The following is a 72,089-nucleotide window of genomic DNA, read 5'->3' as shown; positions in this document are numbered from 1 at the left end:
CCCTGAGAACGAGATATGTGCAGCTCCTATCGGGATTTGTCGGCAGATTCGGGCGGCTTTGCTGGTCTTGTTTTACCATTGTCGAAATGTCTTGTAACCGGGATTCTGGGACTGATCGGGTCTTTCCGAGAGAAGGAATATCCTTCGTTGACCGTGAGAGCTTGTGATGCGCTAGGTTGGGACACCCCTGTAGGGTATAAACTTTCGAGAGTCGTGCCCGCGGTTATGTGGCAAATGGGAATTTGTTAATATCTGGTTGTAGAGTACTTGACACTTGACTTAATTAAAATGCATCAACCGCGTGTGTAGCCGTGATGGTCTCTTTTTGGCGGAGTCCGGGAAGTGAACACGGTTTGGGTTATGTATGAACGTAAGTTGTTTCAGGATCACTTCTTGATCACTTTTAGCTTCTAGACCGTTGTGTTGCTTCTCTTCTCGCTCTTATTTGCGTATGTTAGCCACCATATTTTCTTAGCGCTTGCTGCAGCTCCACCTCATTGCCACATCCTTCCCATAAGCTTAAATAGTCTTGATCTCTCGGGTGTGAGATTGCTGAGTCCTCGTGACTCACGAATACTTCCAAACAGTTGCAGGCGCCGATGATACTAGTGCAGGTGATGCTGCCGAACTCAAGTGGGAGTTTGATGAGGACCTTGGTCATTGCTATGTTTTGTTTCCTGTTGATCGGTAGTGGAGATCAGTTGGGACGATCGGGGATCTAGCATTTGGGGTTCTCTTCTTTTATTTTGGTTCCACAGCTGGACCTTGATTATACTCTGGATGATGTATGTTTAACTTGTTATTTGTGTGAAGTGGGGATTGTAAGCTAACTCTTTATCCCTCTCTTATTCAGTACATGGGATTGTGTGAAGATTACCCCTCTTGCGACAAAACCTCCATGCGGTTATGCGTCTAAGTTGTGCCTCGACACGTGGGAGATATAGCCGCATCATGGGAGTTACACATACGCACGAGGTAAATTGGGCTCATGCACATGGGGTAAGTTGGTCCCGTGTGCACGGGGGTCCCATGCACACGGTACACGCCCGTGCGCATGGGGTGCTACAGCCCTAACTCCCTGTGTAGCCCGTGGACACAGGGTCTTGGGCGATCGTTCGCACGGGGTCGCCTGGGACCTTATGTCTAGATTCTTGTGGACTCCTTCTTCCTCCTTGACGACTAGGGGCACTTCTCCTTGGACTTTGTGATGCTCCTTAGCTGCTTGGAACTGTTCCTCTTCGTACGTAAGTACACACAAACATTTTGATGAGGTAGCACCCAAGTCTTGTTTGTGTTCATAGGCATGTAAAGTAGGAAAGAGTTCACCTTGGTTTCTATTGCGTGTGCTCTAGCGCTTGGCATGGGTCCACGAGGTGCTTGATGTGTTGGTGTAGAATCAATGGGTGTGATGGAAGGATGCTCCACATCAGTACTTCCTGGGCCCATCATGTGTCTTCTGGTCCAGAAAAAATCTCCAAAAAGTTTCGCTGCGTTTGGACTCCGTTTGGTATTGATTTTCTGGGAAGTAAAAAAAACAAGCAAAAAACAACAACTAACATTGGGAACTATGTCAATAGGTTAGTCCCAAAAAATGATATAAACTTGCTATAAAATGATTGTAGAACATCCAAGAATGATTATATAAAAGCATGGAACAATAAAAAATTATAGATACGTTGGAGATGTATCAAGGCATCATGTCCGAAACAAGTAGAATGACTCCTGCCTGCATCTACTACTATTATTCCACACATTGATGACCCACAAGTATAGGGGATCTATCGTAGTCCTTTCAATAAGTAAGAGTGTCGAACCCAACGAGGAGCAGAAGGAAATGATAAGCGGTTTCCAGCAAGGTATTCTCTACAAGTACTGAAATAAGTGGTAACAGATAGTTTTGTGATAAGATAATTTGCAACGAGCAATAAGTAACAAAAGTAAATAAAGTGCAGCAAGATGGCCCAATACTTTTTGTAGCAAAGGACAAGCCTGGACAAACTCTTATATAGAGAAAAGTGCTCCCGAGGACACATGGGAATATCGTCAAGCTAGTTTTCATCACGTTCGTATGATTCGCGTTCGGTACTTTGATAATTCGGTATGTGGGTGGACCGGTGCTTGGGTACTGTCCTTACATGGACAAGCAACCCACTTATGATTAACCTCTATTGCAAGCATCCGCAACTACAACAAAAGTATTAAGGTAGACCTAACCATAGCATGAAACATATGGATCCAAATCAGCCCCTTACGAAGCAACGCATAAACTAGGGTTTAAGCTTCTGTCACTCTAGCAGCCCATCATCTACTTATTACTTCCCAATGCCTTCCTCTAGGCCCAAATAATGGTGAAGTGTCATGTAGTCGACGTTCACATAACACCACTAGAGGAGAGACAACATACATCTCATCAAAATATTGAACTAATACCAAATTCACATGACTACTAATAGCAAGACTTCTCCCATGTCCTCAGGAACAAACGAAACTACTCACAAAGCATATTCATGTTCATAATCAGAGGGGTATTAATATGCATATAGGATCTGAACATATGATCTTCCACCAAATAAACCAACTAGCATCAACTACAAGGAATAATTAACACTACTAGCAACCTACTAGCACCAATCCCGGACTTGAAGACAAGAATTGGGTACAAGAGATGAACTAGGGTTTTGATAGGAGATGGTGTTGATGAAGATGTTGATGGATATTGCCCTCTCCCGATGAGAGGAGCATTAGTGATGACGATGGCGATGATTTCCCCCTCCCGGAGGGAAGTTTCCCCGGCAGAACAGCTCCGCCAGAGCCCTAGATTGGTTCCGCCAAGGTTCCGCCTCGTGGTGGCGGAGTTTCGTCCGAGAAGATGGCTTATGGTTTTTTTTCTCATCGAAAGACTTCATATAGCAGAAGATGGCCACCGAAGGGCCACCAGGGGGCCCATGAGGTAGGGGGCGCACCCAGGGGGTAGGGCAAGCCCCCCACCCTCGTGGGCAGGGTGTGGCCCCGCGGTGAACTTCTTCCGCTGAGTATTTTTTATATATTCTGAAAACGTGTTCCTTGAAGTTTCAGGACTTTTGGAGCTGTGCAGAATAGGTCTCTAATATTTGCTCCTTTTCTAGCCCAGAATCCCAGCTGGCGGCATTCTCCCTCTTTATGCAAACCTTGTAAAATAAGAGAGAATAGACATAAGTATTGTGACATAATTGTGTAATAACATCCCATAATGCAAATAATATCAATATAAAAGCATGATGCAAAATGGACGTATCAACTCCCCCAAGCTTAGACCTCTCTTGTCCTCAAGCGAAAGCCGAAATCGAAAAATATGTCCACATGTTTAGAGATAGAGGTGTCAATAAAAATAAAATACAGATATGAGGGCATCATGATCATTCTTAGACCAGCAACTTACTTAATTCTTGTCATATGATTTCTTATGCTAGAGTAATAATTCAATCACAATTTCAAGTATGAATCGTAAACTACATTGAAAACTAACAAACTATAATCTCAGTCATTGGAGCAATTGCAATTTATCATAACATAGGAAAGAGTCAATATATAAGAGCTTTTCAACAAGTCCACATACTCAACTATCATATAGTCTTTCATAATTGCTGACACTCACGCAATACTTATGGGTATGGAGTTTCAATCGGACACAGAGAAAGATAGGGGCTTATAGTTTTGCCTCCCAACGTTTTACCTCGAGGGTAATGTCAACAATAATAGTTCATGAAAACTCACATCCAATTAGACATATATACCAGGATCTTTCCAACATACTGTGCTTGCCAAAGGATAAAGTGTAAAAAGGAAGGGTGAAGATCACCATGACTCTTATGCAATGTAGGAGATAGAAGTAAAAGATAGGCCCTTCGCAGAGGGAAGCAGAGGTTGTCATGTGCTTTTATAGTTGGATGCACAAAATCTTAATGTGAAAGAATGTCACTTTATATTGCCACTTGTGATATGGACCTTTATTATGCAGTCTGTCGCTTTTATTTCATCCATATCACACGATCGTATAAAGCTTATTTTCTCCCACACTAATAAGTCATACATATTTAGAGAGCAATTTTTATTGCTTGCACCGATGACAACTTACTTGGAGGATCTTACTCAATCCATAGGTAGGTATGGTGGACTGTCATGGCAAAACTGGTTTAAGGGTATTTGGAAGCACAAGTAGTATCTCTACTTGGTGCGATGAATTTGGCTAGCATGAGGGGGAAAGGCAAGCTCAACCATGTTGGATGATCCATGACAATATAATTTATCTCAGATGTAAGAAAACATAACCCATTACGTTGTCTTCCTTGTCCAACGTCAACTCTTTAGCATGTCATATTTTAATGAGTGCTCACAATCATAAAAGATGTCCAAGATAGTATATTTATATGTGAAGACCTCTCTTTTTTTATTACTTCCTATTAATTGCAACGATGACCAAAACTATGCTTGTCAACTCTCAACAACTTTTATTCATCATGCTTTTTCTATGTGGGCTCATTACTCTCGATAAGATTCACATGATATCTTTGTTTCTTTTTATTTCTTTCTCTTTTCTTTTATTCCCTTAGTATCATGGCAAAATAATCAAGCCCTTGACTCAACACTAATCTTTATTATATAGCTCACGGACTCGATTACATAGAGGAATTATAAAGCAAAACTCACAACTAGATCATACTAAGAACTTTTATTCTAATAGATCAAGATATTACCAAAAGGATCGAATTAAGAAAAACGGTAAAGATAAAAGTGATGGTGATACGATATCGGGGCACTCCCCCAAGCTTGGCAGTTGCCAAGGGGAGTGCCCATACCCATGTTATTATGTCTCCTTTGTTGGTGAAGAAGGTGGAGTTGTTGATGATGGGTAGTCGCACATCGAGCGTAGGAGGTCTTCTAACTTGCGGATAATGCCTTTGAGTGCGATGATATGCTCCTTCAACAAAATATTTTCACATGTGAGATACTTATTTTGTATACAAGCTAACTCGATCATCGTGAAAGCTTCAATCTCAGTTGGGGTAAGGAGATTGTGATCAAGTTGAAGGATGTCTTCTGTTGCCGGAACTTGGTCCTCCGTGGCCTTCTTGATCCCTTCATCTTTGTTGGTCTCCATGGGTTCCTCTCTTCAACTCTATCTTCATTAGCCAAGCATTGTTGCCCTCATTGTTGGAGGAGGAGGAAGACGACATGATGCTTAGCTTCGACAACCCTGGCAGAAAATAGCTCGAAACACAAACAGAGGATAATTGCATGATACGGGAGTCAAAACCCCCGGGAGATTATATAATGAATTTTTACCGACCAAAATATGTGTCGTGTACGAAAACGGAGTCCGGAGAGCGCACGAGGTGCCCACGAGGTAGGGGGTGCGCCCAGGGGGGTAGGGCGCGCCCTCCACCCTCGTGGAGCCCTTGTGTCCTTACCGGACTGCTTCTTATTTTTCTATTTTTCTAAATATTCCAAAATGGAGAAATATTGCCTTAAAACTGTTTTGGAGTCGGTTTACTTACCGTACCACATACATATTCCTTTTCGGAGTCTGAAACATTCCGGAAAGTGTCCCTTATGTATTCCTCTGGGGTTACGGTTTCAATAACATTGGCTTCAATATTTATGGGATTACCTGAGATATAATGTTTGATTCTTTGACCGTTCACCACCTTCGGATTTGTGCCTTCAAAGTTATTGATTTTTATGGCACCAGAACGATAGACCTCCTCGATAACGTAAGGACCTTCCCATTTAGAGAGAAGTTTTCCTGCAAAAAATCTTAAACGAGAGTTGTATAGCAATACATAATCACCTACATTAAACTCACACTTTTGTATCCTTTTATCATGCCATCTTTTAACTTTTTCTTTAAACAACCTGGCATTTTCGTAGGCTTGGGTTCTCCATTCATCGAGTGAGCTAATATCAAATAACCTCTTCTCACCGGCAAGTTTAAAATCATAGTTGAGCTATTTAATAGCCCAATATGCCTTGTGTTCTAGTTCAAGAGGTAAGTGACATGCTTTTCCATAAACCATTTAACGGAGACATACCCATAGGATTTTTATATGCAGTTCTATAGGCCCATAATGCATCATCAAGTTTCTTGGACCAATTCTTTCTAGATCTATTAACAGTCTTTTGCAAAATTAATTTTAGCTCTCTATTACTCAATTATACTTGACCACTAGACTGAGGGTGATAAGGGGATGCAATTCTATGATTAACATCATACTTAGCAAGCATTTTACGGAAAGCACCATGAATAAAATGTGAACCACCATCAGTCATTTAATATCTCTCCAAATCTTGGAAAAATAACTTCTTTAAGCATTTTAACAGAAGTGTTATGATCAGCACTACTAGTTGGAATAGCTTCTACCCACTTAGTAACATAATCAACAGCAACTAAAATATGTGTATATCCATTAGAGGAAGGAAAAGGTCCCATATAGTCAAAGCCCCAAACATCAAATGGTTCAATAACAAGTGAATAATTCATAGGCATTTCTTGACATCTACTAATATTACCAATTCTTTGACATTCATCACAAGATAAGACAAACTTACGGGCATCCTTGAAGAGAGTAGGCCAATAAATACCATATTGCAATACCTTATGTGCAGTCCTATCTCCAACATGGTGTCCTCCATAAGCTTCGGAGTGACACTTGTATAGGATCTGTTCCTGTTCATGCTCAGGCACACAACATCTAATAACACCATCTACTCCTTTATAAAGATGTGGGTCATCCCAAAAGTAATACCTCAAATCATAGAAGAACTTTTTCTTTTGCTGGTATGTGAAACTAGGTGGTATACACTTAGCAACAATGTAATTAGCATAATCAGCATACCATGGAGCATTATGAGAAGCATTTATGACATTTAATTGCCCATCAAGAAAGCTATCATCAATAGGTAGTGGGTCATCAAGCACATTTTCTAACCTAGACAAGTTGTCTGAAACGGGGTTCTCAGCTCCCTTTCTATCAACAATATGTAAGTCAAATTCTTGTAGCAAGAGAACCCATCTAATAAGTCTAGGTTTAGCATCTTTCTTTTCCATGAGGTATTTAATAGCAGCATGATCAGCGTGAATAGTTACTATAGAATCAACAATATAAGGTCTGAACTTATCACAAGCAAATACAACTGCTAAGAATTCTTTTTCAGTAGTAGCATAATTTCTTTGAGCATTGTCTAGGGTTTGTCATATATTCCATATATCACATTAGATAGATATCATATTCATGGAATACGATTCACTTTCAAGATGCCTTGATGGTGAAATGGTAGACACGCGAGACTCAAAATCTCATGCTGAAGAGCGTGGAGGTTCGAGTCCTCTTCAGGGCATAATATGGAGAATGCTCATTCAATGAGCATTCCCCATAGAAGTATTCCGGGAATTTGGGCCTGACGTTGTACTCTATCTTCTGAGGTCCTTAACCATCTCCCTGAGAAAAGTAGACAGTAAAAGCCAAAATAGACTAAATATATATAGCTTGAACGATCCTAAAAATCCCTCGAAGGAGATAATAAAGAACCCAAAGCAGATGGTATCCTACTGCAAGGGTGGTCTTAAGAATCCAAAAGAAGTTGCTCAGAAGAGATAGATGTATCCCAACCTCTATTGCTCTCGCGTAAAGACTTTTTTTACGCGACAGGAAAAAGTGCTACGAATTCCCCTTTTTGTTTGTGAATCCCTGTTTGTATCCTTTGAGCGCACGCCCATTAAGTAGCGATCAAATCAAGGAAATCGATCAAACGATCCCCGTGCCAGCCCAAATCATGATCTTCACCAACTTGGATTTGGTTCTCTTGCGAAAATCGCGAGTTGCAGAGATGAGAACCATGAAAAGCAAGATCCCAAATAAGAAAACAGAAATCGAGTAAGAGGAAACCACAAGAGTGAAGACTAGTAGAGTCTCGTCTTTTCTCATTCTTTGCTCCTACTTCACTCAATGATTCCTTCGAATTTGTCGACCAAAAATTCTATATGTCTATTATATCTATGATATTTCTATATATATATAGAATATGATATCTAATATGACATCCAATTTGTCAAAGGGATTGGATTGGTGACTTACCCATTCAGTGACTTTGGCACTGGACGTTCCAAAAGTGGGTACTATCGAATCGGGTGAATTAGAGAATAGACAGAGGTCCGTTGGCATTTCAGCCTTTCTTCTCCTTTAAGGGCCTATCCGAAAGATAATCCAGTACCTCTTAGTCCTAAATATCAGAATAGAACGAACGAACCGGCCTCCGCGGATATCTTTGCTTCGGAACAAAACCCTGCAATCAAATAGATTGTCCCAAGAGCGCCATATTCTAGGAACCCAAGTTATAATATTGAAAATTCGTTCCTCTAGCAGTTCCGGTTTGAGCATTTCGTTCCCTTTTCAAACTCCACTTATTTTCATATAGCAATCCCTGATCAAAGAGAGAACAATATCCATTTCAAAACATTTCTAACATATTCCTTAGTTCGGACCGACGAAGTAATGTCACTTGACTATTATTAACCTGACTGCAATCTTTTTCTGTCGATAAGGATTGCACCAGAGCACCTTCTACTTCTAATAGGCCATGAACTATAGATAGAGAAGAATCATTCTGAGCGAGTACATAAGAAGCGATCCACTTTTTTCATCGGTTCCAGGGGAAGACCAAAGATCTTGCATGGCAGGTCCGCCAGAAAAATTCAAAAGAGAAAGAAGTTGTGACACCCCCGATTTGATTGTACACTAATCATGCACGCAAATGTGCACGATCAAGATTAGGGACTCACGGGAAGATATCACAACACAACTCTAGACACAAATTAAAATAATACAAGCTTTATATTACAAGAAGGGGCCTCGAGGGCTCAAATACATCAACTCGAAAACAAACGAGTCAGCGGAAGCAACAATATCTGAGTACAGACATAAGTTAAACAAGTTTGCCTTAAGAAGGCTAGCAGAAAAGTAGCAACGATCTAAAAGGCAAGGCCTCCTACCTGGGATCCTCCTAAACTACTCCTGGTCGTCGTTAGCGGCCTGCACGTAGTAGTAGGCACCTCCAGTGTAGTAGGAGTCGTCGTCAGCGATGGCGTATGGCTCCTGGGCTCCATCGTCTAGTCGCATCAATCGGGTATAGGAAGGGGGGAAAGGGGGAGCAAAGCAACCATGAGTACTCATCCAAAGTACTCGCAAGCAAGGAGCTACACTGCATATGTATGCATTGGTATCAAATGGAATAAGGGTATCATATGTGGACTGAACTGCAGAATGCCGGAATAAGAGGGGGATAGCTAGTCCTATCGAAGATTACCCTTCTGACCACCTCCATCTTGCAGCATGTAGAAGAAAGTAGAAGGTGAGTTCACCAAGTATCATCGCATAGCATAATCCTACCCGGCGATCCTCTCCTCATCCCCTGTTAGAGAGCGATCACCGGATTTGTATCTGGCACTTGGAAGGGTGTGTTTTATTTAGTAACCGGTTCTAGTTGTCATAAGGTCAAGGTACAACTCTGGGTCGTCCTTTTACCGAGGGACACGGCTATTCGAATAGATAAACTTCCCTGCAGGGGTGCACCACATTTCCCAACACGCTCGATCCCCTTTGGCCAGACACACTTTCCTGGGTCATGCCCGGCCTCGAATGATCAACACGTCATAGCCCTACCTAGGCACAATAGAGAGGTCAGCATGCCGGTCTAAATCCTATGTCGCAGGGGTCTCGGCCCATCGCCCATTGCACACCTGCACGTTGCAAACGTGGCCGGTAAGCAGACCTAGCCTCCCTAATACAAGAGCAGGCGTTCCAGTCCAATCCGGCGCGTGCCGCTTAGTCGCTGACGTCAAGAAGGCTTCGGCTGATACCACGACGTCGAGTGCCCATAACTGTTCCCGCGTAGTTGGTTAGTGCGTATAGGTCAGTGGCCAGACTCGGATCAAATACCAAGATCTCGTTAAGCGTGTTATTTTGATGTAACCGCGAACACCGACCAGGGCCAGGCCCACCTCTCTCCTAGGTGGTCTCAACCTGCCCTGTCGCTCTGCCACAAAGATCCACCCAGAGGGCCGTCGGGACAAAGGTCCTTTCAGCCCCCAATCCGTGAATCACTCACGGGAACTCTACGAGCCGACCCATCTTTAGTCATCACATGTATCATGTATAAGATATATAATATATACCCGTGATCACCTCCCTAGTGATCATGACCCGATAGTATAACATGGCAGACGAACAAGAATGTAGGGTCACTTATGATAAACTAGCATCCTATACTAAGCATTTAGGATTGCAGGTAAGGTATCAATAACAGTAGCAACTATGAAAGGCTATGCATCAGGATAGGATTAACGGAAAACAGTAACATGCTACACTACTCTAATGCAAGCAGTAGAGAGAAGAATAGGCGATATCTGGTGATCAAGGGGGAGGGCTTGCCTGGTTGTTCTGGCAAGAAGGGTTCATCATCGATGTAGTCGATCACAGGGGTACCGACAGTGGTCTCGGGGTCTATTGGAAAGAAGTAACGGAGGGGAACACAATAAATAACAGAGCAATCAAAGCATCACAAAGCATAACATGGCAATACGCGGTGCTAGAGGTGACCTAATGCAGTACTAGGTGATACCGGCAAAGTGGGGGAAACTTCCGGGAAAGTATTCCCAGTGTTTCGCGTTTTCGGACAAATGAACCGGAGAGGAAAAGTTGTGTGTTTGCTATGCTAGGGATGTGGGGCAGACGAACGGACCGCGTATTCGGATCCGTCTCGTCGTTCTGAGCAACTTTCATGTACAAAGTTTTTTCATCGGAGTTACGAATTATTTTATATGACATTTCAAAGATTTAGACATTTTTTGAAATTATTTAATTCGAATTATAAACAGTGACTTTTTTGTCACCTAGCGCTATTCTAGCCACAGTGTATGACAGTGGGGCCAGTGGGGCTGGGTTGACCCAGTCAACATTTGGTCGGTCTACACATGAATAGTGGAAGTGGATCCTACATGTCATAGGCTATACCTAATCAAATAAATAAATACTAACCTAATTAATGGGGTCCACATGTCATCTGCTAATAGCAATCCTAACTAACTAATTAACCATAAACTAATAGAACGGGGGTAGCCTCACACAGAACACACACGCACGCACACCACACAACACAAACATGCACTGTGCATCACGCACCAGCACACACATGCACATGGCAATGGACATGGTATGGCCAGGATGCGGCAAGCGTGGCGCGGGTGGTACGACCCGCGGGTACATGCCGTGACGAGCAATGCTGCTAGCAGGCAGCGGCGGCGGCATCGACGACCAAGCGCGGCAGCACCTAGCGACAGCAGCAACCACACATCGGCATCAGCTTATAAGGAGTAGCAGCAGCCGCAAGCAGCAACAGCTTTAAGCAGCAACATCAACAGCAAAGCAAGGAGCAGCAGCTGCAACAGCACGTACGCGTACGCGGAAGTGGAGCTCCAGCCATGGTGGCGTTCGACACGTAGGGGAACGGATCGAGGGGGGAAGTAGGGGATTCGGCAGAGAAGCTCACGGGGCGGCTCGTGGACATGGTCAAGGCCACCGGGGTGGCCCGTTGGGGTGGCAAACGACAGCGTGATGCGGCGGCCGTGGGCGAAGACGAGGACGATGGCGAGGCTACGGGGCATCCTAGCTCGAGCTCTTCGGCGTGGTGATGGATCCGACCACGACGGAGCCCCCGGACATCTTCGAGCGACGAGGGGAGGCCAGTGGCCGCAGGATCGACAGTGGCGCGTCGGCGACCGCGCTCTGGCGAACGAGACAGAGAGGAAGAGGGGCGAACGAGGGGAGTGGGAGGCGACTAGGGTTTGGAGAGGGGTTGCGGGCCGCTTGTAGGTCGCCGTGGATTGACGGATGCTCAGCACGTGGAGATTCCCCACCATGGACGCGCGGGCATCGTCCACGGCGCCTCTGTGAACAGAGGTAGGAGAAAAAGGTGAAGTTGGGCTGGCTGCGATGCAATTTTGCCAGATGGGCCAAGTGCCTAGTAGTTTAGTTTCTTTTATTTTACACTTATGTTTACTGTTTTTCTTTTATAGCTATTGTTTTGTATTTAGTTTAGATATTAAATTATTTTAGTTAAAGTTGAAACTTCCCAAATAATTACCTGCTAATATTTTGGTGTTGTCCAAAAAGTTTGAGTTTATTTGGAAATGTTTGAAAATAGGTTTATATTTAAATGGGCATAATAAGTGTTGCTTGTGCACTTAAATTATGCCTAGGGCAATTTCAAAATCCATTTAATGTTGGTTCCTACATGTTAAATACTTGGTGAATATTTGCAAATCCTCGAACATTTTTATTTGACAGTTTGAAGAAATAAGAATTTGACTTGTTATTTGAAATTTGAATTTGACTCGGATTTTCATCAAGTGGCAAATTGGCTTAATAAAACCTGATGACATTGCACATTTGGGTGAGGTTACTGTACCTTGATTATTGGGGTGTTACGGAAGTCTCATTAATCTCTTCATGCTCGTTCCAAGTTCCAAGTACCTTTTGGCCAAAGAAAAACTTGCTTCCTGACACGATTGCCTCTTTATGTTTATATAGATAGATTCTATGGGGTTTTTACTTAGTAAGTCTATTTTGTACAAGAGCCCCTCCTATCTGATAGAAAAGGGTCCCATGATCCCGAGCTGATCTTACCTTGGCTCGCAAACCCCAAGTTTGTCTATGAAGGGCTAATCTAATTGTATTTTTTTCTAGAATGGATTTCTTATGTGGAATACTAATGGATAGGGCTTCATTGCTAAGTGCTACAAGATCTAGTGCACTGGAACTCGTGGTTATGGAACCGAATTCTTTAGTATGGAACATTGTCTTTTCCAAGTAAAAACCCCTAGTATATGAAAGAATGAAAAGGTACTTTCGTTCTTGTGGAATAAGAAGCCCTCGTACCTTAATGAAAGGAAAATCGTAATTTTCGTTAGGTATTTGACCAAATAGGATCGTCCAGTTCCTACAAAACCTATCACTAAAATACCCGATAGGGCTAAGCGGAACGAAAAGGGTTTTCCATGAGAAGGTAAATGAAAACGATTAGTCCCACACGAGGTTTGGGAATAAGTGATTTTCTAATAATGAGCAAGGAATATACGTCTTTCTGCTAAAGAGGATCTATTAAACTCATAATTCATTAGATCCTTGTTGTCAATGCCAACTAGGTATCATAAGGAAATGGATCCCGGTTGTTCAATCCTTTGATAACCAAGGTCATTCTTTGCTAAAGAGAAATGATCACTATGAGTCAGACTCAATAGAATTGGATCCATTCCAAATAGCGAGAATTAGGATTCTTGATCCCTTTCAATCTCTCTTTCAATTCGGGGATCCAGAGAGGTGTTTTCATAGTCATCTCCGAATATTTGCCATCTTGGAATATTTTCGATTTCATTTTTCTATGGTATGTCTTTCTATATGAAAATTGGTTACTTACGATGTACGATGATCCCTGTTAAGCATCCATGGCTGAATGGTTAAAGCGCCCAACTCATAATTGGTAAATTTGCAGGTTCAATTCCTGCTGGATGCACACGAACGGGAACATTCCATAAGTCTATTGGAACTGGCTCTCTATCCATGGAATCTCATCCATCATCCATACATAACGAATTGGTATGGTGTATTCATACCATAACATAAGAACAATAAGAACTCGAATTCTTATCGATACTAGAACTCAAAGAATAGGAGGGAAAGTCGATTTATGGATGGAATCAAATACGCAGTATTTACAGAAAAAAGTCCTCGTTTATTGGGCAAGAATCAATATAATTTTAATGTTGAATCGGGATTCACTAAGACAGAAATAAAGCATTGGGTCGAACTCTTCTTTGGTGTTAAGGTGGTAGCTGTGAATAGCCATCGACTACCTGGAAAAGGTAGAAGAATAGGACCTATTCTGGGCCATACAATTCATTACAGACGTATGATCATTACCCTTCAACCGGGTTATTCTATTCCACTTCTAGATAGAGAAAAAAACTAAAAGAGAATACTTAATAATACGGTGAAACATATATACAAAACACCTATCCCGAGCACACGCAAGGGAACCGTAGACAGGCAAGTGAAATCCAATCCACGAAATAATTTGATCCATGGATGGCACCGTTGTGGTAAAGGTTGTAATTCTAGAGGAATCATTACCGCAAGGCATAGAGTCGGAGGTCATAAGCGCCTATACCGTAAAATAGATTTTCGACGGAATCAAAAAGACATATCTGGTAGAATCATAACCATAGAATACGACCCTAATTGAAATGCATACATTTGTCCCATACACTATGAGGATGGTGAGAACAGATATATTTTACATCCTAGAGGGCTATAATTGGAGATACTATTGTTTCTGGTACAAAAGTTCCTATATCAATGGGAAATGCCCTACCTTTGACTGCGGTTTGAACTATTGATTTACGTAATTGGAAGTAACCAATTAGGTTTACGACAAAACCTAGAAATCGATCACTAATCCAATTTGACTACCTCTATGGGATAGACCTCAACAGAAAACTATTGAGTAACGACAGCAAGTGATTGAGTTCAGTAGTTCCTCATAGAAAATTATTGGCTCTAGAGATATGGTAATAAGGAGAAGACAAAGTTGTTTGAAGCACGCAGAGAACCGGAAGCGCCCCTTGTTTCATAGAGAGGAGGATGGGTTATTCACATTTAATTTGATGGTCAGAGGCAAATTGAAAGATAAGTAGTGGTAATTAAGACCCCCAGGGGAAAATAGGGATGTCTCCTACGTTACCCATAATATGTGGAAGTATCGACGTAATTTCATAGAGTCATTCGATCTGAATGCTACATGTAGAACATAAGCCACATGACGGAACGCAGAAACCTAGGATGTAGAAGATCATAACATGAGCGATTTGGCAGATTTGGATTCCTTTCCCATATATCCACTCATGTGGTACTTCATCATATGATTCATATAAGATCCATCTGTCTAGAGATCATCATATACATCTAGAAAGCCGTATGCTTCGGAAGAAGCTTGTACAGTTTGGGAAGGGGGTTTTTGAGAGAAAAGAAGAATCTACTTCAACCGATATGCCCTCAGGCACGGCCATGCATAACATAGAAATCACACGTGGAAGAGGTGGGCAATTAGCTAGAGCAGCAGGTGCTATAGCGAAACTCATTGCAAAAGAGGGTAAATCGGCCACTTTAAGATTACTATCTGGGGAGGTCCGTTTAGTATCCCAAAACTGCTTAACAACAGTTGGACAAGTGGGTAATGTTGGGGTGAACCAAAAAAGTTTGGGTAGAGCCGGATCTAAGTGCTGGCTAGGTAAACGCCCCGTAGTAAGAGGGGTAGTTATGAACCCTGTGGACCACCCCCATGGGGGCGGTGAAGGGAAAGCTCCCATTGGTAGAAAAAACCCCCACAACCCCTTGGGGTTATCCTGCGCTTGGAAGAAGAACTAGGAAAAGGAAAAAAATATAGCAATAGTTTTATTCTTCGTTGCCGTAAGTAAATATGTAACTAGGAATATGGAAAATTGCATTTTTGGAATTTGCAATAATGCGATGGGCGAACGACGGGAATTGAACCCGCGCATGGTGGATTCACAATCCACTGCCTTGATCCACTTGGCTACGTCCGCCCCTTATCCAGCTAAAGGATTTTTTTTCTTTTTTCCATTGATCATTATTCTATTTATTCTGACCTCCGTACTTTGATCGAGATATTGGACATAGAATGCCACTCTTTAAAAAGGAAAAAAAGAGTAATCCGCTGTGACATGAAAAAAAATGAATCCTTTTGTAGCTCATCATTTATTGGCAAAGATAGAAAAGGTCAATATGAAGAAGGATAAAGAAACAATAGTAACGTGGTCCCAGGCATCTAGCATTCTACCCACAATGGTTGGCCATACAATCGCGATTCATAATGGAAAGGAACATATACCTAGTTACATAACAAATCCTATGGTAGGTCGCAAATTGGGGGAATTCGTGCCTACTCGGCATTTCACGGGTTATGAAAATGCAAGAAAGGATACTAAATCTCGTCGTTAACTGAATTCTGAATAGAACGATTAAGAAGAAAAAAGATTCAAAATAAAGACAGAAATACCCAATATCTTGCTAGAACAAGATATTGGGTATTTCTGTCTTTTCTTTCTTTAAAAATTCTTATATGTTAGCGGAAAAACCTTATCCATTAATAGATGAACTTCAACAGCAGCTAAGTCTAGAGGGAAGTTGTGAGCATTACGTTCGTGCATTACTTCCATACCAAGGTTAGCACGGTTGATGATATCATCCCAAGTATTAATAACGTGACCTTGACTATCAACTACATATTGGTTGAAATTGAAACCATTTAGGTTGAAAGCCATAGTACTAATACCTAAAGCAGTGAACCAGATTCCTACCACAGGCCAAGCAGCCAAGAAGAAGTGTAAAGAACAAGAGTTGTTGAAACTAGCATATTGGAAGATTAATCGGCCAAAATAACCATGAGCAGCCACAATATTATAAGTTTCTTCCTCTTGACCAAATTTGTAACCCTCATTAGCAGATTCATTTTCAGTAGTTTCCCTGATTAAACTAGAGGTTACTAAGGAACCATGCATAGCACTGAATAGGGAACCGCCGAATACACTAGCTACACCTAACATGTGGAATGGGTGCATAAGGATGTTGTGCTCTGTCTGGAATACAATCATAAAGTTGAAAGTACCAGAGATTCCTAAAGGCATACCATCAAAAAAGCTTCCTTGACCAATAGGGTAAATCAAGAAAATAGCAGTAGCAGCTGCAACAGGAGCTGAATATGCAACAGCAATCCAAGGACGCATACCCAGACGGAAACTACGTTCCCACTCACGACCCATGTAACAAGCTACACCAAGTAAGAAGTGTAGAACAATTAGCTCATAAGGACCACCATTGTATAACCACTCATCAACAGATGCAGCTTCCCAAATTGGATAAAAGTGCAATCCGATCGCCGTAGAAGTAGGGATAATAGCACAAGAGATAATATTGTTTCCATAAAGTAAAGAACCAGAAACAGGCTCACGAATACCATCAATATCTACTGGAGGGGCAGCGATGAAGGCAATAATGAATACAGAAGTTGCGGTCAATAAGGTAGGAATCATCAAAACACTGAACCATCCGATGTAAAGACGACTTTCAGTGCTAGTTATCCAGTTGCAGAAGCGACCCCACAGGCTTATACTTTCGCGTCTATCTAAAATTGCAGTCATGGTAAGATCTTGGTTTATTCAAATTGCAAGGACTCCCAAGCACACGTATTAACTAGAATATAGATAATAGAAGGCTTGTTATTTACCAGTATAGCATAGACTATATACCAATGTCAACCAAGTCAGCCCAAAGATTAGCTATCCATATAACTAAATTAACCAAACCAATAATTTTGTATTTGTAAATGAAGTGAGTCAAAGTTAAAAACTTTGATGGGTCTTTTCTATATGGGTTGCCCGGGACTCGAACCGGGAACTAGTCGGATGGAGTAGATAATTCTTCCTTGTTACAATAGAGAAAAATCCCTCCCCAAATCGTGCTTGCATTTTTCATTGCACACGACTTTCCCTATGTAGCAATAGCCAATTTCTATTCCAAAGAGGAAGTTCTACTAAATTTTTTAATTAGTAAGTTGATTCACCTACTCTTTATTATAATAAAAAGAACATTTCAGAATGAAAAATAGAAAAGTTTTTTCTTGATCATTTATCAACCCTTTCCTGTTTCTTAATTTCGTCTAATGATTAATTAAGAGGGTTGACCAGGTCATTGATACGTATAATATCCAAATACCAAATACGCTCAGTGTGTGATCCAAAGAAAGAAAAAGAGTTGTTTTGGTGAACATCACAGAAAAACTTGCTCTTCTTCCATAAAAAATTCTTCTAAAAATGCCGAACCCAATCTTTGCATAAATGTTCGTACCGTGCTTTTATGTTTACGAGCTAAAGTTCTAGCGCATGAAAGTCGAAGTATATACTTTAGTCGATACAAAGTCCGTTTTTTCGAAGATTCACTATGATAATGAAAAAGATTTCTACATATCCGACCAAATTGATCAAGAATATCCCAATCTAATAAATATGTCCAAATGGGTTTATTAATAGGATGCCCTGATCCAGTACAAAATTGAGCTTTTGATAAGTATCCTATGAGGAGAGTGGCGGGGACTATGGTATCGAATTTTTTCATTCGAGTATCTATTAGAAATGAATTATCCAGCATTTGATTCCTTACTAACAAAGAACTTTTTGGTACACTTGAAAGGTACCCCATAAAATCGAAGCAAGAGTTTGCTAATTGGTTTATATGGATTCTTCACGGCTGAGTCCAAAAATAGAAATAATATTGCCAGAAATTGATAAGGTAGCATTTCCATTTCTTCTTCAAAAAAAGTGCCTTTTGATGCAAGAATTGCCTTTTCCTTGATATCGAACATAATGCATAAGAGGATCCATAAAGAACCATAGGGTTTTCCAAGAAAAACCATGGTACATTATCCCAAAATGTTCCATCTTCCTAGAAAAGTGGATCCGTTCCAGAAAAGTTCCAGAAGATTCTAATGGTAAGCAAGAAGATTGTTTACGAAGAAACAGCAAAAAAAATTCATATTCCGATACATAAGAGTTATATAGGAATCGAAATAGTCTTTTATTTTCTTTTTGAAAAAAATGGATTTCATTGAAGTAATAAAACTATTCAAATTTAAATAATAGTTGAGAAAGAATCGCAATAAATGCAAAGATGGAACATCTTGGATACGGTATTGGAGGAGTTGAACCAGGATTTCCAAATGGATAGGATAGGGTATTTCTATATGTGATAGATAATCCAAATGCAAAAATTTGTCTTCTAAAAAGGGAAATATTGAATGAATAGAACGTAAATTCTGAAACTTTGGTATTTCTTTTTCTTTCAGACAAAATAATTCTCGTAGCGAGAATGGGATTTCCACAACGATCGCAAACCCTTCAGATAGAATCTGAGAATAAAACTCAGAATAAAAATAATTTTTGTAATCCAATAATCGATCTTGGTTAGGATGATTAACCGAGTTATCCAAAAAATTCTGCTGATAAATTCGAATAATTAAACGTTTCACAAGTAGTGAACTAAATTTCTTGTTATTACAACTAACAACTATTTCCACAGGTTCAGGACCATTTAATCCATAATGGTGGGCAAATGCATAAATATATTCCTGGAAGAGAAGTGGGTAGACAAAGTATTGTTGACGAGATTTATGTTTTTCTGAATACCCTTCTAATTTTTCCATTTGTATTTCTACTTGAATTAGGGAGAAGAAGCATTTCTTGGTTTATCGAATGATGATACATAGTGCAATATGGTCAGAATAGGGTGTTGCATTTTTCATACAAACCCTGGAAAGAAAGGGACTCTAATCCATAGATCTTTTTCTGCTCCTTTTCTACCCAATTAGTTTATGTTTGTTCTAATTAAAAAAGAACAGAACAAGTTTTTTATTTTTGCAGGCCAATCGCTCTTTTGACTTTGGAATACAGCCTCTTTATCAATATACTGCTTCTTTTACACATTCAATCCATAACATCCCTTATTCAATCCATAATCGAGAATAATAAGGATTTCTAAAAAAATAAAGGGTTCACTCATAGGAAAACCCAACCTTTCCCCGCATCCGGCACTAATCTATTTTTAACGTCTAATTAGAGTGGGGAATCATTCCAATTAGGAAGTTCAGCTCGTTGCTTTTTATTTTACCAGAATTGGAGCCAAGCTCTATCCATTTATTCATTAGACCCAGAAAATCGTAATTTTGGATTCCATTCAAATAAGATTGATTTTATTACGACATGCTATTTTTTCCATTCATTACCATTGAGGATCAGTCGTGGTCTTCTAGACTCTACCAAGAGTCTGGACGAATTTGTTGTTTCATCCAAATGTGTAAAAGATCATAGTCGCACTTAAAAGCCGAGTACTCTACCATTGAGTTAGCAACCCAGATAAAAAAAGGATCTTAGATACGATCAAAATCCAAAAATCAATGGAATTACACCGCGCGCTTCTGTCAAAACATTGAACTAGCAAGACATCAAAAGATTTTTTTTATCGACCATGAAAAACACTCAAATGCCAAAACGAACAGGTCCGGTTAAATTCCACTAAAGTAAAGTTAAAAAAAGAGCGACCCTAATCACGATGGCCAAATTCTCCTTATTTTTAGCGATTTTTATTAAAAATATATATTGTATTGTATTGTATGAGAATACATGCAAGAGGAACACCCTTATCATTTGACCGAAGTGTAGGCGGAAAAATTGAATATGGAGTGAGGATAAAGAGACCCATCTATCTACAAATACTATTTGTTCAATAGACCTTTGTCAATGGAAATACAATGGTAAGAAAACAAATTAGATACAAAAAGTAAATAAAATAGGGGCTTATGTTGGATTGGCATGATATAATATAAATCCAAATAGGATTAAAAAAGAGGTAAATTGTGTCTCAATAATTAGACAACTAGGAATACTAATAATCTTCTCCTGTCCTACTTTTTGATTCATTTAGTTCTTCGATTAACTCAAAGTTCTTTCTTTTTCTTTAAAGAATTTCGACTTCCTTAAAATATCATAAACAGTTCTTGTTGGTTGAGCACCCTTTTCAAGGAAATAGAGAATAGCTGGAACATTTAAACAAGTTTGATTCTTTATCGGGTCATAAAAACCTACCTTTTGAAGATCTCTTCCTTCTCTTCGAGATCAAACATCAATTACAACGATTCGATAGACAGCTTATTGGGATAGATGTAGATAAACAACGCCCCCTAGAAACTTATAGGAGGTTTCTCCTCATACGGCTCGAGAAAATGATTCGAATTTCTGTCGATAATAATAGAAATTAGACTATGACGTGCATTAATTTCCTTACAGAAAAAACAAATTTCATTTATATCATGACTCAAGTGGGCTAATTTTTCCTGACAAACTTCGAAGGCAAAATCCTTCCAAAATTTCTGAGTCATCTTTAAACTCTTTTCTTTGTCTCATTTTGAACGAATTGACTTTTATTCCTTATTCTGATCCAACTCTGTTGTTGAGACAATTGAAAATTGTGTTTACTTGTTCTAGAATCATTTATCTTTGATTTGTGAAATCCTTGGGTTTAGACATTACTTCGGGAATACCTATTTTTTTCTTTCAAAAGAGTAGCAACATACCCTTTTTTCTTATTTCCTTCGATAAAGCATTTATCTCTTCTATAGAAATCTAATAAGAGGGATTGATTCAGATATACTTTTATTGGACTTTCTTCTTATTTTAACCTTTCGATTTATTTCTATATTAAGGATAGACTGACAAAGTTGGCCTAATTTATCACTAACCCTAGATTCTTTCCCTTGATAAAAAAATTCTGTCCTCTCGAGCTCCATCGTGTACTATGTTACTTAAACCCAGCGCAAATTTGGTTCGGAACGAATAGAACATGCTATGTCGAGCCAAGAGCATTTTCATTACTATGGAAAATGGTGGATAGAAAAATCCACAATCGATCGTGTCCTTCAAGTCGCACATTGCTTTCTTCCACATTGTTTTAAACGAAGTTTTACCATAACAAACATTCCTATTTTCATTGCAAAGTGGTATAGAGAATTGAGCCAATATGGATGGAATCATGAATAGTCATTGGTTTAGTTTTTCTATACTAATTAAAACTTGCTATCTATGGAGCAATATGGATAAAAGAAAGTAAGTATTTATCCGAGAAGCCTCCGCCAAGATCCAATTTATTTAAACCCATAGTAAAATTCTATTATATGAATGAAACATAGTTTGAAAAAGACGACTAAACAAGTTTGCTTAAAACTTATTTATTCTTAAATTTCCACCCTCAACGGATGGCTCGAGATGATCAATCTTGAAGTGAGAAAAGAAGGATTGACTCTTCCTCAATAAATAAACTATCAACCTCCAAAAAAAATTAATTAAATTAATTACTAGAAATTAGAATTCTAGTAGTAATATATTTTTTCAATACCAAAAAACAATTAACTATAATAACTAAATAAACTATTCCAATGAAAAGATTGAAAGTTTTTGGTAGTTATAGAATTCTCATACTTTTTCAACTCGAATACCAAAAGGAAGAAAAAAATATGACTAAGTGATTTTATAGTAGAGGCATATCCTGAATGTGCTTGATAGATCCCATTTTTTCATGAAAATAAAGATAGTCAATTTGACTGGACTTAAGACTTTATTATGTTTTCTGAGAAAGAATAAGATATCATTAGTCCTTTTAATAAACTTTTTCTCGTATGGAATACTATATGATTTCACCATTTGTTTCATCAGAAACAATCTGGGATGGAAGGATTCGAACATCCGAGTAACGGGACCAAAACCCGTTGCCTTACCACTTGGCCACGCCCCATTTTGGGTTTTATGCGACACTAATAAACACTAGTATGTTTATTTATTATTCGTCAATACCATTTCAATTACATAAAAAAGGAGGGATATTCTCTTGCTAGTATTCTACACATGCGGATAATATAGAGTCAAAAATGCATTGATCATTACATGGAATTCTATTAAGAGATTATATAGAAGTCAAATTTATTCCACTCTCATTTGAGAGTGCGAATACAACGAGGTATTTTGTGTTTGGGAAAGTACAAAGAAAAAAGATTTTGAATCTGCCTTTTCCTTCTTTCCCTTAAAAAATAACTGAAGAAAAATCCAATTATTTACTCTACAAGAATGAAATGCTTGTTATGCCTAATATACTTAGTTTAACATGTATTTGTTTTAATTCTGTTCTTTATCCTACTAGTTTTTTCTTTGCCAAATTACCCGAAGCTTATGCTATTTTCAATCCAATCGTGGATATTATGCCTGTTATACCTCTATTCTTTTTTCTATAAGCCTTTGTTTGGCAGTTTTCCATGAAATCTTTAGTACTCTGTATGCTAAATTGAATGATGTGTTCATTCCAAAAAAATTTAAAAATGGGTAAAAGCTGAGAAGTTTTATATTTTTATATTATGAACCTTTGATTCTAAAATTTAATTTTTTCTGCATTGAATGGGTAGCTACAGCAATAAATTTGGATCGGCCTTTCTACTCCCCTGCACCTAGGTTGAGCAGGTACCTAAAGGTACCTACACAATACCTAACCACCTAACCCTATTTTTGCTATTGATAAGAGTGCTTATTATAAAAGAATTCTTGCAATTTTTTTCAAGAATTATTTTTTGCATTTTTAGGTATAAAAAACCAGCCTAGTGGATCCGTGTGGTAAGGAAAAACTGGTAATCTATTCCTTAAAAAATCTTGCAGATTATGTAATGCTTACTCTCAAACTTTTTGTTTATACAATAGTGATATTCTTTGTTTCACTCTTTATATTTGGATTCTTATCTAATGACCCAGGACGGAATCCTGGACGCGAGGAGTAAAAATTTAGTTTTTTTTCTTATTGGATTTGTTTCGTACATTTTTCTATGAGAAAATCCCGGGGCCAGAATTCTTTCTAATTCGAAAGTCCAAAATGATCCAAGGGAGCGGAATGAGAACCCTCGGTACAAAAAAATGTACAATGGATTAGCAATCCGCCGCTTTAGTCCACTCAGCCATCTCTCCACGTTCCAAACCGAAAGGTTTCCGTGATATGATATAGGCAAGAAATAAGAAATAACGGTTGCAAAAGACCCCCCTTTTTTTCTTTCAAAATTCTATAAAAACTATATTGCCAATTCCATTTTCATTATATTCTTTTTTCTTAATGTTAATAAAAAAGAAGAAAATTCTTGTTTTTTCTTTCTAAAAATCGATATTGGCCGAGAGACAATCAAATAGATTTTCTCTTTAGCGGGCATTTCCATATAGGACTTGTTATAATTATAAGAAAACAAGGAGGTTATATAAAAAAAAGCTTTTTTGTCGATTATTTATCAAGAAAGCAAAAAGGGTTCTTATCAAATCAACCATAAAATTGGAAAGAAGCATAAAGTAAGTAGACCTGACTCCTTTAATGATGCCTCTATCCGCTATTCTGATATATAAATTCGATGTAGATGAAATTGTATAAGTGATTTTTTTATTTCCTTAGACTTAGACCGCGCAAGACAAGAATTTTTCGCTATTTACGGTTTCATATTCTTGTTACTAGATGTTCTATAGGAATAAGAAGAAATCTCAACTCCTTTACGCTACACATAAAATTGGATTTCGAAGGTCCATTTTTCTTTCTGAATCCTCTATATTAGTTCTTCCACCCATGCAACACAGAGGGAATGGGAAAAGAAGGGTTACTTTTATTTTCATTTTCCCCTTAAAAGATAGACTTTGAAATAGGAGTCTTGGAATAATGCTGAGTTTAAAGGTTTATTTCTTTCTATAGTATAAGAAAAACAATTTATTTCTATTTCTGTAGTATAATAAAAACAAATCGAATCAAATTCATGGATTTACCACGACCTCGGTTGTGACTGTGACTCCATAGATAAAATGGGAAATTTCTGTCTTTGAGACCATTGAAAAAGGGCATTGAACGACAAAGAAATCGTCCACAGATAATAAAACTGTCATATGCCTTGGAAAGTGATATGAGGTGCTCGGAAATGGTTGAAGTAATTGAATAGGAGGATCACTATGACTATAGCCCTTGGTAGAATTCCTAAAGAAGAAAATGATCTGTTTGATACTATGGATGACTAGTTACGAAGGGACCGTTTCGTTTTTCTAGGATGGTCTAGCCTATTGCTCTTTCCTTGTGCTTATTTCGCTTTAGGGGGTTGGTTTACAGGGACAACTTTTGTAACTTCTTGGTATACCCATGGATTGGCTAGTTCCTATTTGGAAGGTTGTAATTCCTTAACCGCAGCAGTTTCTACCCCTGCCAATAGTTTAGCACACTCTTTGTTGCTACTATGGGGGCCCGAAGCACAAGGATATTTTACTCGTTGGTGTCAATTAGGCGGTCTATGGACTTTTGTAGCTCTCCAGGGGGCTTTTGCACTAATAGGTTTCATGTTACGCCAATTTGAACTTGCTCGGTCTGTTCAATTGCGGCCTTATAATGCAATCTCATTCTCTGGTCCAATTGCTGTTTTTGTTTCTATATTCCTTATTTATCCACTAGGGCAATCCGGTTGGTTCTTTGCACCGAGTTTTGGCATAGCAGCGATATTTCGATTCATCCTTTTCTTCCAAGGATTTCATAATTGGACGTTGAACCCATTTCATATGATGGGAGTTGTCGTAGTATTAGGTGCGGCTCTGCTATGCGCTATTCATGGAGCGACCATAGAAATCACTCTATTTGAGGATGGTGATGGTGCAAATACCTTTCGTGCTTTTAACCCAACTCAAGCTGAAGAAACTTATTCCATGGTCACTGCTAACCGCTTTTGGTCCCAAATCTTTGGTGTTGCTTTTTCCAATAATCTCTGGTCCATTTCTTTATGCTATTTGTACCCGTCACCGGTTTATGGATGAGTGCTATTGGCGTAGTTGGCTTGGCTCTGAACTCACGTGCCTATGACTTTGTTTCCTAGGAAATTCGTGTAGTGGAAGATCCTGAATTTGAGACTTTCTACACCAAAATATTCTTTTAAACGAGGGTATTCGTGCGTGGATGGCAGCTTAGGATCAGCCTCATGAAAATTGTTGGGGATATTACTACCAGTATGACCCGCCCAAGAGGGGCCGGGTCAGCCCTAATGGCGGGTTACATAAGAACCCTGATAAACATTCAAGATGATAGTTTACTAAACGTATAGAAGGCCCAAAGGCCTGGGGGCCGGTTTAAAGCCTGATACTGTAAACCGCCGTATGTAAGGAAAGACTTGTAAATAAAGGCATGTAAAGGAAGTCACCGAGCCGGACACGATTATGAGCCGGCCGGGACTCTGTAGGCCACCAGGCGTCAACCCGTGTATATAAGGGGACGACCCGGTGGCGGTTTAGGACAAGAAACAACCAAGTCGATAACAAAGCCGGCGAGTTAAGCCTCTTGGAGATCGAAACTTCAGCAATACCAATCCCAACTAGACGTAGGCTTTTACCTTCATTGTAAGGGGCCAAATTAGTATAAAAACTCTCTCGTGTGTCCTTTGTCCCGATTAACCCCTTTAAGCATCCTAGTGTGATGGCCCTACGACTAATTCCTTGCTCTAGGACATCTGCCGTGTCAACTCCACGACAGTTGGCGCCCACCATGGGGCCGGCGCACGGTGGATTTGAGTTCTTGAAGGGCAACTTCGAAGGGCTCAAGGGATACGCTGTGGGCCGGATGACCAAGAGTCGTCGCGGCAAACTCTACATCGACGACGAAGGCTGGGGCCCCGAGGCCGGCTCGATCGAGTACGGGTACCGGGTCCCCTTCGGCGGAATTCACGTCTTCATCGGCCAGATCGGCGAGTCAGGCCCTGAGCCGGACGTCCACACCAACCTCATCGAAATGGCTCAGCATGCCGGGTCCACACGTGTTCAATCTATCGTGAAACATGCCTTCGTGGGCTGCGTCCATGGCGATGAATACTCCGAAGGATCAATGGAAGGCGGGGAGACGGCCATCTGCTCTGATACTGCATCATCAACAGGTGAGACGGACTCGTTGTACCAGCTGCAAGACGGCATGCTCGGGGGCTGTTCCAATGGCAGCAGTATTCCGGACCCCCTTGAGCCGCCAAATTGGGCCGAAGTCTTCATGGAGGGGACGCAACCTGGGCAGAACTCCACCACAGCAGCAGCAGCAGCAGCTACCGGGTCGGTAGCAGCCGGGTTAGGAGACCCCGCGCGCCCCCCGGCTTAGGTTCTAATGGACCTCATGGATAGGCTGACAACTCTGTTAACCGCTACGGTAGAACCGGCGGATAAAGCCTAGCATGACACAGAAGTGGCACGCGTGCAGGAGGAGATGGTGCAAGCTAAGTAAAATCTAGCCGCGAGGAAACCCGGATGGTAGCGTAACAAGCAGCTCTGGATGCTCGTGCTCAGCAACTTCAAGCAGAAACTTTCCGGCTCTCGGTGGATCTTAATGCATCGAACAAGGTCATGAGGAGCAGGCATCAGAAAACTCAATCGCAACTGCCTCTAACGCTGGATCCGAGGAACCTGTTCCATACACCCGGGGCTGGGGGGAGCAACCCGCCGGAGGCGAACCGGGTCACGACACCCGGTGCACCAGATCAGCCACGCGCCATGGAGCCACCCCGCCTGAATACAGCTCCTCCTCGTTATGTATCAACACCTCCGGGTCACTTCTCTAACCCTATGGAAAATCTCATCGCAGCGTCGGCTCGTTTGGCAGCTCTCCCAATGGAAGGCGACTCGCCAGCAGCAATTGAAACCCGGAGGGTAAGAGAACTACTTCAGACAGCTTTGGCCCAGCAGGATGCATACTCCTACAGTCGAGACAGGATTCATTCAACTCCTCGCCCAAGCCGGAGCCCGAGTTACAGTAGGCACATGGAGTCCGCAGAGATGTCAAGTAATGCTCAATGCCACAACCGGTCATATAGGCATGAGCCGGTACGGGCTGGAGCCCTTAACTTGGCGGATCAGGAAAGGATTCGTCATGAGGCGGAACGGGCGGATCAGATAGCGGCAGAGCAGGCAGCTCACCAAACCTTTCCGGTTTATCCAGCAACCTCGGTTGAGGTAGGAGTGGCCACAAGAACCGGAGGCGTGCCTTTCCTGGTCCCAGCCAAACGCAATGAACGGTTGCCCAAGGATTTCAAGGGGCCTCGTAAGGTGCCTAATTACACGGCTGACCTACAGTCGGGGGCTTGGATTGAGAGTTATGAGATGGCTATGGAGCTGTTGGAGGTTAGCGATGCTGCGATGGCCAAGTATTTTACCATGATGTTGGATGGAACGGCTCGGACCTGGTTGAACGGATTGCCACCCAATTCTATCGGCTCATGGGCAGAGTTGAAAGCACGGTTCATCCAGAACTTTAAGGACACGTGTAAGCAGCCAATGCCGATTGTGGACCTGACCAATTGCAAGTAAGAGGATGGTGAATCTACAACCCATTGGGTGCGCCGGGTCAAGGAGATAATACATTCATCTGATAAGATGGATGCCGGCTCAGCAGTTTTGATGTTGGAGAAAAATTGTCACTTTGAACCTCTGAAGCAGAAGTTGGGGCGGCTTAAACGTGATTGTAATGACATGGGAACGTTGATGGCAGCTCTTGTCAAGTATGCCGATTCTGATACCGCCAAGGACCCGGTGTCTGACGAAGAAAAGGCAACGAAGGGAAATAAGAACGGCAATGGCAAGGGTCACCAGCATAACCTGGCGAATCAGGGAGGTAATAAACGTAAGGCTGATGAGTTTGTTGCCAATACTAATGCGCAGGGTGGTAATCAGCGGCGCAAGGGCAGACAACCCCCTCGATCGGGCGGGTCAGGCCCCACCCTTGAGCAGTTGTTGAATGAACCTTGTCCAAAACACGGCACCCGGGAGAAACCAGCCACCCACTTGTGGAAGGATTGCACGATCATGAAGGCATTTAAAAATTCAAACGCATTTGATGGGGGTCACGGCCCAGGTGGTGGCTCAGGTGGAGGCGGCTTTCAGGCCCCGGGCGCCGGTTCAAGCGGAGGAGGTTTTCACGGTCAGGGTTATCCTGGTCACCAAGGAGGATATAATCAGCAACACGGCCAAGGGAATCAGCAGCAGCAGCAATCCGGCTATCAGAGCAACCCAAAGTAGTTGAGTAGTGGACAGTATCATGTCTTTACTACCAGTTTATGTAAGAGGGACCAGAAACTCCACAAGAGGGCCGTCAATGCCGTTGAGCCGGCAATTCCACGTTATCTACGTTGTTCGGAGTAGCCTATTGTGTGGAGTAGAGAGGATCACCCGCCCCGGGTTGATAATCCGGGTCACTTGGCTTTGGTAGTGGCACCTCAGGTTGGTGGGTACAAGTTTACTAACGCACTCATGGATGGAGGCAGCAGCATCAACATCCTCTACTATGAGACGTTCCGCCGGATGGGATTGACGTATAAAAATCTTAAACAATCCAACACTGTTTTTCACGGTGTGGTACCTGGTAAATCGGCATACCTAGTTGGGAAGATTGAGCTGTAAGTAGCCTTTGGGGATGAATATGACTCCAGAGCAGAAAAATTAACCTTTGAAGTGGTTAAGATCAAAAGCCCATATCATGCTCTGTTTGGGCGGCCGGCTTATGCCAAATTCATGGCTCGGCCGTGTTACATATATTTGCAGCTCAAGATGTCGGGTCATAAGGGCACCATTACAGTACATGGGAGCCGGAAGCTAGCGTTGGAATATGAAGAGGGTGATGCCGCCTATGCTGAATCTGTTTGTGCAACAGAGGAGTTAAAATTCTACAAGGATCATGTTGACCCGGCGGACATGACGTCATTAAAGAAAACAACAATAGAGCATGAGCCAGAGTTGAAATTCAAATCAGCTGATGACACTAAGATGGTTGACTTTGTACCTGGTGACTCATCCAAACAGTTCATCATCAGCGCAAACTTGGATCCGAAATAGGAAAGCGCGCTCATCGAGTTCATCCTTGAGAACCGGGACATCTTTGCATGGAAACCTTCAGACATGCCGGGTGTCCCGAGGGAACTCGCTGAGCACACTCTTAATATCGATCCAAAGTTCAAACCCGTCAGACAGTTTCTCCGACGGTTCAATGAAGAAAGGCGCAAGGCCATCGGAGAAGAGGTGGCCCGGCTCTTGGCAGCCGGGTTCATTGTGGAGGTCTTTCACCCAGAATGGTTAGCTAACCCGGTGCTTGTACTAAAAAAGAATGGCACCTGGTGTATGTGTGTGGATTACACAGATTTGAACAAGGCTTGTTCGGCTGATCATTTTTCTCTCCCCCGTATTGATCAGATCATTGATGCTAGGGCGGGTTGCGCACATTTGAGTTTCTTAGATGCTTATTCCGGTTATCATCAGATTAATATGGCAGTCAAGGATCAAGAGAAGACAGCTTTTATAACTCCTTTTGGAGCTTTCTGCTATGTGTCTATGCCTTTTGGTCTTAAGAGTGCCCAGGCGACTTACCAGCGGTGTGTGCAGAATTGTCTTCATGATCAAATTGGGCGCAATGTTCATGCTTATGTGGATGATATAGTGGTGAAATCCAGGGAAGAGGAAACCTTGGTCACAGACCTGAAAGAGACTTTTGATAATCTTCGGGTTTACAAGATGATGCTTAACCCAGCCAAGTGTGTTTTTGGAGTGCTAGCCGGTAAGCTTTTGGGTTTTTTAGTGTCTAACCGAGGTATTGAAGCTAACCCGGAGAAAATCAAGGCAATCACATCTCTATCCAAACCAACCTGCGTCAATGATGTTCATCGACTCGCGGGTCATGTGGCTGCTTTGAGCCGGTTCATAAGCCGGTTAGGGGAAAAGGCTATGCCTCTGTATCAGTTGATGAAGAAAACGGATGTTTTTGTTTGGAGCGATGCTGCGAACGCTGCTTTTGAGGATCTAAAGGCACAGCTGGCTGAGCCGCCGGTCCTGGCTGCTCCAATTGAGAAAGAGCCGCTATTGTTATACGTAGCTGCCAACTCACGGGCTGTTAGTGTGGCTATTGTGGTAGAGCGCGAGGAGGCTGGCAAAGAGCACCCGGTTCAGCGGCCGGTGTATTATGTCAGTGAAGTGCTAATTGAGTCTAAACAACGATATCCACATTGGCAGAAGCTTGTTTACGGGGTGTTCTTGGCGAGCCGGAAGCTTAAGCATTACTTTCAGGGACATCCAATCACTGTGGTTAGCTCTGCTCCTTTGGGAGACATTATTCAAAACAGAGAAGCCACGGGGCAAGTCGCCAAGTGGGCAATTGAGCTTGGGTCTCATGGGTTGAAGTATGTTCCACGTACTGCAATTAAGTCTCAAGCCCTGGTTGACTTCATCAATGACTGGACAGAGATGCAGATGCCGGAAGAGAAGCCGGACAACACATATTGGACTATTCATTTTGATGGATCCAGGCAATTGGAAGGCTCGGGGGCTGGAGTTGTGTTAACTTCGCCACGAGGTGATAAATTTTGTTATGTGTTACGGTTGATGTTTCCATGCACTAACAACGCAGCAGAGTATGAAGCCTTGCTCCATGGTCTTCGAGTGGCAAAGGAGATGAGCTTGAGCCGGGTCAGATGTCTTGGTGATTCAGATCTAGTGGCTCAACAGGTATCTGGCAAGTGGGATTCCAAAGACCCTCTCATGGCGGCTTATTGCCGAGAGGTCGATGCTGTTGCAGGATATTTTAAAGGTTATCAGGTGGAACACATTGACCGTCGAAAGAACGAAGCGGCTGATGCTTTAAGCCGGCTAGGGTCTCAGCATAAGCCAGTGCCACCCAACACCTTTTTGGATGTTTTGCATAACCCCTCTGTCAAGTTGCCCACAGAAGAAGATTTAGCTGTTCCTGACCCAGAGGCGCAGTTGGTAGCGGCTCTTCATGTCATCCAAGATTGGACAATACCATTCTTGGCTTACATGACCCGGGGAGAGTTGCCAGCGGATGAGACCCTGGCTCAGCAGATAACCCGGTGATCTAAGTCCATGACGATTTCGGATGGAGAGTTGTTTCATCGCAGTGTTTCCGGAGCGTTTCAATGGTGTGTTTCCCCCGAAGAAGGTCAAGAAATCCTTCATGAGATCCATGAAGGCGATTGCGGTCATTACGCCGGGTCAAAATCTTTTGTGGCCAAAGCATTTCTTCACAGTTTTTACTGGTTGACGGCTCATGCTGATGCAGAAGATCTGGTCAGTAGATGTGATGGATCTCAAAAATTTGCACGACGAGCGCATGTGCCGGCTCAAGAGCTCCGGATGATTCCAATCACTTGGCCATTTGCGGTCTGGGGGCTTGACATGGTGGGACCTTTCAAAAGGTCTAAGGATAAAAAGACACATCTCTTGGTGCCAGTTGAGAAGTTCACCAAATGGGTTGAGGCGGAGCCTGTGAGTAAGTGTGATGCAGCCACGGCGGTTCAGTTCATCAAAAAAGTAATCTTCCATTTCGGTTTTCCACACAGTATTATCACAGATAATGGCACTAATCTGTCCCAAGGGGCTATGGAAGAGTTTTGTCAGCGACAGCACATCCGGCTTGATGTTTCTTATGTAGCTCATCCTCAATCCAATGGTCAAGCGAAGAGAGCCAATTAGGAAATTCTGAAAGGGCTAAAACCCCAGCTTATGGTTCCTTTACAGCGAATGCCGGGTTGTTGAGTAGAGGAATTACCCTCAGTGTTATGGAGCATCAATACTACACCCAACAGGTCTACGGGTTACACACCCTTCTTCATGGTTTACGGAGCAGAAGCAGTGTTGCCTAGTGACATCCGTCATGACTCGCCCCGTGTAGAAGCTTATGTTGAAGCTAACAATGAAAAAGCTAGATAGGATGCACTTGACTTGCTGGATGAAGAAAGGGACTTAGCAGTGACACGGTCAGCAATTTATCAACAGGACCTGCGTCGTTATCACAGCCGCTGGGTTAAGTCCAGGACTTTTCAGGAAGGCGACTTGGTGCTCCGGCTCATCCAGGATCTTTCAGATGCACACAAGTTATCCCCACCTTGGGAGGGACCCTTTGTGGTCAGTAAAAATTTAAACAATGGGTCATACTACCTCATTGACGTTCGAGAGCATGCAGAGTCACGTAATTCGGAAGAGGGGACCCGCCGGCCATGGAACATTGCTCAACTTCGGCCATACTACACCTGAGCCACCGGCTCTCAACATGTACATACGTTCACGTTGTATATACTATGATAAGCAATAAAGTAAGACCATCGGTCTCTTTTCTTTTCACAGACTATACATCTTTATTATTTCTTACTTACAAATGACTATTAAGGAGCTGATCATATCTGAATCAAGTTTAACCTTTTTGGTCTGGCTTATGATCGTATCCGAATCTAGCTGCAAATCTCAAGGTCACTTGGGGCCTTCCTGTTCAAACATAGGTCGTATTCGGACCAAAGAGAACATAGCTATCGTAACCCTCTTGATCGGCTCAAGGCCAAACTCACTTGGGGGCGTCTTGATCGTATCTGAATCACAGCTTAACCCCTTTTGAGTCCGACTTGGATCGTATTCGAATCAGGGTCGTTAAAAACCTCTCAAGGTCATTTGGGGGCTTCCTGTTCAAACATAGGTCGTATTCGAACCAAAGAGAACATAGTTGTCGGTACCCTCTTGATCGGCGCAACGCCAAAGCCACTGGGGGCTATATGGTCATATTCGAACCTTAGCTTAACCCCTTTGGTCCGGTTTACTGGTCGTATTTGAATCAGAAACCCCAGCCTTTTGAATACAGAGTTAAAATTATGTTTATTATTTGTTGCTTGCCTTTTAGCTTTTGTTGTTTCAATATTACAAATAAGATAGCCTAGTTTTCTTCACCGGCTCAATTATTGAACAACACAGCCGCCCGGGTTATTCAAGCCGGTGGCTCAAGGATCCAAAGGTACGAGCTACTAAGATATGATGATCATTGAGTATTCAAGAAGTATTAACGTTACATACATATTGAATTATCAAGTTCACCACCCAGATTATTAAAACCGGTGATCTAAGGATCAACAAGGACAAGGTATGGTTCTTACTTATACGCGCTTACCCGCTGCGTTAACTCAAGAATTGGTTTTAACCCTTATCCTTTCTTTATATTTGTCTCTGTTTGTTTATTGAGGTAAATATATTGGCTGTAAATTAGGGTGTTTAAACCCGTTTGGTTCTAAACCGCCTTGCAAGTCTTTTTCTTGTATTCACAGGAACAGAGTTCAAATATCGCAGAGACAAACATTAAACGATGCATAGATTGACATCTGGAAGCAGATTCACATAGAAGTATTTTATGCACGACGGCATAAGAAAACATGCGGTGTTTTAGCAACTAAGTTATTACAAGGCTTTATAAGCCTATGAAGATGATCATCGTCCCTCCCTCGCCGGTTCACCACCTTCTGTTTGCTAGAAGTTGGATTTTGACCAATCAAAGCCGTTCATGGCGACAAATTCGGCTTCGTCGTCAATCAGGCCGACTGGGTCAATTTCCAGGGCAAAGGTATCTTCTCTCACTGGTGGGATTAGACTGCTACTTTGTATGAAGGACTGGCCATCTTCTTATTTTCACTATCAAAACCCGGTTGGTACTTGTCAACATTGGTGTCATCTCCAAGACTAGTCGCCTGAGGCTGGACTTCGCGTACACATGCTATGAAATCATCCTGATCAAACGGAGACCCGTCCTCCTTCACAGTAGGGTAACCTCTTGCTACGTCCGCCGGGTCTAAGTCTGGCACCCAAGCCTTGGAGCGGCTTAGGGCAATCAAAGCTCCGGCTCGCGCGCAGGAGCGTTTTACTTCTTGGAATCTAACAGGAAGGATGGACAGCTTCTTCAGGACATCGCTAAGCCGGTTGGGTCCTTGATTTGCAGGAGAGATAGCGGCCAGAGCCCATTGTGCACCAATATACAATTGTTCAACCAAGGTGTATACTGCCTTCAGTTTAATCAACGGGTCTTTGCTTAGATTTTTACTTCGTGGACCTGCATATATTTTTAACAGAGTAAGTTGGCGGATTATACTCCGGTTTGGCAAAAATTATGCGAAAGGTCAAATCAGGCAGCTTACCAAAGATAGCAGCGACCATCTGAGACACCTGGCCCTTTAAACCGTTCAGCTCTGTTGAAATTTCTTTCAGAGCTGTTTCGGCCGTCTCAGCTCATCGGGTCAGAAGTGTTTTCTCATTTTCCCAAACCTTCTCCTTGGCAGCAAAGCTGGTCTTCAAATTTTCCATTGCAGAAAGGCTCATTTGCAGTTTGGAAGTGGAAGATTTGATTTCGGACTCCTGACTTGCTAGTCGGGTCTTTGCGTCCGACAATTGAGAGTTCAATTCAGACAAGGCATTCTGTGAAACGTTCAGATAAGTCAAGACTTGGTTTCAAATTCAAATATTCAAATTCAAGATTCAAGTCTCAAATTACTTTACGAGTAAACCACTTGACACTTGGGGGCTAATGTATGCCAAATCAATTTTTTATGACTCTGCTAACATATTTAAAGTCCCAAGTCCCTTATAAAGTAACATCACTTGGCACTTGGGGGCTAATGTACGCAGTTCAGCAAAGTTATCAAGGTTAAACCGGAGGATTAAGTATTTTGAAGACGGTTTTAAATTATAAAGTACCGATTCATTGATGGTCAAAATAAACCGGTCCTTGGGGACTATAGGTGAAGTCTTTGTTTCTATCAATATTAGGCAAAGATTCAGAGGTAAAAGTCTTGGACTGTACTTTAAGCCTACAGGTTATTCTGTTTCTCTCATAATCTAAAGACTTGAGGGCTGAAGGAATATTAGTAAACCAGAAACAACGTACCTCGTACTTCAACTGAAGCTGCTTGACCATCTCGATCTCAGACTCACGACTAGAGTGTACATGACTAAGATAGCCGGATAAGATATCACTGGCATTGAGACGGTCATAATTGGCAACATCAAAGTGAACCTTATGCCTTTCCAATGCTTCTTGCTTTGCTGTGCACTGAGCCAACACCGTTGGGTTCCCCGGCTCAACAAAGCAACTCCCAGTAATCTGAACATCTTGAACACGTGGAGACGGCGGGTCGGTTGAGCTTGATGGTCCAGCTCTAGAAGGATTCATAGTGGCTTTGTCAAGGGACGGCTCTGGAGGATTTGCTTCATTGACAATAGGCGGGTCTTTTGGGGCGTCAGTTAATGGAGAAGGCGGCCTAGCCGGGTCAGATGCTAGTACCGGCGGGTCTTCCGCCGGTTTTGCTGCCTTCGCCTTCTTGGATTTAGCCTTGTCGCTAAGGAAAAAACATTGCAGGGTAGTCAGCATCAAGATACAATTGATCAACCTGGAAGAAAAGAGGATTTCTTATTACCCAGGAGCAGTCTTGAAAGCCGGAAATTGTGTTTGTGATGAGTCGCCTAAGGAACGAGACACCTCCTGAAAAGGTAAAAGAAAGGAGTTAAAAGAAATACAAGGAGCAGGATTCATTAAAACAAGTTAAGGACAGTAATAAGTAAACCTCGTTCGGGCGTTTCCGAGGGGTCTGTTGAAGGACGACAGCCGGTTCATCTTCAATCTCAACTTCACGGCGGCTTTCATGTTGCTGCTTTTTCAAATGAAAGTTGGGATCCAAGTGAGCTAAGGGGTTAGAAAACCTTACTTTACGGATCACTCGTCGAACTTTGTGTCTTGGTAAGGGCTTTGAGTTGGAGGAAATGATAGTTACCTCTGCTTCCCCGGCCTGACTGGCCCTAGTGTCATCCTGGTAAGGATCAGTGTCAATAAGATTGTTAAAAAGTTGGCCAAGGGAATCAAGGGCTACCTCCGAGTCAGACATGTCATCAAGTTTCATTAAATCTTCAACAGTGGCTTTCTTCTTCTTCTTAGTTCTCCGGGTCGTCTTCTTGGTGTTCATGGCGGCGGCTTTCGCCTTCTTGGCAGCCTCGTGGTCATATTTCACCTTCCAAAAGCCAGAATTGGCCTGCAAAGACAAGAAGAAAGATTAGTGCTAAAGTAGTATAGCTGAGCAAAACACAAAGGAAAAGAGATCAGAATATACTTACTTCTGGTACCGGGTTAAGCTTGCAGAAGGGATTTAACCCAACAATGTTGCAGTCCTCATATTTCCCATTCACCAAAAGGTTTGACATTGAAACAATGTCTTCTTCGGTGAGTTCAACTGGGCTGTGACGAAGAGAGTCGTCCGGGCCTCCACTGTATTCATACATCAGTTTTGATCGATGGCTTAATGGAATAACCCACCATGAGATCCAACAGCGGGTCAGATCTACTCTGGTTAAACCGTTCCCCAACAAAGCGTTGATTCTTCTGATGGATGGAAGCAGCCTCTTGCGTTCAGCAATGGTGAGTTTATCCGGAAGGGTGAACTTGGAGTCAAGACGACCGGGGCGGTAACCCGGCATCAGCTTCTCGTTTGCTGGAGAGATATCCTGACAGTAAAACCAAGTTTGGTTCCAGTCCTTTGGGTGACTTGGTAAAACTGTGAGAGGGAAGACAGCACCCTGACGACGCTGAATTGAGATGCCTCCAAGTTCTAAGCTGGGACCGTTGGTGCATTCGTTCTGCCGGTTCAGATAAAAGTACTCTCTAAACAGCTCTATGGTCGGCTCTTGCTGAAGATACACCTCACAAAGCACTTGGAAATTACAAATATTAGATATGGAATTGGGTCCAAGGTCCTGAGGATGGAGTTTGAAAAAAATGAAGGACCTCTCTGAAGAATTTTGAACCGGGCGGTGAAAAGCCACGGTTAATGTGGTCAGTGAAGACAATCACTTCTCCGTCTTTTAGATTGGGGCGTTCTTCCTCCGGGTCAGGAGCACGATAAGACATGATAGTTTTTGAAGGCAGAAACCCAATGAGGAAGAACTCTTTTAACCGTTCCTCGGTTATGGATGAGGGGACCCAGTTACAGACGGTGGGTGTCTTTGACGGCATGGCGTGTAAAGGACTGAAAAAGGAAAAACAACATGCCGGTTCAATTTACAGCTAAAGGTTGAGGTTGTAAAACAAGTAACAGCGGCTTAAACTAAGGGCTAATGACATATAAGGAAAAGAAAGCCAGAGTGGTAAGCCGCCATGACTACAGATTTTCTCAGAAAACAGATTCAGCTAAGTCTTGGCATAAACAAGTTTCACCAAGCTCTCATTACTATTTTGGATCAAATGGTTGTCCCAAAAAGAAAATATTCTAGACCTAAAACTCTAGTATAGATGAGTTTATTAGCTAACAAAGCATCTATACAGGAGAAAGAGATCTACTGCTATCTAAAATGAATGCCAAACAGATACCGCAGAAGTTCTACACTATCGGACGATCAGGAAAGGGCATCGGAGGTGAAATCTACCAAGAGTCTGTGACGAACTCCGACGAACACCGACAAACTCGAGAAGCCGTAATGCAGATCTAAGGCAGAGAAGGAAATGGACTTACAGATGCAGGGCTACTGCGGAGGTTCGTCGCGTTTCTCTGGTCAAATCTGGTCGATGCAGCGGCCTGAGGTGAAGAAGACGAGGAGATCTGCGGTGGCGGCGGCAGAGCTCGAGCGGCAGTGAAACAGCGAGAGGAGGAAGACGACCGAAGGAGGAGAATGAACAAGACCTAAGTCGTACCTATTTATAAGGGAGTGCGCGAACAGGTGGGCGCGAAAATCAAGGAGACCCGAATAATGATTATCCAAATAAACGGACGCCTCGATTCTCGGAAGGCATTAAAAAATGAAAGATCCGTTGGAAGATGACATCATGAAAGTTTTTTGTGTTTTCAGAAGATGACGTCACGGCGGGTTACAAAAGTTTTCAGACAGGGGATGGATTCCACCTAAGTATTAAAGATTGACAGAGAACAAAGTTCAAAGTCAACCTGGGGCCTAATGTTGGGGATACTACTACCAGTATGACCCGCCCAGGAGGGGCCGGGTCAGCCCTAATGGCGGGTTACATAAGAAGCCCGACAAACATTCAAGATGATAGTTTACTAAACGTATAGAAGGCCCAAAGGCCTGGGGCCGGTTTAAAGCCTGATACTGTAAACCGCCGTATGTAAGGAAAGACTTGTAAAGAAAGGCATGTAAAGGAAGTCACCGAGCCGGACATGATTATGAGCCGGCCGGGACTCTGTAGGCCACCAGGCGTCAACCCGTGTATATAAGGGGACGACCCGGTGGCGGTTTAGGACAAGAAACAACCAAGTCAATAACCAAGCCGGCGAGTTAAGCCTCTTGGAGACCGAAACTTCAGCAATACCAATCCCAACTAGACGTAGGCTTTTACCTTCATCGTAAGGGGCCGAACTAGTATAAAAACTCTCTCGTGTGTCCTTTGTCCTGATTAACCCCTTTAAGCTTCCTAGTGTGATGTCCCTACGACTAAGTCCTTGCTCTAGGACATCTGCCGTGTCAACTCCACGACAAAAATCATATATTCCCTGAGGAGGTTCTACCATGTGGAAATGCTCTTTAATGGAACTTTCGTTTTAGCTGGTCGTGACCAAGAAACCACTGGCTTTGCTTGGTGGGCTGGGAATGCCAGACTTATCAATTTGTTTGGTAAACTACTTGGAGCTCATGTAGCCCATGTTGGATTAATCGTATTCTGGGCCGGAGCAATGAACCTATTTGAAGTGGCCCATTTCGTACCAGAAAAGCCCATGTATGAACAAGGATTTATTTTACTTCCACACATAGCTACTCTAGGTTGGGGAGTAGGGCTAGGGGGAAGTTCTAAATACTTTTCTGTACTTTGTATCTGGCATACTTCACCTAATTTCCTCCGCAGTCTTAGGCTTCGGTGGCATTTATCACACGCTTCTGGGACCCGGGACTCTTGAGGAATCTTTTCCATTCTTTGGTTATGTCTGGAAAGATAGAAATAAAATGACTACAATTTTGGGTATTCACTTAATTTTGCTAGGTCTAGGTGCTTTTCTTCTAGTACTCAAGGCTCTTTATTTTGGAGGTGTATATGATACCTTGGCCCCTAGGGGAGATGTAAGAAAAATTACCAATTTGACCCTTAGTCCCAGTGTTATATTTGGTTATTTTACTAAAATCTCCTTTTGGTGGAGAAGGGTGGACTGTTAGTGTAGATGATTTAGAAGATATAATTGGTGGGCATGTATGGTTGGGTTTTGTTTGTGTATTTGGCAGAATTTGGCATATTTTAACCAAACCCTTCGCATGGGCTCGCCGTGCATTTGTATGGTCTGGAGAAGGTTACTTGTCTTATAGTTTAGCTGCTTTATCTGTCTTTGGTTTTATCGCTTGTTGTTTTGTATGGTTCAATAATACAGCTTATCCGAATGAGTTTTATGGACCCACCGGGCCAGAAGCTTCTCAAGCTCAAACATTTACTTTTCTAGTTAGAGACCAGCGTCTTGGAGCTAATGTGGGATCCGCTCAAGGACCCACATGTTTAGGTAAATATCTAAGGCATTCCCCAACTGGGGAGGTTATCTTTGAAGGGGAAACTATGCGTTTTTGGGACCTTCGTGCTCCATGGTTAGAACCTCTAAGGGGCCCCAATAGTTTGGACTTGCGTAGGTTGAAAAAAGACATACGACCTTGGCAAGAATGAAGCTCAGCAGAATATATGACCCACGCTCCTTTAGGCTCTTTAAATTCCGTGGGTGGCATAGCTACCGAGATCAATGCAGTTAATTATGTCTCTCCTAGAAGTTGGTTATCAACTTCTCATTTTGTTCTAGGATTCTTGTTTTTTGTGGGCCATTTATGGCATGCAGGAAGAGCCCGAGCTGCTGTAGCAGGTTTTGAAAAGGGAATCGATCATTATTTGGAACATATTCTTTACATGAACCCTCTTAACTAAGATTTTCTTATCTATACATGTTCTACTTTTTTATGTTCTGGCTCGGTTATTCCATCTAGCCGAGCCATTCATTCCTTTTTATGAAAGAAAGATAAGGGACAAAAAAATGAAAGAAACAAACGTATTCAATAAGCAAAAGGAGAGAGAGGGATTCGAACCCTCGATAGTTCCTACAACTATACCGGTTTTCAAGACCGGAGCTATCAACCACTCATCCATCTCTCCACAGCCTAATCCTTTTTTTACTCCTACAAATAGAACATAGCCATATAAAAAATAAAAAGATTTATTAGCCTCTAGAAAGATATCAGATACAAGTTCCTTTTCGATATATCTCTGTATAATGTATACACGGATACAGGATCTGCTATACCCGCTTGTGAAATAAAGAGTAAATAATCTCTTCTCACCCCCATATCCAAATAAAAAAGCGGTTTAAGTAATAAATTTGAATTAAAGAGAAGAATCAATGGATTCATGATTAAACCCCTCCTACTTCTTGTATTTTTTTACAATTTTAGTTTAAGTGAGGGATCAAATATGTAGTCAACTTTATTTGACGGTAGCTTGGAGGATTAGAAATATGACTATTGCTTTCTAATTAGCTATTTTTGCATTAATTGTGACTTCCTCGGTCTTAGTAATTAGTGTACCCCTTGTATTTGCTTCTCCCTATGGTTGGTCAAATAATTAAAATGGTGTATTTTCCGGTACATCATTATGGATTGGACTAGTCTTTCTCGTAGCTATTCCGAATTCTCTCATTTCTTAAATTAAATTTGGTTAATATTTATTAACCCCATAAAAAAGAAATAATAAAGGCCATTTCTTCTAAAAAATTAGAATAGTGAGACGTATTAAAACGCAATTTGCGTTTCGAATTGCTAGCTCTTCTCTTTCAGTATTATGAAATTCCATTCCCATTAGAATATTCATTGACAGATAATAAAAAAGGAAAACTCTAATATAATAGAAAATGAAATGAAACGGTTGACCCAGGCGGATATACGCTATAAAATATATACCATAGCGAGCATAGCTAAATGGTAAAATATCTCCTTGCCAAGGAGAAGATACGGGTTCGATTCCCGCCGCTCGCCCGCTTAATTTATCGAAGTACAATGATAAAAAGTTTAGTCTAGTTAACTGTTTAACTACTTATATTAAATTAAGTATTAATCAGGTGTTAGTCTAGTGCCGTATCCCTTACTATCTTACCCATCCTTTGCATCCCACTCAAAAAAGAGGGCGCTCCGGAGGCAGAAATAGAACTCGCCAACGGAGCTCCAAAAATTGGGTATTAACTAAGGCAAACAACAGGCAAACTCTTTTTAAAGGGAAGGGAGAGGTAGACTATCCCTTTCGTTTCATTTTTATTTTCTACAAGATAGGGAGAAACATTGCGCCTTCTTTTTTTAAAGGCAAGTGACTTTGCAAACTGCTCAATTTTGCCCTCTAGGGCCGAGAACTAATGAATAAAAAAGGTTTGGATACGCCCCTCTACCATATCTAGAGAAATAGAATAGTCCTTTTATATAGACTGCTAAGTGCAGAGACGAGAATCGAACCCGTGACCTCAAGGTTATGAGCCTCGTGAGCTACCAAACTACTCTACTCCGCTCTGGAGTACCAGAAACTGGTGGACAAAAAAGGCTTGAACACAAGCCTCTAACATGTCTAGACAAATAGAATACTCCTTTATACAGAATGGAGCGGGTAGCGGGAATCGAACCCGCATCGTTAGCTTGGAAGGCTAGGGGTTATAGTCGATGGTGGTTGATTATTTTTAATCTCTCTAATTCAAAACCGAACATGAAATTTTGATTTCATTCGGCTCCTTTATGGATATTCTCACCACTTAACATCTATGTCAGCTTTTCTATTTGAATGGAACCAAAGCTCTCCGCTTTCTAGATGATCCTTATAGAGTAGGAGATAGAAATTCTATCTAAATCCATCTAATCTACTTACTTCGTTACCTAATTTCATTCAAGAGATCCTGAGGAACAGAATTGGGTTTCCACCAAGCTGAAACAATATGCGGATGGTTCTAGTAAACCAAAACTATCGTTTTTTAGCTATTTGGCTTCCTTATTCCTTATTTTAAGAAGATTTAGTTACGATTGGAAATCAACTTTTTTGTATCTTCATCCATAGATCCTTTACTCATATTTTAAAAATTGGAATAGTTAATCCAATGCAAAATGATGCTTCGCGACTCTGTACTCATAATCCTATTTTTATTTTGGATGCAATTTAAATTAGTCTTTGGATACAAATCGCCAGAATGTATATTCTTCCTCAATATGCTATTGAGAGGAAAATAATTTAATCCTTTATAAGAACTAAAGTTTTCATCGGAATATAAAAATAAAAAACTTAAGGATGCCTTAAGTATATCATTTCAAATTCAGTTATTAATAGAACGAATCACACTTTTACCACTAAACTATACCCGCTACATTGTAGATTATGGTATAAATGGTACCCTTTGTCAAGGATAGCCATTTGACAAGAAGGCTAATTCCCCCTTATTTAATCAGATGGAGAAGGTTCATGACATTGAGCCGTTGGTACTTCTACTTCGATTGCTCGCCTTTACTTTAGGATTTAGATGGCCCCTCTGGTCTGTAAAAAAAATCTTTTCTTACCATGCTAATAGCGCCTGAACCAAATGTATTTATTTTGATTAGGATCCTATTCTACGGTTACGACTACAATAATAATTATTTACTTTGCAAGGATGTAAGTGTGTCCGACTGCTAAATTTTTTTATTATTCCTACAATATAAACTAGGGGATATAGTGGGTAATGTTGTCCCTATAAATTCCTTTTTTCCTTTTCTTTTTTGTCCAGAATTGAACAAAAAAGAAATTATGGAAGATTTTTTCTTCCCCCATTAAGTCCGTGTTGGAAATATGCCCTAGAGGCAATAATAAAAGCATTATTATTATATTTCCTTGTTCATGATAATTGTCTTTATTCATGCTATAATTGTGTTATCCGGAAATCGTAATACATGTGTGAATAACAGACATCAACATGTCCCTAGTGAGCCTCTAGTTGACTAGCTCGTTGATCAACAGATAGTCATGGTTTCCTGACTATGGACACTGGATGTCATTGATAACGAGATCACATCATTAGGAGAATGATGTGATGGACAAGACCCAATCCTAAACATAGCACAAGATCGTATAGTTCGTTTGCTAGAGTTTTCCAAGGTCAAGTATCTTTTCCTTAGACCATGAGATCGTGTAACTCCCGGATACCGTAGGAGTGCTTTGGGTATGCCAAACGTCACAACGTAACTGGGTGACTATAAAGGTAGACTACGGGCATCTCCGAAAGTGTCTGTTGGGTGACATGGATCAAGACTGGGATTTGTCACTCTGTATGACGGAGAGGTATCACTGGGCCCACTCGGTAATGCATCATCATAATGAGCTCAGAGTGACCAAGTGTCTGGTCACGGGATCATGCATTACGGTACGAGTAAAGTGACTTGCCGGTAACGAGATTGAACGAGGTATTGGGATACCGACGATCGAATCTCGGGCAAGTAACATATCGATAGACAAAGGGAATAGCGTACGGGGTTGATAGAATCCTCGACATCGTGGTTCATCCGATGAGATCATCGTGGAGCATGTGGGATCCAACATGGGTATCCAGATCCCGCTGTTGGTTATTGACCGGAGAGTCATCTCGGTCATGTCTGCTTGTCTCCCGAACCCGTAGGGTCTACACACTTAAGGTTCAGTTACGCTAGGGTTGTAGGGATATGTATATGCAGTAACCCGAATGTTGTTCGGAGTCCCGGATGAGATCCCGGACGTCACGAGGAGTTCCGGAATGGTCCGGAGGTAAAGATTTATATATGGGAAGTCCTGTTTCGGGCATCGGGACAAGTTTCGGGGTTATCGGTATTGTACCGGGACCACCGGAAGGGTCCCGGGGGTCCACCGGGTGGGTCCACCTGTCCCGGGGGGCCACATGGGATGTAGGGGGTGCGCCTTGGCCTAATGGGCCAAGGGCACCAGCCCCACATAGGCCCATGCGCCTAGGGTTTATGGGGGAAAGAGTCCTAGGAGGGGAAGGCACCTCCTAGGTGCCTTGGGGGGGAGGGAAACCCCCCTTGGCCGCCGCACCCCCTAGGAGATTGGATCTCCTAGGGCCGGCCACCCCCCCTTGGCCCTCCTATATATAGTGGGGGAGAGGAGGGACTTCATACCTGAATGCCTTGGCCTTTGGTTGCCTCCTTCTCCCTCCCCAACACCTCCTCCACCTCCATAGTGCTTAGCGAAGCTCTGCCGGAGTACTGCAGCTCCATCAACACCACGCCGTCGTGCTGCTGCTGGTGCCATCTCCCTCAACCTCTCCTCCCTCCCTTGCTGGATCAAGAAGGAGGAGACGTGGCTGTTCCGTACGTGTGTTGAACGCGGAGGTGCCGTCCGTTCGGCGCTGGTCATCGGTGATTTGGATCACGTCGAGTACGACTACATCATCACCGTTCTTTTGAACGCTTCCGCTCGCGATCTACAAAGGTATGTAGATGCATATAATCACTCGTTGCTAGATGAACTCCTAGATGATCTTGGTGAAACGAGTAGGAAATTTTTTTGTTTTCTGCAACGTTCCCCAACAGTGGCATCATGAGCTAGGTCTATGCGTAGTTCTTCTTGCGCGAGTAGAACACAATTTGTTGTGGGCGTAGATTTGTCAACTTTCTTGCCGTTACTAGTCCTTTCTTGCTTCAGCGGTATTGTGGGATGAAGCGGCCCGGACCAACCTTACACGTACGCTTACGTGAGACCGGTTCCACCGACTAACATGCACTAGTTGCATAAGGTGGCTGGCGGGTGTCTGTCTCTCCTACTTTAGTTGGAGCGGAATCGATGAACAGGGTCCTTATGAAGGGTAAATAGAAGTTGACAAATCACATTGTGGCTTTAACGTAGGTAAGAAAACGTTCTTGCTAGAACCCTAATTCAGCCACGTAAAAACTTGCAACAACAATTAGAGGACGTCTAACTTGTTTTTGCAGCAAGTGGTTTGTGATATGATATGGCCAAAGTTGTGATGAATGATGAATGATCTATATGTGATGTATGAGATGTTCATGCTATTGTAATAGGAATCACGACTTGCATGTCGATGAGTATGACAACCGGCAGGAGCCATAGGAGTTGTCTTTATTCTTTTATATGACCTGCGTGTCATCAAGAAACGCCATGTAAATTACTTTACTTTATTGCTAAACGCGTTAGCCATAGTAGTAGAATTAATAGTTGGCGAGCAACTTCATGGAGACACGATGATGGAGATCATGGTGTCAAGCCGGTGACAAGATGATCATGGAGCCCCAAGATGGAGATCAAAGGAGCTATGTGATATTGGCCATAGCATGTCACGTTTATTATTTGATTGCATGTGATGTTTATCATGTTTTGCATCTTGTTTACTAAGAACGACGGTAGTAAATAAGATGATCCCTCACAATAAATTCAAGAAGTGTTCCCCCTAACTGTGCACCGTTGCGACAGTTCGCTGTTTCAAAACACCACGTGATGATCGGGTGTTTTATTCAGACGTTCACATACAACGGGTGTAAGACAGATTTACACATGCAAACACTTAGGTTGACTTGACGAGCCTAGCATGTACAGACATGGCCTCGGAACACAGAAGACCGAAAGGTCGAGCATGAGTCGTATAGAAGATACGATCAACATGAAGATGTTCACCGATGTTGACTAGTCCGTCTCACGTGATGATCGGACACGGTCTAGTTTAACTCGGATCATGTAATACTTAGATGACTAGAGGGATGTCTAATCTAAGTGGGAGTTCACTAATAATTTGATTAGTTGAACTTAATTATCATGAACTTAGTCTGAAATCTTTGCAATATGTCTTGTAGATCAAATGGCCAACGTAGTCCTCAACTTCAACACGTTCCTAGAGAAAACTAAGCTGAAAGACGATGGCAGTAACTATACGGACTGGGTCCGGAACCTGAGGATCATCCTCATAGCTGCCAAGAAAGATTATGTCCTACAAGCACCGCTTGGTGACGCACCCGTTCTCCCTGCAGAACAAGATGTTATGAACGCTTGGCAGGCACGTTTCGATGACTACTCCCTCGTTCAGTGCGGCATGCTTTACAGCCTAGAGCCGGGGCTCCAAAAGCGTTTTGAGAGACATGGAGCATATGAGATGTTCGAAGAGATGAAAATGGTTTTCCAAGCTCATGCCCGGGTCGAGAGATATGAAGTCTCCGACAAATTCTTCAGCTGTAAGATGGAGGAAAACAGTTCTGTCAGTGAGCACATACTCACTATGTCTGGGTTGCATAACCGCTTGACTCAGCTGGGAGTTAATCTCCCGGTTGATGCGGTCATTGACAGAATCCTCCAGTCGCTTCCACCAAGCTACAAGAGCTTTGTGATGAACTTCAATATGCAGGGGATGGAAAAGACCATTCCTGAAGTATTTGCTATGCTGAAATCAGCAGAGGTAGAAGTCAGGAAGGAACATCAAGTGTTGATGGTCAATAAAACCACTAAGTTCAAGAAAGGCAAGGGTAAAAAGAACTTCAAGAAGGACGGCAAGGAGGTTGCTGCGCCCGGCAAGCAAGCTGCCGGGAAGAAGCCAAAGAATGGACCCAAGCCCGAGACTGAGTGCTTTTATTGCAAGGGAAGCGGTCACTGGAAGCGGAACTGCCCTAAGTACTTAGCGGATAAGAAGGCCGGCAAAACCAAAGGTATATGTGATATACATGTAATTGATGTGTACCTTACTAGTGCCCGTAGTGGCTCCTGGGTATTTGATACTGGTGCAGTTGCTCACATTTGTAACTCAAAACAGGGGCTGCGGAATAAGCGGAAACTGGCAAAGGACGAGGTGACGATGCGCGTCGGGAATGGTTCCAAGGTCAATGTGATCGCCGTCGGCACGCTACCTCTGCATCTCCCTTCGGGATTAGTTTTAAACCTTAATAATTGTTATTTAGTGCCAGCTTTGAGCATGAACATTGTATCGGGATCTCGTTTAATTCGAGATGGCTACTCTTTTAAATCTGAGAATAATGGTTGTTCCATTTTTATGAGAGATATGTTTTATGGTCATGCTCCTATGGTGAATGGTTTATTCTTTATGAATCTCGAACGTGATGCTACACATGTTCACAATGTGAGTACCAAAAGAAGTAAGGTTGATAATGATAGTCCCACATACTTGTGGCACTGCCGCCTTGGTCACATAGGTGTCAAACGCATGAAGAAGCTCCATGCTGATGGACTTTTAGAGTCTCTTGATTATGTATCATTTGACACGTGCGAACCATGCCTTATGGGTAAAATGACCAAGACTCCGTTCTCAGGAACAATGGAGCGAGCAACCGACTTATTGGAAATCATACATACTGATGTGTGCGGTCCGATGAGTGTTGAGGCTCGCGGTGGCTATCGTTATGTTCTCACTCTCACTGATGATTTAAGTAGGTATGGGTATATCTACTTAATGAAACACAAGTCTGAAACCTTTGAAAAGTTCAAGGAATTTCAGAGTGAGGTTGAAAATCAACGTGACAGGAAAATCAAGTTTCTGCGATCAGATCGTGGAGGAGAATACTTGAGTCACGAGTTTGGGGCACACTTAAGAAAATGTGGAATAGTTTCACAACTCACGCCGCCTGGAACACCTCAGCGTAATGGTGTGTCCGAACGTCGTAATCGCACTCTGTTAGATATGGTGCGATCTATGATGTCTCTTACCGATTTACCGCTTTCTTTTTGGGGCTATGCTTTAGAGACTGCCACATTCACTTTAAATAGGGCTCCGTCGAAATCCGTTGAGACGACACCATATGAATTGTGGTTTGGGAAGAAACCTAAGCTGTCGTTTCTAAAAGTTTGGGGATGCGATGCTTATGTCAAGAAACTTCAACCTGAAAAGCTCGAACCCAAGTTGGAAAAATGCGTCTTCATAGGATACCCAAAAGAAACTATTGGGTACACCTTCTACCTCAGATCCGAAGGCAAGATCTTTGTTGCCAAGAATGGGTCCTTTCTGGAGAAAGAGTTTCTCTCGAAAGAAGTAAGTGGGAGGAAAGTAGAGCTTGATGAAGTATTACCTCTTGAGCCGGAAAATGGCGCAACTCAAGAAAATGTTCCTGAGGTGCCTACACCGACTGGAGAGGAAATTAATGACAATGATCAAGATACTTCTGATCAAGCCCCTACTGAAATTCGAAGGTCCACAAGGACACATTCCGCACCAGAGTGGTACGGCAACCCTGTCTTGGAAATCATGCTGTTAGACAACGGTGAACCTTCGAACTATGAAGAAGCGATGGCGGGCCCGGATTCCGACAAATGGCTAGAAGCCATGAAATCTGAGATAGGATCCATGTATGAAAACAAAGTATGGACTTTGACTGACTTGCCCGTTGAGCGGCGAGCCATAGAAAATAAATGGATCTTTAAGAAGAAGACAGACGCGGATGGTAATGTGACCATCTATAAAGCTCGGCTTGTCGCTAAGGGTTATCGACAAGTTCAAGGGGTTGACTACGATGAGACTTTCTCATCGGTAGCGAAGCTGAAGTCCGTCCGAATCATGTTAGCAATTGCCGCATTCTATGATTATGAATTATGGCAAATGGACGTCAAAACGGCATTCCTTAATGGTTTCCTTAAGGAAGAATTGTATATGATGCAGCCGGAAGGTTTTGTCGATCCTAAGAATGCTGACAAAGTGTGCAAGCTCCAACGCTCGATTTATGGGCTGGTGCAAGCATCTCGGAGTTGGAACATTCGCTTTGATGAGATGATCAAAGCGTTTGGGTTTACACAGACTTATGGAGAAGCCTGCGTTTACAAGAAAGTGAGTGGGAGCTCTGTAGCATTTCTCATATTATATGTAGATGACATACTTTTGATGGGAAATGATATAGAACTCTTGGACAGCATCAAGGCCTACTTGAATAAAAGTTTTTCAATGAAGGACCTTGGAGAAGCTGCTTATATATTAGGCATCAAAATCTATAGAGATAGATCGAGACGCCTCATAGGTCTTTCACAAAGCACATACCTTGATAAGATACTGAAGAAGTTCAATATGGATCAATCCAAGAAGGGGTTCTTGCCTGTGTTGCAAGGTATGAAATTGAGCTCAGCTCAATGTCCGACCACAGCAGAAGATATAGAAGAGATGAGCGTCATCCCCTATGCCTCAGCCATAGGTTCTATTATGTATGCCATGCTGTGTACCAGACCTGATGTAAACCTTGCCGTAAGTTTGGTAGGAAGGTACCAAAGTAATCCCGGCAAGGAACACTGGACAGCGGTCAAGAATATCCTGAAGTACCTGAAAAGGACTAAGGAAATGTTTCTCGTTTATGGAGGTGACGAAGAGCTCGTCGTAAAGGGTTACGTCGACGCTAGCTTCGACACAGATCTGGATGACTCTAAGTCACAAACCGGATACGTGTATATTTTGAATGGTGGGGCAGTAAGCTGGTGCAGTTGCAAGCAAAGCGTCGTGGCGGGATCTACATGTGAAGCGGAGTACATGGCAGCCTCGGAGGCAGCACATGAAGCAATATGGGTGAAGGAGTTCATCACCGACCTAGGAGTCATACCCAATGCGTCGGGGCCGATCAAGCTCTTCTGTGACAACACTGGAGCTATTGCACTTGCCAAGGAGCCCAGGTTTCACAAGAAGACAAGGCACATCAAGCACCGCTTCAACTCCATTCGTGAAAATGTTCAAGATGGAGACATAGAGATTTGTAAAGTACATACGGACCTGAATGTAGCAGATCCGTTGACTAAACCTCTCCCTAGAGCAAAACATGATCAACACCAGAATTCCATGGGTGTTCGATTCATCACAATGTAACTAGATTATTGACTCTAGTGCAAGTGGGAGACTGTTGGAAATATGCCCTAGAGGCAATAATAAAAGCATTATTATTATATTTCCTTGTTCATGATAATTGTCTTTATTCATGCTATAATTGTGTTATCCGGAAATCGTAATACATGTGTGAATAACAGACATCAACATGTCCCTAGTGAGCCTCTAGTTGACTAGCTCGTTGATCAACAGATAGTCATGGTTTCCTGACTATGGACACTGGATGTCATTGATAACGAGATCACATCATTAGGAGAATGATGTGATGGACAAGACCCAATCCTAAACATAGCACAAGATCGTATAGTTCGTTTGCTAGAGTTTTCCAATGTCAAGTATCTTTTCCTTAGACCATGAGATCGTGTAACTCCTGGATACCGTAGGAGTGCTTTGGGTATGCCAAACGTCACAACGTAACTGGGTGACTATAAAGGTAGACTACGGGCATCTCCGAAAGTGTCTGTTGGGTGACATGGATCAAGACTGGGATTTGTCACTCCGTATGACGGAGAGGTATCACTGGGCCCACTCGGTAATGCATCATCATAATGAGCTCAGAGTGACCAAGTGTCTGGTCACGGGATCATGCATTACGGTACGAGTAAAGTGACTTGCCGGTAACGAGATTGAACGAGGTATTGGGATACCGACGATCGAATCTCGGGCAAGTAACATATCGATAGACAAAGGGAATAGCGTACGGGGTTGATAGAATCCTCGACATCGTGGTTCATCCGATGAGATCATCGTGGAGCATGTGGGATCCAACATGGGTATCCAGATCCCGCTGTTGGTTATTGACCGAAGAGTCGTCTCGGTCATGTCTGCTTGTCTCCCGAACCCGTAGGGTCTACACACTTAAGGTTCAGTTACACTAGGGTTGTAGGGATATGTATATGCAGTAACCCGAATGTTGTTCGGAGTCCCGGATGAGATCCCGGACGTCACGAGGAGTTCCGGAATGGTCCGGAGGTAAAGATTTATATATGGGAAGTCCTGTTTCGAGCATTGGGACAAGTTTCGGGGTTATCGGTATTGTACCGGGACCACCGGAAGGGTCCCGGGGGTCCATCGGGTGGGTCCACCTGTCCCGGGGGGCCACATGGGCTGTAGGGGGTGCGCCTTGGCCTAATGGGCCAAGGGCACCAGCCCCACATAGGCCCATGCGCCTAGGGTTTATGGGGGAAAGAGTCCTAGGCGGGGAAGGCACCTCCTAGGTGCCTTGGGGGGGAGGGAAACCCCCCTTGGCCGCCGCACCCCCTAGGAGATTGGATCTCCTAGGGCCGGCCACCCCCCCCTTGGCCCTCCTATATATAGTGGGGGAGAGGAGGGACTTCATACCTGAACGCCTTGGCCTTTGGTTGCCTCCTTCTCCCTCCCCAACACCTCCTCCACCTCCATAGTGCTTAGCGAAGCTCTGCCGGAGTACTGCAGCTCCATCAACACCACGCCATGGTGCTGCTGCTGGTGCCATCTCCCTCAACCTCTCCTCCCTCCCTTGCTGGATCAAGAAGGAGGAGACGTGGCTGTTCCGTATGTGTGTTGAACGCGGAGGTGCCGTCCGTTCGGCGCTGGTCATCGGTGATTTGGATCACGTCGAGTACGACTACATCATCACCGTTCTTTTGAACGCTTCCGCTCGCGATCTACAAAGGTATGTAGATGCATCTAATCACTCGTTTCTAGATGAACTCCTAGATGATCTTGGTGAAACGAGTAGGAAATTTTTTTGTTTTCTGCAACGTTCCCCAACAGTCCGAGCCATAGAGTAAGAGTGACATGAGTTTTCCAAATTCATCATAGACTTTCCCTATGGCTAGATAGAAGTAAGCAGAAAAGAGTTGTAACTTAAAGAAAAAACGGAAAGGGCCGACAGATTTACCTTATGTAAAGAAGATCCTAAAAGTCTCTGATTAGTCGACTCTCTGCATTTAACACTTTCCTCTCTCTCCTTTTTTCCACTGACTCAATTTTAGTTTATTAGATTCTTGTTCAAAAGAATGAAAAAAGTTCAATAGAACTAAGAACACATAAAAAATAGCATAGAGGATCAAGGCCATTACCAAAAGTTCCTCCCAAGGATCATATATCCTATTGGGTATCTGTTCCCCGCCTTTTCCCGCTAGGATCGGAAATCTTATATTTTCCATATCCATATACCATTGAATCCTTGGGGATCCAGAATCCGCCTATTTTACTAGTCTTCGGAAATAGAAAACCCTGAACGAAGAAGAGTTGGATATGTTATGTAGGGTATGTTTTTTATTAATTTTATTTTGTGCTCTCAAGATATCGATATATACATATACAATCTCTACATAATGTCTCTCTCTATCTCTATATTATATATATATATATAATATGTACATTATGCAGTAGACCCATAATGGGAAATCCAAGTGGCTAATTTTTGAATTAAATAAAAAGCCCTTTTAACTTAGTGGTAGAGTAATGCCATGGTAAGGCATAAGTCATCGGTTCAAATTCGATAAAGAGCTTTTTAAATTAGTGGTAGAGTAATCTCGTGCTAAGACGTAAGTCGTTGGTTCGAATCTGATAGAGTACTTTTCTACTAAATTGATTCACTTTTTTTTCTTTGTTTTTGAAACTTTCTCTATATTTATAGAGAATTTTATGACTTAGTGCGGGATGGATGCATTTTTGGTCTGAATACTAAATGAAGCACGGAGAATTAATCTATAACGATCAACTAAAAAATTCCTAGATGAAAACATAACAGAAAATTTGGAAAAACTCTTTGCTTTGGATCTATTTATACTTTTCGAGTATATTGACAATTCCAAAAAACTGCTCATACTATGATTATAGTATAATCATGAGCGGTTGTATATGGCCCTATCGTCTAGTGATGCCCCTATTGTCGAGTGGTTCAGGACATCTCTCTTTCAAGGAGGCATCGGGGATTCGACTTCCCCTAGGGGTAGGGAGTATTATGAAAGGAGGTTAATCATAGATTAGCAAAAACCCTAGAATAAATTCTTCCTGGGTCGATGCTCGAGTGGTTAATGGGGACGGACTGTAAATTCGTTGACAATGTCTACGCTGGTTCAAATCCAGCTCGGCCCAAACCAAAAATCTAGGGCTTCGTGAGTATGAACTAAATCCTTTTGTTTTTCTTCCATAAAATAAAATGTTTGATCTATAGAAATAAAAGATAAAGAAAAAAAGATTTTTTTTCTAATCCATATCTCTCTCATTCCTTCCTTACAAACAAAAGAGTTTTTCTTATTGAAGGCTGGATTATTATCCAATTTTAGTGATAAAAAATCACGACATACTAGTTATGTCACTCTCACTATACCCACATATAATATAATATGTGGGTATGTAGTATATGATTCGTCTATTTCTTAGAGTACGAAAGACGAATCGAATCTTCTTACAGTTCTGTTTAAGAACGGGTATGCCATACACCCCACGAGGATTGTAGTTCAATTGGTTAGAGCACCGCCCTGTCAAGGCGGAAGCTGCGGGTTCGAGCCCCGTCAGTCCCAAACTAGGGTTCAATGAATGGAGAAATTGATATTTCCTTTTACCATCCTCATCTTAATTTCCTATTCCACTCTTATGGAATAGAGTATCGGTATTTTACCGGAATCCATACATAAATCGTATTCCCTTTTTATTTCAGACCTCTTTTCCCCATCTCACTTCTACTGCTTATTTGGATGTCTATGTGACCCATAGAAAGTTGGTCATATAATACATACATAATTGTATGTATAACTATAAGAAAAAAGAAGGGAAATTGTATAAGATTAAGAAAGTATAAGATTAAGAAAGCTCGTGGGTTAGAGATATAGAAAAGAAAAAGTAGAAAAGGATTAAAAAAGAGGGAATTCCTAATCCAATCAAAAAACCCATTTTGGTCTTAGTGTGGATAGAGGATCTTCCTATGTTATACTATATAACTCTCATCCATGAAATATAACTCTCATCCATGAATTGATTTGATAGATCCGATATTCATAATATTGAATTGATTCAGTATTATCAGAATGCAAGCCCTACCCTTGAATTTACAAGATACCCCTTTTCCCTCTCCATGGGATTACATCCTGAGTTATTGTGAAAATAAAAAATAAAGAGGTTATGGAAGTCAATATTCTCGCATTTATTGCTACTACACTGTTCATTCTAGTTCCTGCTTCTTTTTTACTTATTATTTATGTAAAAACAGTCAGCCAAAATAATTAATTGGAATTCCAATTGATAATTGAAGAAATTAAAAAGGGATTAAATAAAAAATCCAAGTCTTAAATGAAAGGATCTGGTTGGAATCTTAAAGTGTGGTAGAAAGAACTACATATAGTTTTTTCTACGGCACTTTAGATTCTTTCTATTATATTATCTTTGAATCTACATAGAATAGATTAGTAGATTGAAATAGTTAAGTAGTCTAATTCAATTTCTTTTTTCATTGCATCCACTTAATTTCAATCAGGTCAAAATAAAAAAATCTAAGACAATTCTTGACCAAAGAATCCATGGAAGGAAAGAAAAATAATATTAAAAATAGACTATAGTAAATAGTAAAAGGAAATGGAAAATGTGTGATATGCCGTGAATAGTTTCGTGGAAGAAAGTCTAATTTTCTTATGTATGGAACTTTTTTTAACCATTCGTCATTTCTAGTAGAAATTCTGAATTGGTATAATGGCTCTTTCTTACATTGCAACTTACAATACAAGAGTTTCTTACAGGAGTGAAACAAAACTAAAGAAAAAGATTAAAGAATAACGTTTGACAAAATGATTAATGCAAAATGATCCATTAAAGAAAAGAATTGATACAACAATTTGATTACTTAATCAATTAGTAGTATCCCTAGAGTCCACTCCTTCCCCATACTACTAGTGAAATAGAAAATGTAAAGACTACCATTAAAGCAGCCCAAGCGAGACTTACTATATCCATCTAAATTATGTCTCCTATTTCTATGAAGGGATTATTCTACTATTGATCAATAATCATAGTGGAATCAAGGGTACAGAGTCAAAAAGGGATTCTGCCCTAAGGCCATGGATCAATCAGTTCAAGGAATTTACTCCTAACAAATTCTTATAGGAATTTTGGTAGAATTAGAGAGCATTAAAAATAGGATACTATAGCCCTTTTTTCCTTAAAAAAGAAAGAGTACGGGAATGATGTCCTGAATAGAAGAAGCGAGAATATGAAGATTTTTTATTCCTTTTGTTACTCTTTTTTTAAGCAAAGGACGCCCGAATATACCATAAAATTATCGATAGATAAGTATTTATTGGATACCTACGTTACCTAATGTTTATTTTTGACCTAAACCCTGCAGCCTTGCTTTGTACCATTCTATGAAAGAATGAAGAGATTTTATCCATAACACAACTCCTAAATTGATTTTTGATCGACCTATTTAATTTGATTCTCGTTAGAATTAAGTAGTCCTTACTTTAGTGTATGTAGGTAACATAAGATGTACGAGAAAAAAATGTATAATAATTAGTAAGTCTAGATATTCTTTCGTGGAGTCCCTTCTTGAATCTTAGATTGAAAAAAAAGAATACCCCTTAGAGACCTTTCTTTGGATACCAAGATTTCTGACATCTTATCCTCGTATTTTAAAATTATCAAATCAAATCTCAATTAATAACCAATTCAAATTCATATAATAAAAGAATAAGGAAACACTACCTCACCCCTATTGATAACCATTTTGGCCACTACCGTCAAAACAAACCCTAACCCTAGTTTGAGGATAGAACTACGGTATGGTTTCTCTAAACCCAATATCGGCAGGCCCAGTTACTCTCTTGCCCGAACTTATGCAAAGTAAAAATTTATCGAATTCGATCAGCACTATAAAAAAACCCTAAGTATTTTATTGATCAGGCGGCACCCAGATTTGAACTGGGGATAAAGGATTTGGAGTCCCCTGCCTTGCCGCTTGGCCATGCCGCCAAAAAATCCGATAAAAAATCTAGAAAACAACAAATATTCTTCCACATTTTCTTACGAAAAGCCCCTTTTATTTTGAATATAATTCTACTTACTTTTTTCGAATCTTTTTCAAAAAATCTATTCCTGCATTTTTTGATCCAGTTTCTATTATTCTCCTCGATAGATTCTATCTTAAAAAATACATTGTTAACACAATAAAACTTCCCATTTCTTTCTATTGAGATGAAAAAGAAGAAAAAGTGGATTTCTATTCACAGGCTGCAAAATTCAGAATAAATTGGAACCGTTAACTAGAATTCTCTTTTTTTATTGCAGTAGTGAACTACTCTTAAATCGGTATTATCTCCCCCCCTTCAATGGCATAATGAAATATTATGGCTTTATGCTTAGTCTGTGTATAGGTAAACTTTAGGTCCGAACAACATTATTATCCAAAGATCCCCTTTATGTACATATCTCTATGGGGAATCATGCTTTAATTTTTCAAAGTATTAAATTAAATATCTTGAATAAAAAAGGGAATTTGCTCTGATATAGAGTATAACCTGACTATCTTGGCCTACCCAAATGAAATTACGATAAAAGAAAAGCATGGATATGGGGAGAGGTGGATAACTAGATTGGCATGTACTTAAAAAAGGGACTTACTTTATTTTAGAATTCCACATTGAAATACTGAATTTTCTAGTAATTATACTACTCCGATCCGAAATAAAAAAGAACCCTCAAATTATTTTGAGAAATTAAAGTAAGCACGCTATTCTAAATCGAAGTAAAGTCAAACTTTCTAGTATATTATATTACGACTTTATTACATTCATAGAAAGGAGATAAAATGAGAAATCTTTGCCATCCAATCTGATTAGAATATCATAACATAAAGTATAAGTGGCAGAATTTTTTTAGGAATGTTTTATCAATTCATTTTCATTTCATTTGTACCCCTGGCAAACTCAAACTTTTGTCCAAATGGTCTCTATTCATATGTATGAAATACATATATGAAATACGTATGTGGAGTTCCCTAGAATTTCATGTGATTCAGTAAACAGAATATAGATTGCATGATTGCTAGATCGATCCAGAGGGATTGATGAAGAGTGAGCTGATAATAGAATTTTTCTTTGATAAACAGGAAACTTAAGATTAAGATGCTCCGGAATGGAAACGAGGGAATGTCCACAATACCCGGATTTAGTCAGATCTAGTTCGAGGGATTTTGTAGGTTCATTAATCAAGCCTTGGCAGAAGAACTTGACAAGTTTCCAACAATTAAAGATCCAGATCATGAAATTGCATTTCAATTATTTGCAAAAGGATATCAATTGCTAGAACCCTCGATAAAAGAAAGAGATGTTGTGTATGAATCACTCACCTATTCTTCCGAATTATATGTATCTGCGAGATTAATTTTTGGTTTCGTTGTGCAAAAGCAAACCATTTCTATCGGAAACATGCCTATAATGAATTCCTTAGGAACCTTTATTATAAATGGAATATACCTAATTGTGATCAATCAAATATTGCTAAGTCCTGGTATTTACTACCGCTCGGAATTAGATCATAAGGGAATTTCTATCTACACTGGCACTATAATATCAGATTGGGGGGAGAGATCGGAATTAGCAATTGATAAAAAAGAAAGGATATGGGCTCGCGTGAGTAGAAAACAAAAGATATCTATTCTAGTTTTATCATCAGCTATGGGTTCGAATCTAAGAGAAATTCTAGATAATGTTTCCTACCCTGAAATTTTCTTGTCTTTCCCGAATGCTAAGGAGAAGAAGAGGATTGAGTCAAAATAAAAAGCTATTTTGGAGTTTTATCAACAATTTGCTTGTGTAGGTGGGGACCTGCTATTTTCGGAGTCCTTATGCAAGGAATTACAAAAGAAGTTTTTTCAACGAAAATGTGAATTAGGAAGGATTGGTCGACGAAATATGAATCGGAGACTTAATCTTGATATACCTCAGAACAATACATTCTTGTTACCACGAGATGTATTGGCCGCTACGGATCATTCGATTGGAATGAAATTTGGAACAGGTATACTTGACGATGACGATATGAATCACTTGAAAAATAAATGTATTCGTTCGGTTGCGGATCTGTTACAAGATCAATTTGGATTGGCTCTTCATCGTATACAACATGCAGTTCAAAATACTATTCGTAGAGTATTCATACGTCAATCGAAACCGACTCCCCAAACTTTGGTAACTCCAACTTCAACTTCAATTTTATTAATAACTACTTATGAGACATTTTTTGGCACATACCCGTTATCTCAAGTTTTTGATCAAACGAATCCATTGACACAAACTGTTCATGGGCTAAAAGTGAGTTGTTTAGATCCTAGAGGGTTGACAGGGAGAACCGCAAGTTTTCAAAGCCGACATATTCATCCGAGTCACTATGGGCGTATTTGTCCAATTGACACGTCTGAAGGAATCATTGTTGGACTTACTGGATCCTTAGAAATTCATGCGAGAATTGATCACTTGTGGGGATCCATATAGAGTACGTTTTATGAGATATCTGCTGAGAAAGAAAAAGAAAAAAAAGAGAGACAGGTGGTTTATCTATCACCAAATAGAGATGAATATTATATGATAGCAGCAGGAAATTCTTTGTCTCGAATCAAGGTATTCAGGAAGAACATGTTGTTCCGGCTAGATACCGTTAGGAATTCTTGACTATTGCATGGGAACAGATTCATGTTAGATGTATTTTTCCTTTCCAATATTTTTCTACTGGGGGTTCTCTCATTCCTTTTATTGAGCAGAATGATGCGAATAGGGCTTTAATGAGTTCTAATATGCAGCGCCAAGCAATTCTTCTTTCTCGGTCCAAGAAATGCATTGTTGGAACTGGATTACAACGCCAAACAGCTCTAGATTCGAGGGTTTCCATTATAGCTGAACGCGAGGGAAAGATCATTTCTACTGATAGTCATAAGATACTCCGCTGAAAAAATCACTAAAGAAATACCACATCTAGAAGAACATTTACTCCGCAATTTGGACAGAAATGGAGTTGTTAGGTTGGGATTCTGGGTAGAAACTGGTGATATTTTAGTAGGTAAATTAATGCCTCAGATAGCGAGCGAATCATCTTATATCACGGAAGCTGGATTATTACGGGCCATATTTGGCCTTGAGGTTTCCACTTCAAAAGAAACTTCTCTGAAATTACCTATAGGTGGAAGAGGGTGCGTTATCGATGTGAAATGGATCCAAAGGGACCCAATCGACATAATGGTTCGTGTATATATTTTATAGAAACGTGAAATCAAAGTTGGGGATAAAGTAGCCGGAAGACATGGGAATAAAGGGATCATTTCCAAAATTTTGCCTAGGCAAGATATGCCCTATTTGCAAGATGGAACACCCGTTGATATGGTCTTCAATCCCTTAGGAGTACCCTCCCGAATGAATGTGGGACAAATATTTGAAAGCTCGCTCGGATTAGCGGGGATCTGCTAAAGAAACGTTATAGAATAGCACCCTTTGATGAGAGATATGAGCAAGAGGCTTCAAGAAAACTTGTGTTTTCAGAATTATATGAAGCCAGTAAAGAAACAAAAAATCCATGGATATTTGAACCCGAGTACCCGGGAAAAAGCAGAATATTTGATGGAAGAACAGGCGACCCCTTTGAGCAACCTGTTCTAATAGGGAAGTCCTATATCGTAAAATTAATTCATCAAGTTGATGAGAAAATTCATGGGTGTTCTACTGGTTCCTACTCACTTGTTACACCACAACCGGTTAGAGGAAGAGCCAAGCAAGGGGGGCAACGAGTAGGAGAAATGGAAGTTTGGGCTTTAGAAGGATTTGGTGTTACTCATATTTTACAAGAGATACTTATTTACAAATCTGACCATCTTATAGCTCGCCAAGAAATACTTAATGCTATGATCCGGGGAAAAAGAATACCTAATCATGAGGATCCTCCAGAATCTTTTCGAGTGCTCGTTCGAGAACTACGATCTTTGGCTCTAGAACTAAATCATTTCCTTGTATCTGAAAAGAACTTCCAGGTTAATAGGGAGGAAGTTTGATCGGAATAAATATAAATTCTTTTCTTATTTCTATTTTATGATTGACCAATATAAACATCAACAACTTCAAATTGGACTCATTTCCCCTCAACAAATAAAGACTCGGGCTAACAAAAACCTACCTAATGGAGAAGTCGTTGGCAAAGTCACAAGGCCCTCTACTTTTCATTATAAAACCGATAAACCAGAAAAAGATGTATTGTTTTGCGAAAGAATCTTTGGACCCATAAAAAGCGGGATTTGTGCTTGTGGCAATTCTCGAGCGAGCGGAGATGAAAACAAAGACGAAAGATTTTACCAAAAATGCGGGGTAGAATTTGTGGATTCTTGGATACGAAGATATCAAATGGGATACATCAAACTCGCATGTCCCGTGACTCATGTGTGGTATTTGAAAGGTCTTCCTAGTTATATTGCGAATCTTTTAGATAAACCTCTTAAGAAGTTGGAGGGCCTAGTATACGGCGATTTCTCTTTTGCTAGGCCCAACACTAAAAAACCCACTTTTTTATGATTACGAGGTTTATTCGAAGAGGAAATTGCATCCTGTAACCACAACATTTCTCCCTTTTTTTTCTACCCTAGGCTTTGCAACATTTCGAAATCGGGAAATTGCAACAGGGGCAGGTGCTATTAGAGAACAATTAGCAGATTTGGATTTGTGAATTACTAGTACAAATGCCCGTGCGTTGCAATGGGAAAAAATAGAACACTACGACATGACGGGCATATTCGCGACGGCATATACATGGGTATATCATCCATGACATAATCATCACATAAGCAGACATCACTGGTATCTTTTCCAAAAATAATAGCGCACACCCTTACCCTAATAAGCATGGCTCAAGGACCCTCTCCACTCAATTTCAACATGCCGCTTATCCCCAAACGATGGCTATCAGATGTTAAAAAACAACTATGATAAAATTATTTATAGACCTGTATTTACAACCCATCTCACATCAAAATGATATAGGAAGATGTAAAAAACATCCTTCGGAAAATATTTTCTAGATTATTATGTTGTTTAATTATTATTAAAGAGTTTATAAAAATAAGTAAAATTGAATTAGTAAGTTGGATGGAAATTGTACACTGTAATTTCATGTCCAATAGTCTAACTTAGACGGCTCCATCAAATATATATGTAGTGTCCAAACAAATCATACACTGTAATTTGAAGTATAGATTAGACTGATGCATCAAATATAATGTACATCTAAAGTCTGAACTGTTCTCCTTTTAAGATATCCATGAACATTTAATAGACATTTTAGTTCATTGCCCACGACCAATTGCCAATCATGACCCCTAAGAAACGGGATCAAGGAGTCAATATTGAACGTCAAAATCGACAGATGAAACAATTCGGTACATACATGTAGTTCTGGGGACCTGTACCTCTCCGTAGTGCACTGCAGCGTCACATGAAGCCACACAGCAGCCAACAAACTAGATTGATCTATCAAAAGTAGATTCCAGACGAATCAGCATCACCTGTAAATCAAACAGGGGTTTCTTCCACAGAGTGTATATGTCACAGCACCGCAACAGTACACACTCCCCAATGTTTGTAGCAGAATCCCATGCATTCGTATTTTGCGGAGGCTAGTCGTCGATGGCATCCAGTGCATGGCCACGTCCACGGCAAGTCATTCCGACGACCGCGCGACAGCAACATCCTTTTCTCCTTCCATCACTTATCTTGGGCACCATCATCGGTGGACGGTGAGAAGGACCAACACATTCACAGCCTAGCTGCAGAACTTGAGGTCATGGCCGAAAGAGCTTGCAGGGAACCGACAGAGCACACATATTATAGACATGGGAACACAAAATCCATAACTTAGTTCTTATAGCATGTAAAATATCTTTGCTTGGTTGTAGATTTGACCAAATCACCAGAAGAATGGGCACCAGATTGCAGCGTGAGTGCAGATTAGCATTTATTTTAAGTGCCATTATGCTGGCCTCTAAAGGTATGGTTTGTTCGGATTTCATTGTGAGAATTCGACAAAAAAAACTATCTTAAATACCATTGTTATCCCTAAAAAAATCTCAGTGTAATGAAAATCTATATAAGAAAAGCTATGCATCTAGGAACATGCAGCGTCCCTTCTGAATACTCATTAGATCACTAAACTGTTAACAGAAGGATGCAAGTGCACAGAGAGGACATCATCAGCAATGGAAAAAAAAGCAAATTTGCAGATAGTAAATAATCTTCTATAGTTAGACTATATACACTAAGAGAATCTAGAACAAAACGATTCGCAAAATGTACAAAAACTTAACTCTACAGCCTCCAGTGCAGGCTATACAAAACTTAAAATCCCTATGTTCTCTTCGTGAAGATGCCTGTGCGTTGTAGTAGTCTGTGAAGGAAAAGAATATGTTCTGCACTCTGTCAGCTTCCGGCAGAAGTACGAGGAAGAGTTGGGCAATGCGATGGAAAAGATGAGTTCAGAGAAGGGAAAGGAACAACTGACCCCGTCCTTTACCACATAAATACCTCTTTCACTGCCACCCATACAGTAGTCCACCGCCCGAACAGGGCTCGGCGTAGTTGAACACCGACGCAAGTTTTTAGCAGATCAGTGGCTGGGATGGGCGGGGGCTGTAGCCAGGGATTACAGAGGCTAAGTTTATCTGTCGACATACTATCAGTTACCATTTTCCAATAGTGTGGAGGAAGCTGAAGGCCCGGGCAACCCTGGTTCGGCTGCATGCTCTGGCAAAAGTTTTCAGAGGACCCGTGGAGCTTGAGATGGATTGCAAAACGGTGACTGAATATCTAAACTCGGATGTGCCCACTCTTGCTCCCTGCTATGGAGTGATCCAAGATATAAAGGCGGCCCTGTCTTGCTTTCCTTCGTTCAAAGTTGTATTTACAGGAAGGAGGAGTCTTGTTAGCTTTAACACCAAACTTGGGAAAGATCTGAAGGATTATGTCATTCAAATAGCAGGTGAGGGAAACACATCAATAATATATAGCAGAAACATATAGATGAACTATAGCTCTATATAGAAACCATTGCTTTCCGACATACAAAATGGTACGTACAGAATGAGATGAGCAAGAAAGCTTGGTACAAATACACAAATGCAGTTTTTGAACTTACTGTAATAATGAACATACAGACTAATAATTAAGTAGGAGGATAGTTGTGTGGTTCGTTTCTGTTCTGAGGGCTAATGCTCATTTCCGGAGGAAAATAAACTCAGATTTCTAACTGAACTATAATCCCATGTAGGTATGGTTGCAGAACAAAGAATATATTACACATCGATGTAATCCCTTCTTCTTCCTCACAGAACTAAATAAAAGAACACACAGGAGTAAAATTAGAATAACTGAATAAAAGAACACACATGACTAATTTAAATTATGAATTGGGCTGAAACTTTTTCATGGTTGCCTAGCAAATGAAAATAGCATCTTATCATATATTGGGTATTCAACAGAATCAAATACATGGTCAGAGTGTTCCTGAGATTGATTGTTTTTGAACTCTGTTCCTTGACAACATGGCCTCTGCTTGCTTACTGATGGATTAGATAGACAATTCTGAATTATAGTTTCCTGAAACTGACATGTTTCTGTGAACATCTCAAACCTGGTGGATTTGCTGCCTAAGATATTTTCAACACGAATTGGTTCATTTTCTTTTATAAATTCAGGTTCAAAACTATCGCTTCTTGAGAGCATGTTCTGTGCTTGTTCACTGTCAAATTATTCAGTATATTGTCAACTAAAAATAGGCTGAACATGTGATTGCTACCTGTAGTCAGTTTTCCTTAAGAAAGAAGAAATGATATGGAATTTTGGTCTATTGAGCTTTCTTCTTAATGAAAATGAGGCATCTTTGAGAAAAAAAATAGCAGTAGCATTTATCATCTAGTAGGGATGAATGACACGGGTACCTTTAATATTCTTACTTGCGGAATTTCTATGCTGATTTCACTACAATTTCAGACTTTAGAAAGTATGAACAAGACAAAACTTTAAATATTTAATGTATATGACTTTTTTGTTTGACGAAACCAGTGGAAAATATATTCTATATAAGTGGGAATAGGTCCAGAAGGAGGCCCGTAAGAAACTATTTCAGCCAAGCAACCAACCAGACTATGACAGAATTAGAAGAGTCTAAGCAATCACACATGTAACTCCAGGAATCAGAAAGAATAGTTCATTCAGATTCCCTGCCCAATATCATTGAATAACTAATATAACAAGAAAATAATAAGCTCCTACATTCAGCAATATAAAGCTAGCATAGTTGGCACCCCAAATTGAAGAATCATTCTGCATCCTGGAAAGGATAATATCAGCAAGTGTTGTGCAGGTCAAATTACCAACCAATAGAACCATGATATGCATCATGTGACAATAGCATCGTTTAAGGGAAAATGCTCTACCAGGAGCTTGAGAGCATACATGCTGATGACCACATCGCTTCGACAGGTATCCATTGGAATCTCAGGTGCATCGTATAGTGTTGTATTATTGAGTTCCACCATGTGGCAGCTGTAAGCTTGCTGATGAAAGCAACCTGGGAGTTTTGAAGTGCTGCTGTAGATTCCTCACAGAGGTCAAACCAAGTTACCAAAAGGATCAAAGTAATTCAAGACATGTGAACTAAACCAAGAGGCGGCAGGGAAGAAGATGTATGTGTGTACCTGCGGATGATCGTCAATATTAGGTCGGACGAAGGGTGTCCTCACACAATACATGTTTGACGAGACACCGGCATCCTCATACATCTCTCTTGTTTAAGTTTTCTCTCCTTGTTTGTTGGTTTCTTTGCTAAAACAATATGACAGCAAGTCATCAGGCAGAAATAAAATCACCATTTGTATTAATAAAGAGATTTTGAGAAAGTAAAAATACGTCAAATAGGAGAAGCTTACATGCCATCTTGAAATTCCTAGAAACCGAGTGACATCCGATGCATGACCAACATACACTGGAAACAATACAAACCTGCATGTTCTGTACACTCTCCTGAGTTGAATCCTGAATTAAGTCTGATAATGGGACAACTCAAGATATATCAACCTTCAAATCCATTACCCTGATCAGACGGCAGCGACGATCGTAGGCGGTGGGAGTCAACCAAGCAGAGGATGTGTACAGCGTTGGAGCAGGCAGAGGATGCGCAGCTCCTCGAGGAGGACCCGTTCCGGTTGTGGGGATGTGGATCCAGGCGGCAGAGCATGGCAGGGGTGGGGTGGCGGCGCTAGGAGGTGCAACAGACGGGGAAGGCGAGGGTCAGCCGGATCCGCAGGTGCTGGCGACGAACGACGGCCGGGTCGGGCGCTCGGGGATCGAGATGGGAGGCGGGTAGGCGGTGGCGGCGCTCGGCGGAGGGGGTGGCTGACGGCGCGCCGTGAGGTGGGGCGGGCAGGAGGCGGCGGCGCGCTGCAGGATTGCAGGCAGGTCGTGCTGCTGGATGGGCTATTTTTATTTTCTTTTCTCTCCCCCGTATACCGGTTCGGGAGGACCATGGGTTGAATACAAATAAGGAAACCAGGCAAATTAGCGGCCGGCGCGTGTTCGGTTGGAGCCGGGTAGGCGGCGGCCCATGGCCCATAGCAAATTTTTTGGCCCACGTAATACGAAGCTGTGAAAACAAAATTGAACGGACGAAATTTAGTACCACCTTACGTATATGTTTTAAATGCAAATTGAAAGCGTAAATTCACAAGAGAAAGCGTATTGTGACGGTGAAACCACGGAGTCAATCCGTGCTTTATTATTATTATTATTATTACTAGCAAAAGAGCCCGTGCGTTGCACCGGGCGAAAAAAGGAGCACCACCTACTTCACGTGTCATTGTGCATCATTTTTTATATCCAATTTTAATAAATATCGATGAAAAGTTGAATGTGAAAATTTCCTAATTTTTAATAAAAGTTGACACTTAAATAAAAATTGGAGCACTTTTTCAAGAACAGTTAATGTTTTTTATGAAATTGGAACATTTCTCTGAAAAAGAACATTTTTAATAGATGTTTTGCTTAAAAGAACGTTCTTCAGGAATAGGAATGTTTTGTTTTTTGAGGGGTAAGAACATTTCTCTCAAAAATATATATTTCAGAATGTTTTGTTTTTTGAAAAAATAAATTTTATTTTCAATTTTTCTTTGCACTATTTGGGCTTGGCCCAAACATAAGGACTTGGCCTACACAAACAAGAAGACACCATCGTTGCTAGACGAACTGCACGCACTATCTCTATGCATGTTCCCCATTTCACTATCCCTAGTAAATGTTGCGCCGGCCGGCGTATCGCGCGCTGCTCTCCACTGGCATAGATCGCCGATTTCTTCTGTGGCGAATCCCCGGCGACGCCTTGCCATGTTGCCTCGTCGTTCTAGATCGACGCCGTCTGTTCGGGTCTCTGGTTTGGCGTCAACCTGGACGAGGTTCTGCCTCTTTGTGTGATGCAATGCTCGGCCTGGATTGAGCAAAAAAATACTTGTGCGTTGTAACGATTAAACAAATCCTTACACACATTTAGCACTATATTGTGCTATCACTTCTCTTTTTCATCATCGGGGGCCATTTTGTCCACCTATTCACAATAAACGTGATCAAGCTCAACCGTCCATGTCGTCTAGAGTCGAAACAATGGTCCATCTTCAACTGCGACACCACGCACACACGTCATCCAACACAGTACGGCGTAGCCGAACTGGAGCAAGTCCACACCCACCCACATGCATCGCCAGAGAAGTACATCGCCTTGGGCATGGTGGTCATCGAGGCATTCTTGCCGTCCGAGCACACTGGCCATGATCAATTCTGTGGGCGAGAATTCTACTAAAATCAATAGAAAGGATAGCTGGATGAATTGTTTTTTTGGAAATCAAACACGCTCCAACCAGAAAAGATAGGTCAGCTAATAGCTAGCTTTGTGGTACGTTGCAACTTGCAAAGCTATCGTACTGAAAAAATAAATATATTCTGAAATCTGCATCCACGGGGGAGATAAAACTTGCTAACCAGCACAACACATCATTTTTTATGACTAAAGGGCCAGCAACCGAGGAGGAACAATCTTGTTTGTGCTTAATGATGGTTCCTGAACTTCATGGAGCAAATTGACGAGGTGTTGATTGCTGGATTTGGTCTAAAGAGGCATGCCGTGGGAGATATCCCTGGTGTCCAGGTTCAAGGTTGTCATGGTATCTGGTGTCAGGTTCAGGCAACCATCATTAGGCACAAACAAGATTGTTCCTCCTCAGTTGTTTGCTTTCTCTTAACAGTTGTCAGCAATCTTTGCCATGTGGTTGGGGTTGTAGTACATGCCTAGACGCAGGGTGTGAAGCACCTCCCTGTTTGGATGCTCCTGGTCAGAATGAATGGTAAACATAGTTTACGCTGTAAATAAGACTGAACAAGGATCAAACAATATTTTCTCATTTTGATGAAGCGCTAAGGGATATAAATTCTGGGCACCATAATTTCTTTCCTTATTTGATTTACCATTCATCTTTAAACATGATAAATTTGACGTTATAGTAAAAATAAAGCATAGTATAAATTGCAAACTTGTAATGGGAAGAAAAATAAAAAAGTTTCTTCAGTTTTTGGACAACTTTCTCACATTTCCTCTGGACCTTGCTATCTAATATTTTATTTTAAGTACAAATCAGACACATGAAACATCATGCAGTTCATTCACAAATTTTACTTCAGAAATTATTTGAAAATAAATTGTGCCTCTCGGCTGATGCAAAAAGTGAAATGTCTGAAAATATAACTTCATAGATTATAGTGTCAATATAAAAATTACATCCCAATAACTTTTTGAAACACATAACAGTACCAGAAAAATCAGATTCTTCTAGGAAGGTGATATTCGTGCCCTTCTTGTGCCCCAGCTTCACATCGACCGTCGAGATCTCCTCCACCGTGATCGTGTTTCTACACATAGCCGCCATGAGCAAGTAGCGTTTAGTGTTTAATTTAGCTACCAAAATAAGTTTCTTATTTTATTAAAGACATGCATCAAAATTGACAGTAAATAATCCAGAGACCGAGCATGCTAAAATAAGAACCGTCCAAATCAATAAGACACGGCTGAACTATTTGATTGAAGTAACAAAGAATTGCAGTGCAAATAATCTAGCTTTAGGATAGATCATGAACAATGGTGACTGCCGCTGCAGTCTACTAAAGAAATCAAACAGACCCAACCGGTCAACTACAAATTTCTCAGGATTAATCTTTGAAACACATGTACCTCATACTGAGGTTAAATAATTCAGAATGATTGAGTGAGCTAAAATCTGAAGACGGCTTAAGATTGCTGAAAACTGCTCAAATCAATAATACAACTAAATTGTCAGATGGAACCAAAAGGAAATTGTATTTGTCAAGTTTAATCTGGACCAACTAAGACAGTCTTCAATATTCAAGAAAGTAACGGATCTTGATTCTTAATCAGCGATAACAAATGACCACATGCATACAACAGAGGGAAGGAGAAGATACTCACATGTGTACCCACTTGAATTTCCTATAAGTAAGAAAGGGTAGGGAACATAATTATAGTAGAAGGATTCAAATGGATGAACTGAGCGGTGAAATCTTCCTGGTTATTATCAATCACAACATCGACCAGAATAGGCGGCGAGGTTGAGACTCAGGGGGGTTGGGAGCAGCAGGGCGGCAGGGCTGGTTTCTTGGACGGGCCGTCGGTGTGGCTGTCGAGGAGTAGAGGCCATATCTTAGAACCTGTGAAGGACAGAGAGCTAGCGAGGAGATGAAGGCGAGATGAATCGGCCGCTCACTGCTACCAAGTCGCCACCGTCGCCTACCTGTACTTGGAGGCGCCGCCGCCGGCGGCTGACTACTCTCTCCTTGTCAACCCCCCTCCTCCTCTCTCGGTTAGGCGTCTAGATAAGGCTGGGCGAGGGAGGGAGCGGCGAGGATGGTGGTGGTAGATGGCGGCAGCAGCGAGGGGAGGGGGGTCCGACCTGCCACCGGCCGCCTCCGGTGCGAGGCGAGGCGAGTCGGGCGGAGGGTTGGCCTGCCTCCGGACGCCTCCGGTGCGAGGCGAGGCTAGTTGGGCGTGGGGTGGCCTGCCGCCGGTGAGGCGAAGCCGTCGGGGAGATGCAGGTAGGCGTGCGTGTGCGAGAGGATGCGGGCGACCCTTTTTTTTCACGGGAACCGTTATTTTACTTAGGGATGTGACTGCGGGTTAATTCCTAAAAAGCACAGGGATCTTTATGCAAAAACACTGCGACGGTGAACCCGGAGACCCAATCCGTGCTTTATTATTAGGGAGAGATTATAGGGAAAGATTATAGAGAATTCTTTGGTCGAATGGAAGGAATTACAAGACGAGGGGTATAGTGGAGATGAATGGGAAGATAAAAGGACGAATAAGAAAAGTTTTTTTGATTAGACGCATGCAATTGGCGAAACATTTTATTCAAACAAATGTAGAACCATAATGGACGGTTTTGTGCTTATTACCGGTTCTTCCTCCCGAATTGAGACCTATTGTTTATAGGTCTAGAGATAAAGTAGTGACTTCAAACATTAATGAAATTTATAAGAGAGTTATCCGTCGGAACAACAATCTTGCCTATCTATTAAAAAGAAGTGAATTAGCGCCAGCAGATTTAGTAATGTGCCAGGAAAAATTGGTACAAGAAGCCGTGGATACACTTCTTGATAGTGCGTCCTGCGGGCAACTGACGAGGGATGGTCACAGTAAAATATACAAATCACTTTCAGATGTAATTGAAGGTAAAGAGGGAAGGTTTCGCGAGACTCTGCTTGGGAAACGGGTCGATTACTCGGGGCCTTCTGTCATTTTTGTGGGTCCTTCGCTTTCATTACATCAATGTGGATTACCTCTAGAGATAGCAATAAAGTTTTTTCAGCTATTTGAAATTCGCGATTTAATCACGAAACGCGCCACTTCTAATGTAAGGATTGCTAAAAGGAAAATTTGGGAAAAATAACCCATTGTATGGGAAATACTTCAAGAAGTTATACGGGGACATCCTGTACTGTTAAATAGAGCACCTACCTTGCATAGATTAGGCATACATGCCTTTCAGCCCACTTTAGTAGAGGGGCGTACTATTTCTTTACACCCATTAGTGTGTAAGGGTTTCAATGTGGACTTTGATGGAGATCAAATGGATGTTCATCTACCTTTATCCTTGGAAGCTCAGGCAAAATCCCATTTACTTATGTTTTCTCATATGAATCTCTTATCTCCCGCTATTGGGGATCCTATTTGCGTACCAACCCAAGACATGCTTATCGAGCTATATGTGTTAACGATTGGAAAGCGTCGAGGTATTTGTGCAAATTGATATAATAGTTGCAGAAACTACCCAAATCTAAAAGTAAATTACAATAATAATAATAATTCTAAATATAGGAAAGATAAAGAACCCCATTTTTCTAGTTCTTATGATGCACTAGGAGCTTATAGACAAAAGCTAATCAGTTTAGATAGTCCCTTGTGGCTACGATGGAACCTGGGTCAATGCGTCATTGGGTCAAGAGAAGTTCCGATTGAAGTTCAATATGAATCTTTGGGGACTTATCATGAGATTTATGCCCACTATCTAATAATGGGAAATAGAAAAAAAGAAATTCGTTCGATATACATTCGAACTACTCTTGGTCATATTTCTTATAAGGATTTAGTCGGGCCTATTCATACACTACCTAAACAAGAAAGTTAGATTCGGCGGTGCCCCTCCCCTTTCGGGGGGGCATTCCGATTTCCCTACTATCATCATTATTTGCCACGCGAATCCATATTGAGATTGAGGCAATTAAGTTAATTAAATTTTCGAATCACTAACTCAGGTCCATTGTCGAATCCTACTCAGCAATTGTCGAATCCTACTCAGCCGAAAAGGGGGTACTTATGTATGGTGGAACGGGCCAATCTGGTCTTTCATAATAAAGAGATAGATGGAACTGGTATGAAACGACTTATTAGCAGATTAATAGATCATTTTGGAATGGGATATACATCCCATATACTGGATCAACTAAAGACTCTGGGCTTCCATCAAGCCACTACTACATCGATTTCGTTAGGAATCGAGGATCTTTTAACAATACCCTCTAAGGGATGGTTAGTCCAAGACGCGGAACAACAGAGTTTTCTTTTGGAGAAACACTATTATTATGGGGTTGTACACGCGGTAGAAAAATTATGCCAATCTGTTGAGATATGGTATGTGACAAAGTGAATATTTGAAACAAGAAATGTATTCAAATTTTCGGATAACAGATCCTTCTAATCCAGTCTATCTAATGTCTTTTTCAGGAGCCAGAGGAAATGCATCTCAAGTACACCAATTAGTAGGTATGAGAGGATTAATGTCGGGCCCTCAAGGACAAATGACTGATCTACCTATTCAAAGCAATTTACGCGAGGGACTTTCCTTGACAGAATATATAATTTCCTGCTATGGAGCCCGCAAAGGGGTTGTAGATACTGCTGTGCGAACAGCAGATGCTGGATATCTTACATGTAGACTTGGTGAAGTAGTTCAACATATTATTGTGCGTATAAGAGATTGTGGTCCTATCCGAGGTATTTCTGTAAGTCCTCAAAATGGGATGACGGAAAAACTTTTTGTCCAAACACTAATTGGTCGTGTATTAGCA

The 72,089-nt window shown here is 41.4% G+C and overlaps 1 protein-coding gene, 1 long non-coding RNA gene, 1 other non-coding gene and 5 pseudogenes across 3 annotated transcripts; 4 read left to right on the top strand and 4 right to left on the bottom strand.

Moving 5' to 3' along the window:
* Positions 1 to 11,675: 11,675 nt before the first annotated feature.
* LOC119283513 lies at positions 11,676 to 15,534 on the top strand (annotated as a pseudogene).
* Positions 15,535 to 16,212: 678 nt separating this feature from the next.
* On the bottom strand, positions 16,213 to 17,555 carry LOC119285868 (photosystem II protein D1-like). The gene has a single exon (XM_037565195.1). It carries the CDS (start codon positions 17,303 to 17,305, stop codon positions 16,214 to 16,216), a length of 1,092 nt encoding a protein of 363 aa, XP_037421092.1. The 5' UTR covers positions 17,306 to 17,555; the 3' UTR covers position 16,213.
* Positions 17,556 to 17,733: 178 nt separating this feature from the next.
* On the bottom strand, positions 17,734 to 19,362 carry LOC119285867 (annotated as a pseudogene).
* A 5,263-nt stretch (positions 19,363 to 24,625) lies between these two features.
* Positions 24,626 to 25,721, top strand: LOC119285869 (annotated as a pseudogene).
* A 13,354-nt stretch (positions 25,722 to 39,075) lies between these two features.
* On the top strand, positions 39,076 to 40,478 carry LOC119283512 (annotated as a pseudogene).
* A 15,809-nt stretch (positions 40,479 to 56,287) lies between these two features.
* TRNAW-CCA lies at positions 56,288 to 56,358 on the bottom strand. The gene has a single exon. It is a non-coding gene; the product is annotated as a tRNA-Trp (tRNA).
* Positions 56,359 to 65,127: 8,769 nt separating this feature from the next.
* Positions 65,128 to 65,623, bottom strand: LOC119289976. Its single transcript, XR_005141669.1, has 3 exons — positions 65,502 to 65,623; positions 65,339 to 65,411; positions 65,128 to 65,234 (listed from the first exon to the last, which is right to left on the bottom strand). It is a non-coding gene; the product is annotated as an uncharacterized LOC119289976 (long non-coding RNA).
* A 5,699-nt stretch (positions 65,624 to 71,322) lies between these two features.
* Positions 71,323 to 72,089, top strand: part of LOC119285866 — a 4,450-nt pseudogene continuing 3,683 nt past the window's right edge.

The sequence above is a fragment of the Triticum dicoccoides genome, chromosome 4A (assembly GCF_002162155.2).
Source record: "Triticum dicoccoides isolate Atlit2015 ecotype Zavitan chromosome 4A, WEW_v2.0, whole genome shotgun sequence".
Classification (NCBI taxonomy): domain Eukaryota; kingdom Viridiplantae; phylum Streptophyta; class Magnoliopsida; order Poales; family Poaceae; genus Triticum; species Triticum dicoccoides.
This window is presented reverse-complemented; position numbering and strand designations above follow the sequence as displayed.

What these genes read in the sequence shown, in the direction of transcription:
- LOC119285868 (XM_037565195.1), bottom strand. Translation starts at nt 17,305, where the DNA reads ATGACTGCAATTTTAGATAGACGCGAAAGTATAAGCCTGTGGGGTCGC.